At 51.3% G+C, this 71,452-nt stretch overlaps 1 protein-coding gene across 1 annotated transcript; it reads left to right on the top strand.

Moving 5' to 3' along the window:
• The first annotated feature begins 4,485 nt into the window (after positions 1-4,485).
• KIAA1755 lies at positions 4,486-36,754 on the top strand. The gene is made up of 14 exons (XM_080925808.1): positions 4,486-4,590; positions 12,767-12,964; positions 15,607-16,948; positions 17,363-17,545; positions 19,864-19,987; positions 21,877-21,970; positions 23,287-23,370; positions 24,868-24,984; positions 27,522-27,620; positions 28,593-28,741; positions 30,555-30,693; positions 32,451-32,573; positions 33,131-33,343; positions 35,942-36,754. The coding sequence occupies exons 1-14, from the start codon at positions 4,588-4,590 to the stop codon at positions 36,635-36,637; spliced, it is 3,564 nt and encodes a 1,187-aa protein (XP_080781934.1). The 5' UTR covers positions 4,486-4,587; the 3' UTR covers positions 36,638-36,754.
• The last annotated feature ends 34,698 nt before the right edge of the window (positions 36,755-71,452 follow it).

Here is a 71,452-nt window from a genome sequence, read left to right on the forward strand (position 1 = left end):
TCATAGCTGCCTCTCTGGAGGAGCACAGCCTACAGGCCCTAGAGTCTTCGATCATTGTGTGAATCAGCCATGGAGTCTGTCCTACATCAACAAGACAGGTATGGGCTGGAAGGGAAGTTGTAGGTATAGGGCCCAAAGGTTAGAGCCTAAGGGTGCAGGGATGACTTAGCAACCCCCAAAACCTGTAGGATGCACACCCCAGGCTGATGGTCTCTGGTCCCAGGGCAGCCCTAGCTGCCTCCTAACACCATCTCCTCCCAGAAGTTGGGGAGATCTCAGAGAAGCCCCCCCCCCACCCTTAGTTTCCTCCTGACTTTTTATGCCTTGCAGGTAAAACTTACATCCCCTGTCTCTTGGCACATGCTGGTCCACCTGCCTGTCATACTTTTCTGTCTGTCACTAGCCAACACTTCCATTATCTTGAAATCTCAATTCCAGCCCTTGAGGAGCTGAATAAACCTTTTTTTCTTCATAAATTGTTCTGCCTTGGGGTATGGCCATAGAAGATGCACAAGGTGCCTGCTCACATGGGGACTGCCCACAAGGCTGGTCTTGACAGCTCCCATGACTCTGGTTTTTACTTGAGATTTCCGTAGATTGTTTTTGCCTCTCCTTCAGTGTCTACTCATTCTCACAAGGGCCTCAGAGGAGTGGCTTGTGTCTGCTTTTGCCTTGTGGGGAAAGAACACAGGGCTGTCTCACACATGCCAAGCAAATGCTGAGTCACTGTCCCACCCTACCAGGAGGTTTAAGGCAAGACTCAGGGCCGACTCATCAGCCTTAAGAACTTGTGTCTTCTTCCATGCCAGCCCACACTAACATTTCAGACCACAGATGACAAATGGATGTCAGGTCCATGATCACTTGTGCTGACTGGTGGCATCTGCCTGTACTGTGTACATTGAGGAGGATTCTGAGGCTGCATCTAGGTTTCACTGGAAGTTCTGTAATTGATTACTTATGTCTGTCAGGGACAGGGAAGGGTAAGGGTATACATGACTGCCAAGTGTCTGGCATCCTTATAGTCGGTGCACATATTTAGCAAAAGAGTTAATGAACTCTAAGTCCCATGTTGTTCTCCCTAAATTTGGTAACCCCTCTTTTCCCAAGATGATCCTGTCCCCCTTGGTGAGGTATCCTAGCATCTGGCCTCACAAGTCTCAAAGTCACAGGTAGAGCTGCCAGTTGCTTATGATTTGTCATAACCCAGGCTGGGTTTTTACCTTTCCAGTGGATGATCTTGGGGGATGCTCTCGGTCCTCCTCCAGGAGCATCTGGAACCTCCATTGTCCACTGTGGAAACTCTGGCTCTGAGAGGGATATGATCTTTTCAGGACCACCCATGGACTCAACAGCAGAAACTCAGCTCCCATCCTCCCACCAGCAGATGTCAGACGGGGTGGGAGTGGGGTTGATTTCTCCAGTGTAGCCTAGCAATTGGACAGGGTTCAGTTCCTGGCTGAAGGGAGAGGATGTGAATCCTTAGCCAGCCCTTGGGAATCCCCTGGAAAGTCCAGAGGGACCACATCCAGCCCAGAGCCCTTAACATCTGCCTGCCTGATGAAGCCTTGTGGTAGTCCTGTGAGAAGTGGTGTTCTGAACACAAAAGTAATCTGAGGCTCAGAAGGGTTTATATGGGCTCAGGCCAGATAGGTGTGTGTGTCTGTCTGTCTGTCTGTCTGTCTGTGTCTCTGACTATGTGTCTTTGTGTGTGTGTTTGTGTATTTGTGTGTCTCTCTATATGTGTATGTGTGTATCTGAGTTTCTGTTTCTGTGTGTATGTGTGTGTGTCTGTATATTTGTATGTCTCTGTGGATATATGTGTCTCTGGCTGGCTGTGTATCTCTGTGTGTATGTGTCTGTGTATCTGGGTGTGTGTCTCTGTGTATCTGTGTGTGTTTGTCTCTGTGTGTATGTCTGTCTCTCTGTGTGTGACTATGTGTATGTCTGTACATAGCTGTGTGTCTGTGTATGTCTGTGTATATCTGTGTATATGTGTGTGTTTATGTGTGCATACAGAAGTGCACACATGAGCAAGCACACTCCTGGGTGTCTGACACATTGTTATGGCACATCTACACAGCACATTCTGGGAAGAACATACGTAGGTGTAGGGTGTGACCCCTGCTGAGAGGCCTAGCGTGGACTGTGCTGGCATGTGTCATTTAAGGTCCATTTCATGTCCTCCCCTCCTTCCTCTTGGATGACCAGCTCTTTCGCATATGGAGACAGTTCTACATGTCAGCATGGCCTGATTGTCCTTCTAAGGCTTAAGGATAGTGACCCAGGCAAGAGGAATGTCTGGGATTCATTCAGGCAGCACACCAAGGTAGTTAATGGAGTGGTTTCTAGAATGGAGGCCTTGTTCAGTCCAGGAATCCAGCTTCTCAAGCGATGCCAGTGGCTAGGTCTGCCCAGTGATGCCAGTGGCTAGGTCTGCCCAGTGATGCCAGTGGCTAGGTCCGCCCAGTGATGCCAGTGGCTAGGTCTGCCCAGTGATGCAAGTGGCTAGGTCTGCCCAGTGATGCCAGTGGCTAGGTCCGCTCATAGTTTACTTGCCAAAGTGTCTGGTGTACAGAAAGTTCCATTTTAACTTGCTCATGGCTTGAAGTCGTCCCCCAGGGTTTCAGGGGCTTCCAGATTATTCCTGACAGTGAAAACCTGGAGCACCCTTCTCAGAGGAGAGACCCAAGCTTTCTCACAGACTCTGTAAGCACCTGTGATTTTCTCTGTTTTCTTAATTCAGAATCTTTTCTGTCTCCTGTGATCCTGGAAAACAGACCTTTGTGCCATTTCTGTCTTGCTGTCCAGAACTCGCAACCCTACCTCCCAGCTGAATTCTACACGGTAAGCTAAAGTCTGTTTTCCCTTAAACAAACGCATTCCTATGGGGCTATTGGCAGAATGTTTGCCTAATATGTACAAAGGCCCAGACCCACATAAAACACAAATAGCAGTGCATGCCTGGGACCCCAGCACTTGGGAGGAAGAGGCAGAAGGGTCAGAAGTTCAAGGTCAGCCTCAGCTACATGTGGAATTTTACCTCAGGCTGGAATTCATAAGACCCAGTCTCAAAACAAAACAACAACAAAAGCCCCCCTGCTCACTCTACCTCTTAGAGAGGGGTTATCTGATGTTTAAGTAACGTCCCCAAGGGACCCTCGGAGCTCCACAGCATAGAGAAACCATTGGGGTATTACTAGTTCAACATCAATAAACAGAGGCCCAAGGGGCAAGAAAGAATTTAGGATGGCTCCTAAGTCTTGGGAAGAGACCAGATAGCCAATGGGGGTGAGCAACGGCTGTGGGTAGGACCTAGAAGGGAAACCTGCACCCCCATCCTTTCCGGTCTCCACTTACTTATTCCCGTCTCTTTAAGCCAACACCCTGAGACCTCACATGCTGTTCTCACTGCCCAGAACTGCATTTCCTGCTGTTCTTCCCTGGTCACTCAGTTCTGGACACTTTTTTAAAAAGTGTGTAGATAATTTCCCTATGGGTATCTGTGTACCTCTCGTGTTCTTGGAGTCCAAAAGAGGACATTATATCTGAGACCAAAAGTGGGCGTTATATCTCCTCAGCAGGTGGCTGTCCACGGCCATGTGGGTGCTGGGAATCGAACCTGGGTCTTCTACAGTAGCAGCCAAATCTCTTCAGCCCCCTCAGGAGTTCCTGCCCAATTCCATTCCTTCTCAGCAGTTAACTCACAGTGGTTACTTTTTCTGTTCCTCTCCTTCTTGTTCCCATTCTGGGCAGATGACAGTCCCCACCCCACCAGGACAGGGACTCTATGTTCTGACTCAGCACAGTATTTGATAATAAACCTATCAACTCCAGAGTCATTCACCGGGAAACCTAGCACAGAGTACCTCAGATGGGGGCTTCCAATCAGCCCCCACCTCTCCTTCCATGGTTGGTTCCAGAGCTAGGGAGTCCTAGGTCAAGGCACAGGCATGCGGAGCACCCTGCCTCACAGCAGTGCGGGTGTCTGTCCCGGCAGCTTCAAGTTCGCGAAGGCTGTGCGTCAGCCACAATCCCAAACCTGAGATTGGGCCTTCAGGACCGATGTTTGCCCCTGCTCCTCAACTCCAGGAAGAAATGCTTTCCTCACCAGCACCGCCCCGACCACCTCCCTATTTTACAGGTGTGAAAACTGAGGCTTAGGAGAAAACATGACTTGCAGATAGGGACAAGAAGCCAGCAGCCCTGGGTGGGGAGGCTGGAGGAGCGCTGGGCAGCGCCAGACACTCCTAGACGGTTCCGGTGGCCTCAGCATGGGGTGTGGGGTGGGCTGAAGTCGGGCTCCTGTCACCCGCAGCGGCGGCGGCGGCTGCAGGGCGGGAACAGGGCAAGAGCAGGGCGAGGCGTCGCACAAAGGGCCGCTGTCCCGCCGCCGCCCCGCCCCCCACGGAGTGGCCCGCCTCCTCAGTCTGGGTCCCCTCTCCCTCTTCCCTATCCCGTTCTGGCTGCCCCTCGGGAGGAGGCCGGGTTGGGAGTTCCCCGCTCGCCCTCCGCACTCTCTCCAGAGCTAGAGCCAGAGCTTCGCAGGACAGAGACTGACAACGCGGGGACCGGAGGAGCATCACCATGGTAACGCGCTCCTGAGACTGGACCGCCTCTGGATTTTCTTGTGTGTGTGTGTGTGTGTGTGTGTGTGTGTGTGTGTGTGTGTGTGTGTGTGTGTAGGCGCGCGCACCTGGAGACCCTCGGTTCCTGATCTAGGTCGGAGCTTAACTGCGCAGCTCCTGCAGGATTAGGGGGCAAGAGTGGGGCTCAGATCCAGTCCTGGGCCCCTCGTCATGCCTGGGCCTCTCTGCAGAGATGCAAGCTTTCATCTCGCTCCAAAGCAGTATGCAAATCTGAACTGGAGTTCTGGACCTTGAGTCATGCAGAAAACTTGGGATGTTTTTAACACTTCAAACTTTATACTGATTGACAGCTCTGTATCCTGTAGGGGGTCTGGAATGAGGGGAGTAGAAGCCCACCCCTACCCCACACCCCCGCCCCCAGCACAGCGTAGCGTTCTGGGAAAGGGCGGACCCTGAAGGCATCAGAGTGCGTTAGAGGAAATTGCTCACCAAATCTTGGGTGCGTTTGCTATTTTAGACACGGGGGCTTCGCAAGTTAAACTTGCACATGTTGGACCATGGGGTCCTCCCGTGGGCATGAGGTGTAGAGGCATCTGGGGAGAAGACCGAGGGGGTACAGTACCTCTGTGCCTGGGTTCCTTGGATTGCACCCTGGGAAGAAGGAATCAAAATGAAGTCTGTTGCTCAGTCTCAGCTCGGCTCCAGACAGGTTCAGGAGCGGGTGGGCGTCACCGGAGCAATTTTGCAAATCTCAGGGGATTTGGACAGAGCTGGGAGACAGGCCTAGACATTCACCCCTTGACTCTGATTTACTATGCTGGCTTGGGTGGGCTTCCCTTCCTGTGCAGGTCCACACCCAGAATTCTATAGAGAGGTGCCTTGACGCGTGTGCACACACAAGTCCACGAACCACAACGAACACGAGCGCACAGGCCTCATGTACCTGCTTGCTCGTGCTGATGCCTCTGCACAGACAGTAGGCTCCCAGACTCACACTGGAGACACCGCCCTGGGCTCTGGGCGCAGTCAAAAGTAGCTCCTAAGTGGCATGACCTAAGGCAGTGTTTGTCTGCCTCTGTAGCAGGACCCCGGGTAGGGCACCCTGAGAGGGAGCGGGAGACATAGTACCCCCACCAGCTCTAACCACAGACTTGTAGCCCCTCATCGCTCACGTGAGACCCTGAAGCCAAGGAGCCCATGGAGCTGACAATGTCACCCTTCCAGAAGGACAAAGTGGGACAGTGGGAGCTCTGCCCCTGCAAAGACACCTTAGTGCCCCAGCTCATCTGTTAGAGCTCTGGTTTGACGAAATCTCTTTATTCAGTTTTCTTAAAAACAAACAAACCAACCCTCCGTGAGCCCCAGACTCTCAGGTCATGGGTCAGATCCTGGAGTGCTCCTCAGAACACATGATAAACTTTTTTTAAGGGGTAGTATGGCCATGTTTTCGCTTCTGTCTTTATTTGCATGTGTGTGTGCATATGTGCATGTGTGCATGCATGTGTGTGCATACATGGGTGCATGTGTGTTCATGTGTGTGTATGCATGTGTGCATGTGTACATGTGTGTGTTGTGATGTGGTATGAGGGGTTGTACATGTTTGTATATGTATATATGTGAGGTGTGTATGACACAGCACATGCATGTGCATAGATCTCTGCATCACACACACAGCCTTTATAACTTCCGTCTGCTCCTTAGAGTCTCTCCGTGAACCTGGATCTTGCATTTTATTGGCTAGGCTGGAAAAATGCCAGGGATCCTTCCATGTCTGTCCGGCTCAGTGCTGGGGGTCTGGGCGTGTGTGAAATTACACCCAGGGTATATGGCTGTTGGGACCTACACCACTGTTTTCTCTTCTCTAACCTTAGCTTTGTGCCCTGAATACTCAGACCTGGTTTCAGAATCCCTTAGGGTGCCTCCTGCCCCCTTTGCGTGTGCTGTCTTTGCTGGGGAATTCCTCTTTGTCCCACCACGGTATACCTGCTCACAATCTGCTCATTGCAGCGTGCCATTCTAGCTGCCTCTGTGGCACACTTGTGGAGGTTAGAGGACAACTTTCAGGCGTGGGTGCTCTTCTTCTGTGATGAGAACAAACTGGTCATCAGGCTTGGTAACAAGTACCTTAACTTACTGAGCCCTTTTGCTGGCCCCTGGAGGAGATGTAGTACTGTGATTCTTTACACCTGTGGTTTCATGCATGTTAAGCAATCGCTCACTCTACTACGGAGCCCGCCCCCAGCTCTCCTTTTTACCTGCTTTATTTTGAGACAGGCTCCCACTAAACTGTCTGGGCCGGCCTTCAACCTGCAACCCTTCCTCATATCTAAAATAAACCAATGGGCGAGTCCAAGAGGAGTCTAAATTTCTCGCCTGTAAGGACAGGCGCCAGGAAGGGAAACAGAAATGGGCACTGGGTGAGCAGGAACAGCAGGTGCCCGGGAGGGGCCGCCCGAGGCTGAACGAGGGGACACTTAGAGGGAATTCTTATGAAAATGCTTGAAATGGCACAAACACTGACGATAAATAAAGCAAATTTACACAGAAGATGAGTAGGAAGAAAAGTCAAACATTGGATAATCAAGAATAAATATTAAGCAAACAACTAATCCAAGTATGTGAACTTGGCAAGAAAACCTTGCACATGGGGCAGGGGGATGAAGGGGAGCCCCAGCTAGAGCTGTGTCCGTTTAGGAAGCAGGGAAGATAGGATGGGAGACCTAAGTACTAGGCTGACACAATGCTGAGGTAATAGGGAGCCACCTGATGTCACTGAGGATCCCAGCTCTGTGTGTATGAAAGTCTTCAGAGAGCCTCAGATGATGCTCCTGGTCCCTGGTCAGGAGGAGGACGTGAGTCTCTGTTTATTCACCTGTAAAACGAGGAAACACTGCACAGCCCACAGACTCACCTGGACCGTCATGTAAACCATGCATGGAACGAGCCTCACCCAGCAGGGTTGCTCAGAGCAGCTCAGAGGCAGCCCTAGGGAGCAACTTTGTCATCACAGTGAGAAGCTGTGCCCCGGGCCAGAGGCACAGGCATAGAGACAAGGACAAACATGAGACTAGGGAGGGCTCATAGAAGCAGAAACAACTCCCTAGGTGCCACATGGCTGAGCTGGACTTGAACACAGCTCTTTTGACACCCACTCCTGTCCTGGGTCAGTGCCTCTGGGCTGTGCTTCCCAGTTTCGAAAGTTTGTTTATAAAGAGCTGATTTGAAAGCTGGTTCACAAAGAGCTGGGTTCTCACTCCAAACCCCCCCAATCCACCCACACACAGACAAAAATCGCAAGCAATTTGAGTTGGATGTGAGCAGGCCCTTTCAAGCTGACTTTGAGACCTCAGCCTAGACAAGTTCGAGAGTGTCCCAGGAAGCTCCCAGCCTGACACCTGCTGGGCAGCAGCTGGTTCACAGATCTGCTTGCTTTGGCCAACTTTGAAAACGCTGGGAGGTTTGCTGAACAGTCAGGAGATCAGGAGGGCAGGCTGCAGTGTCTCAGGCCCATTGCTCTTCCTAGGTGGGTGGGTCCTCAGCAAGGGTCCATGCTGTGCTTTCTCACATTCATCTACTTCCTTTTCTCACCAGCAACCTCCCTCATTAGACCATTTCCCATGCAGGAACAGGGACATGGGGTCGAGGTCTGTCTGACCTTTGAAACTTGCTCAGCAACTAAAGATTGGTCCATTTAGAAACCACATCCTTACCCCACACCTTCTGGAACAAAATTATAGGGACAGTTCTAGAAGGGCCCTAGACTGGGCATGCCCAGTGGGATTTTTTTATGTTCTTGTTTAAAAAATACAATACTTTAATTAATTCTTTGAGAATTTCATGCAAGTATACAATGTATTTTAATTATATTCACCTTTCCCTTCTCAACTCTTCCCAGACCCTTCCTCCACTCCTCTCTCCCTCCCAAATCTGTATCCTATGGGGTTGTTTGTTTTGTTTTGTTTTTGATAACCAGCGGAGTTCTATTTGTACTGCCCATATATTCATGGGTGTGGGGCCATCCAGTGGAGATAGGTCAGTCTCCTCGGGGCTGCCTCCCTCTGAATAAAGAACTCTACCTCCTGCAGAAGGCTTCAACTATTCTCCTCAGCAGGGGAAGGAAGGTCATGAGGAAGGCTGTGGTCCTCTCTCCACTTCATGCTGGAATGCGGACTAGCTTGATCTTGTGCAGCCCGTGTGTAGGTAACCACAGATGCTGTGAGCTCGTGAGTGCCCCGGTTCTGTTACACCCAGGAGGCACTGTCCTCCCCAGCAGTTCTGGGGGACACCCCGCTGGAACTTCTCTAAGCTGGGATTTGAAAGCCAGTCAGGTCATCTCTAACGTCTAGCTCGTAAAACCTTTCCACTTCGTCTTCCATGATGGTCTGAGCCATCGTTACGAGGTGTCAGTATGATTTAGTATGATGCAGATGCTCATTTTTGCCTGAACACACCACAAGTGCTTGCTGCCTGCATTTTGACCAGTTGTGGGCTTCTGCCTTAACCACGGTCAACTGCAGACTGAAAACTCTCTGAGGCGGTCTGAGCACTCCAGGGGCTCCTACTAGTAGGTGTATTTATTCATTACCTGTGGCCAAAGTCACCTGGTGTGGCATAGTCAATGTCTCACCTTGCCTAGCTTTTCCTTTTCTTCTCTGTGTGGTGGGGGATGGAACCCAAGTCTGTGGATATTAGGCAAGTGCTTCCCCAATCCCAAACTGCATCTTAACCTTCCTACAGAGATGAGGGAATGCTCTAGGACCCTGCCTACATCAGCCCTTCCATGAAGAGAAAGAGGAGGAGGAGGAGGCAGTTAGGAGACTAGAATCTTGGCTCTGCGGAGTAAGTGGAAAGACCTGGAGCTTTAACGCAGGCCAGCCCACATCTCAGAAGGCCCAGTTAAGAACATCTGGAGAGGCCATTTCAAAAAGAGGCCAGCCTTAAAAGCACACCATCTCACTTTTATGTCCCCCCCTCCCCGAGTTATAAAAGCTACCCTCACTGGCTCCAGAATGTTTGGAAAATGTAACAAGCTCAGAAGAAAATTAAGAGGCTGCCTAGAGAGGCCCCTGCCCGTCACTACCCTCAGGGTAACTTTGCTTAATGCCTACTTGGGTTCTGTCTGGACCTACTCACATTCTGTGGATTATACTATATGGAAACTTTTCTTTAAAAACATTCTAATAGAAGCTCAGGGGTTTTTTTGGGGGGGAGGGAGAAGTTGGCTAGGAGTGAGCCTCTGTGTGGAGGTGACGGAACTCTTGTGTGCTGAGGTGGAGGTGAATATTTGCCATTTACCAGGATGGATACAGGGGTAAAAGTCTATCTGATTGAACATCTTGCATTTGCAGATTTTGCTTGATAAAATTAATGTTTAGGACAACAGAGCAGGCTCGCTGCGAAACTGCTAAGACAGATGTGTGCAGCCCACAACAGTGGTGCACACCTGTGGTCCCAGCACTCAGGAGGCAGAGGTCGGAAGTGGAGGTCAGCCTGCGCTGCATAGTGAGTTCAAGGTTAACCTTAGTTTCTGGTAAGAACTTTTGAAAACCGATAGTTTTCAAAAAGAAAACCAGGGCTCCATTGCGTAAGTCAGTCTCTGGCTGGAGTGCTGAGCTCTTTCTCTGGTCCTGTCTCTATCCTTTGCTGCATCCATTCATGCTTGGCTCCTGCTGGGCTGGGCTGCCCTCTCCGGGAAAGGGATGGAAACTATCAAGTTTCACAGCAATCATTTAGAGTCTGGCAGCCACACTTAGACTCCTGTGGTCCCAGGCTGGGCTGCCCAGTTCATTTGTGATGGCGAGGTGCCAGTATTCCTCTGTCCAGCCTCTGGGGCCTTTTCGCCATGTTCTTCCTGAGTTCTTGGACAGTTCTGAGACCCAGGAGACCCTGGCTGGTAGTGAGCTGCTAAGAGTGTAGCCCTGTGTGCTTGTCACAATTTCCCACCTGCCAGCCACCTCTCAAGGTAGCCAAAGCACGTGGGAAAGGCAGGCAGCCCGTGTAAGCCAAGGTCAGCTCAGTGGGCAGACCTTGCTTTTCCTCTGGTTTCTTTAGGCCTCTAGAATCCCAGGCAGACCTGAAAGGACTGGACCCCTGGTGGAGCAGGCAGCCAGAGGCAGGGAAAGAAAGTCAGTGGTCTTCACCGCCATGGGTCTGGGTTGGGTCCTCACTGTCTTTCTCATTCTCACTAAGACCCTGGGCAAGGTTGGCTCTGACCCTTTACTTGCAAAATGGGATGCTACAGGTTAGCAATGTCATTATTGTGTGTGACATCAAGCAAGAGACTGTGAGTGTCTGGAGATATTCTCTCTCTCTCTCTCTCTCTCTCTCTCTCTCTCTCTCTCTCCTTCTCCTCTCTCCTTTTGAGATTAAAAACACAATTATGTACCTCTTTGCACAGTAGGTAGATATGGAAAAAACAAACAAAAATAACTTTTAACAGTACAAATGCTGAAGGTCATGTGTAATTATATTTCGGACAGCCGAGCTGGAGATGAGGTATAGAGAGGGCAGGTCCCTGATCAGGGTCACAAAAGGAGGTAGAAGCCAGGTGTGCCAAGGTCCCAGTATAAAGTGGGGCCCATGGCATGAGGGACTTACTGGGTTTATGTCCTGGAATGATGATTATGATCTTTCTCCCTCTGTCCCCAGGTTGGTGGGTATCTTAGTCCCCACTTTTCTATTGCTGTGAAGACACTGTGACAAAAGCAACTTATAGAAGAGTTTATCTGGGAAGTCACAGCCCAAGGATTAGAGTCTATAACCCTTGTAGCAGGTAGCACGGCATGAGGCAGGCCTGGAGCTACAGTTGGTAGTAGCAGAGAGTTCAGTCTTACCTACAAGGATGAGACAGAGAATGCCAACTGGGAACGGCTTGAGTTGTTGAAGCCTCAAACTCCACCCCTGGTGACACACCTTCTCTAACAAGGCCACTCCTTCTAATCCTTACCAAGCAGTTCCACCAGCTGGTGACCAAGTGTTCAAACCTATGAGCCTGTGGGAACCATTCTCACTCAGACTATGGCAGTGGGGAAGCTGGGCTTGGCTGGTGGGTGGGGCTGGAGCAGTAGTAAGACCTACAGGCCTGTTCTACCTTACTAATGATCCTCCCTCTCCCCACCCCCTCCCCACCTCTGGGGAGTGACTTCCCTTTTCCCACCCCACAGCTCTGCAGCATGCAGGCATGGTGACCCACCGCCCTCAGAGTGTGGGTGTAGCATTCATTCTCTCATCCATTCATTTATTCTGCCAAGATGATGGGGGGGGGCTACCCTGCGTGGACCTCAGAGGGGAAGGACTGTGGCCTCTCTCTTCGGCTTTGGAATCTGGCTGAGGGTGACCTGCGCCTTTTGACCTACTTCAAGGCCTCTGCTCCGTTGCCTTCAGTCCCTCTTTGCTTGCTGTGGGAGGCTTGGATTCTCGTACCTCTGGGTACAGTTCTGCCTCACCCACTTGCCCTTTGGGGACCAGAATTTGGTGTGGGAACTTTTCTGATAAGGTACCAGAGGAGGGGCATCTGACCATACTGGGAGGAAGTCAGAGTATTTTCTAGAACAGGCAGAGGCTGACCCAAGTCTTGAAATTAAATTAAGAGGCTGTTGCCAGGTGAGGTGAGAAAGAGGCAGGCAGGTGTTTGGGAGGAAGGAATGACACTGGCGAGGCTGGAGCTAAGCTAGAGACTCCTCTTGTCATGGTGGAGGTGCAGATAGAGGCGGCAGGGCTGGAGGAGGCTGGTATCAGCACGGCTAAGTTGCCAGATGCCTGGTTGGGTCAGAGTAAGTGTGTTCTGGGGTCCTGGTGTGCAGCAGGACTAAAGAGGCTGGTGAGGCAGAGAAGGTGACTGCATGGAATTGGTCATAAATTTCAATGGGAGGAGTCGTAGGAGCTGGGGCGGGCACTGAACACGAACAGACTGAGGACTGTTGGGGCAGGCATCAAGAAGGAAGCTGCAGAGGGCATGCCACCATGGGGTCGGGCTGGGCTGTGGGTCCATCACTGGGCAAAGGCATGGGGGTACAGGATTGGAAAGTTCCCGAGTTAGGCTGGCGTGAAGTGAGGGGCTAGCTCTGACTATGGGAGTCAGTAGGGTCTCATCTAAAGGGGTCTGAAGATCACAGAGTGATCACTGCTCCTATCTACACCGTTACTATAACTGTTCTCCCCCCTGCTGTCCCCAGCAGGACCCTTCGGCCCTTGACATGGCTATCCAGCACGCCCTGGCAGGGTTGTACCCGCCTTTTGAAGCCACTGCCCCCACTGTTCTGGGTCAAGTGTTCCGGCTCCTGGACTCTGACTTCCGGGGAGATGGGCTGAGCTTCCTCTTGGATTTCCTCATCCCTGCCAAGCGTCTGTGTGAGCAAGTGCGAGAAGCGGCCTGTGTAAGTTGGGGATGGCCTGGGCTGTGGTCACAAGCTCCCTTAGGAGGCCTGAGAGCTAGAACTGAGGAGAGGAGGAGAGCAAGGTGTGTCCCCCCCAACAGGAAATATGGTGGCTTGGAGAGAGTTCTCATGAACCAGTGCTTATCGGAAGGGAAAGGCACCTGTAATGGAGAGAGGCTACTTGACTTATGGCCCTCTGACACCTAGGGACCAATGACACTTACATTCCATCAACAGGGGGAATCCAGGTGTCCAAGGGCCTTGCCTGGTCTTGATGGACCTGCCTGGGAGCTGGCACCGTGAGTGGCACCAGCTATCTCTGGCCCTGGTGAGGTGACTTCCATAGAGGCAGCAGAGAATGCTCCAGAGCTTGCCCAAAGACACTGTCACTTTTAGCCCTGCAAACCTCTTGAGATTTCTTAGGGCAAAGTGGAGAACCAAACATTTTAGGCAGTGGTGGAAAACAACTTAGTACCCACTCAGACCGTGAGCTGACCCCCGTCAGCCCACTTGACGATACATTCTGCTGCCTCTGCCTCCCACTGTTGGCCAGCAGCCACGGCACTGTGAAAAGTCCCAGGGAGGATCTCTATTGGCCAGACTGTGGTCCTGTGTCCATGGCTGGACCAACCACCGTTGACCAGAGGAACTGGATTTTAAGATTTACTAGACCCCTTAGTCATGTGTGTGCTCTTTGTCTTTATCTCTGTCTGTCTCTATCTGTCTGTCTGTCTGTCTGGCCGACTGACCATCTCTCTGTCTCACTCTCTCTGTGTCTTTGTCTCTGTCTTTGTGTCTCTGTCTCTCTGTCTTTCTGCCTCTCTCTCTGCTGCCTCCCCCTCTCTCTGCTGCCTCCTCCCCCCCCCCCCCGCCTTATTTCAGAACAATAGTGAGGTGATCTTCAAGGAGTTAAACTTCTGATTCCCCTGCCCTTGTCCCTCAGAAGTTTGCCTGTGCCCCTTGAGCAATTGTTAGTTGCCCTGAGCCCACTGCCACCCCCCCCAACAAGAGCCACACTGCCAGTCCTAGGGAATAGTAGAATGCAGTGTCTCCCAGAAGCCTTTGCTCATGGCCTCCCCATGACCCCCTGACCTTGTTGCATGATGATCCTCCTCCCCACGTCCTTTTATCCTCCCTCCTCTTGACCAGCACACAACTGTCACTTTGTTGGGCTGACCAAGCCATGAGTACAGGCTTGGAGACGTAGCGCAGTTGGTGGAGAGCTTGCCTACAGTACAAGAGCCCTGGGTTTGCAGTCATCCACATTAGGTGACGTGGTGATGTGTGATCCCAGCGCTCAGCAGGTAGAAGCCGGAGGATCGGAAGTTCAAGGTTATCCTCAGCTACAGTGTGAGATCTAAGCCAGCCTGGGCCACTCGAGACTCTGTCTTAAAAGAAAAATAAAAAGTCAAAAGCATGCTTTCCCTGACCTTTTCTCAATAGCAAATTCACAGCCTTTCGGTGTCTTTATGGTTAATTTTTCTTTGGCTGTCATGGCAAAGTCATGCCACCTCAGAATAATAGACAGGAGCAAAGATGGATGCAGGTTCTCTGCTTCAGACCAAGACTCAGCCACTGAGAACACAAGGGATTCATGTTGCCTCTTTGAAACTCCACACCACCAGCCCTAGGGGTGGGAAAGAGAGATTTCAATGGCGGAATGTTAAACTGGTGATGGATAGCCGTATTAACGTGACAGACAGGGAAGGCAGAGGTAGGGTCCAGTGCCCCAACTTCTCAGTCAGCACCACCGCCTTTTAACCGCCCAGCTCGGAAACCAGATACTGGGACTGGCAAGATGACTCAGTAGTCAAAGGCTTTCGCCACCCAAGCCTGGTGACTCAAATTGGGTGCCTGGAAGCCACGCAAAGATGAAAGGAGAGAAGCCAGGCCTCTGACTTATTCTGTGACCTCCACATAGATGTCACTTCCATTGTACACACACACACACACACACACACACACACACACACACACACGCACACACTACACACACAAGCAGATACCCTCAGAAGAGACTGAATCCATGTTCCTGGAACCTCCCAACATCCTTTTGGCTTTTCTGTATCTGTACTCGATTTATCCCATGCCTGGTGCATTTTATTCAACTCCAATCTGCAGAGAGAGAGAGAGAAATCAAATCTCAGAGCAGCTCAGCAACGTTTATAAATAACCCATTTACACCTCAGACCCATGCCTTCCTGGCTTTAAGGGGAGGGTGCTAAGGGTCCAGCTGGGTTGGGAGGAGTTTTGGGTAGATGGGGAGGAGAGGGTCATGAGCCAAGCAGGGTTACCATGGAAGGCACTTTCTGATTAGTATTTGGGGCACTGGCTTTCTCTTCAGGCCAGGAGGCTAGCAAGCATCTTCAAGGTCGACACCGAGGGTAGGAGCGAGTGACGTCACACACTCTGAGAGCAAAGGGTCTCTTTGGTGCCTGGTTCTGGGCGTCTCTCTTGCCTTTGTGTAGTTCCTGGCTATGAGGTTCCATGTGGGAGTGGGAAGGAAGTTGACCAAAGCCAAGGTCCCCAAAAGCTTGTTTCTCTGATGCATGCTCTCTCTCTCTCTCTCTCTCTCTCTCTCTCTCTCTCTCTCTCTCTCTCTCTCTCTCTCTCTCTCTCTCTCTCTCTCTCTCTCCCTGCAGGCCCTCTATACCCACTGCCTCTTCCTTCACGAGGGCTGGCCGTTGTGTCTGCGTGATGAGGTTGTGGTTCACCTGGCGCCACTCAACCCGCTCCTGCTACGTCAGGGGGATTTCTACCTTCAAGTAGAGTCCTGGGAGGAGCAGTCTGTTCACATGACACTCAAGTGTCTCTCCTCAGACCTCCGTGAGGTGGACAAGAAGCCTATTCCCGAGTCCTTCTACTCTCTGATTTTCACCCCAGAATGGTTGGAGGCCATCAACAATGACTTTGAAGGACACCCCTTACACAACTGTCTCGTGGCCTCAGAAAATGGGGTTACACCCGTGCCTTGGACCAGGATTACCAGTCCAGAGTTTGTAGATGACAGACCTCCAATAGTGAAGGTTTTTTCCTCAGAAGGGGACTCCTGTCCACTAGAGGGCCTCCATCTGAGCAGCCCCCAGGAGCCATACCGGGCTAGCGACTTGGGCAGCAAGGGGTCTGTGGCTCAGAGCTGGGATGAGGATGAAGGGAAGTTGTCTGGGGACAAGTATCCAGGGCTCATCAAGGTGGAGCAGGCAGGGCCAGCACAGATCGCCTTCAGGATAGACAGCGAGGCCAGCCAGAGCCTGGAGGGGGACTATGTGGCTCTCCTGGGCTTTTCCCAAGAGGATAGAGGGGCATCTCCAGACAGGGAGGTCACACCATTCAGTGTGAACACTCAAAGGTCACAGGAGACAAGACCCAGAACTAAGGAGGCACTTCTGCTCGGAGGGGTCCTACCCCTCTCGGGGCCTGCTGGGGCACTTCCCTCGGGAAGGCAGGCATGCACAAAGCCAGCAGGCTCAGGGGAGAAGCCCAGTAGCTCGGGCTCAAGGAGAAAGGCCAGGCATAAAGCATCTGACCATACCACAGTGCGACAGCCCCAGCAGCCCCGTGCTAGTGTTCCGGAGAAGCTTCCAGACTGTACCCCTGATCTGGTGGAACACACTGACGAAGAACCCACAGCCCCCAAGATGCAAATGCCTTTGGGACTGCCAGAAGCCATGGTTCAGCTCAGGTCTGGGCCAAGAGGAGCATTCTCTCCCCTCCGGTGTTCAACTGACCCTGTAGCCCCAGCGTCTGAGACAAAGACCGAGGAGACCATACCAGGTCATGGCGGAGCTGCCAAGCCCAAGGACCACCTCAGTAAGAACACCTCATCCCATTCCTCTCCCACTCCTGGGCCCCAGTTCTATTTAAAAGACCAGAGGGCACCCCTTGTGACCCCCGAGAAGACCCTACTCCAGCATACCAGGCCTTGGAAGGCCCTGTGTTCCCTCAACTCTCTACAGCCTTATGGAGCCAAGGCCTCAGGCAAAGGTAAGAGCCCACATCCAGCAGGGCAAAGCCAGGCTTATCCTGATGCAGGGGGCTCAAGCTGTGAGGCACAGGGGCCACAGTGCTGGCCCAGTCTCAGGGGTCTAAAGACATCTCACTTGTGTTGAGCTGAGAAACACTATCAGGGCTGTTTGGGGTCACATTCCAGCTTTGGGTCATGCTGTATGACCTTGGCCAGATGCTTAACCTCTCTGAGTTTAGACCTCTTTCTCTGCTGGGGATTTACATCACAGAGTTGCTCTGATGGTTTAAAGACATGACAGAAGGAACGGTCTTAGCATCGCTGACGGAGAGTGGACCATGCTGTTAGCTGTATTGTCATTTGGGTGGAAGAAAGATTGCTCTCCCTGGGAAAGTCTGTCCAGCATCTCCTGCTTTGTTTCTCTTCTTCCACAGATGGAACAACTCTCCCCACAGCATCTGACTTAGGCACACTGTTTGGGGAGCCTCCTGTCTTCCGGAGAAATCCTGCAGGTCCCCCAGGAGGAGGACTTCGCCCGGAGGAGTGTTCTAGGCCTAAGCCCAGAATTGGGACCCTGGGAGTCGAGCTTCTCCATTCCAGGATAGCCTGCCTGCCAGGTCCCAGGGAGGGAGAGGGGAGTGAAAGGAGCAGAGCATTCCCAGACACTGGCTGATGAAGACGGGGGGGGGGGGAGCCCCAGGAGGCTACAGAGTTTGCAGCCAATGGCTGGGTTAGAAGAAAGCAGATTCTAGGGATCTGTTCACCTGTCCATCCACCCAACTGTCTACCCATCCATCTATCTAGACTTCAGTGAGGCAGCCAAGGCCAAGCCTGAGACAAACATTCTTGGAAAGGCTCCCATGAGGAAGGGACAGAGGGAAGAAGCCAGGCAGGCAGAGAAAGAGACAAAGAAGACTATGGCCAGGCTCTGGGGAGGCTCAAGGGTGTGTCATACCATCTATCCGGCTAAGGCGTGGGTCAGTATTTAATGCCTGGGTATGTTAGACATTAACTGAAGCTGATCCTGAGTCTGTCAGTCATTAACTGAGGCTGATCCTGGGTCTGTCAGCCATTAACTGAGGCTGATCCTGAGTCTGTCAGTCATTAACTGAGGCTGATCCTGGGTCTGTCAGCCATTAACTGAGGCTGATCCTGGGTCTGTCAGCCATTAACTGAGGCTGATCCTGGGTCTGTCAGCCATTAACTGAGGCTGATCCTGGAATGGGATGCAGGCTGAGTCAATAAGCTAGTACAGCTAAGGGCAAGTCTTCAGGGACGGTGGCATCTATGAGCCTCTGGTATTTGTCCTTCCAGCCTGTGGGGAGCAAGCCCACCGAGGGGCGTTGGACCAGCTAGTGACAGCTTCCATGCTGCAGGCCTTAAATTCCCGGTCTGTACTATTCCGTCCCTGTTTCCTGAACCCTCGCCTCATTGTTAGGAAGCGAGTCTGATGGGATCCCTGCGCCCACAAAACCTTTATTCTAGTGTTAGAGAAAAGTCAACAGGTCATTGCATTCCAGCATAAAGGAAATGTCCAGGAACTGGGAAAACAGAGTGTGCTCCTGGCCCGGGGTTCCTATGGAAGAAGCCAAGAAGGTTTCTGGAGGAAATTCAGTAGTGATGGGAGGTAGCCATGGAAGTGTTGGAAGCAGCACTTGTAAAGGTCAGGAGCCACCGTGCTGTTGGGAACTGTCCTGACTCCTCACTACTCCTGGACGTCCCTATCTCCTGGGCCCATCTACCCACAGAGCACAGGGGACCATCTGCTGGTGTTCCAGTCATTTGTTGACGCATTCCCACCTGTCGTTCCCACTTCTGTGTGACATTAATCACCCAGTGTGGCTATAGCAGAAATGTTTTTTAGGACTAGAGGTGGCATTTCTGGTGCCACCTACCAGGCAAGGGCAGCGTTTGGAGAACAGGGATCCCCTTGGTCCAGTGAAAAGCAAATCAGGTGGACAGTGAGGCCCCCATGTGGAACACTGCCTAGTGCCTAGCTCCTGTCCAGGCACCAGTCACATGACTGACATGTCTCAGGACATCCAGCCTCTGACCCTTTGCTACTCAAACTTGTACAAGGACTGACTCCAGTTGCACCCCGTGGGAGCGAGGAACAGGAGGCTGGCGGGGCTGCTGGAGCCATCCACACTCTGCAAGCTCTAACCTCAGGGCCCTGGCCAACACCTCAGGTGCCTATGCCCTGACGCTGTCTTGAGCCAATCCCAGGAGGCCGTGGAGTTGTAGGGGAAGCTTACCGCAGGATCCTGGGCCGGGGCGGGGTTCTAGAAGGTGAGGAACATGGGGATGGTGCCTCGGATCTCAGAAATGTTGACAGAAAAAATCTCAGTAGCCGGAGAAAGGAGGGCGTGGCACAGTAGACCGGAGCAGGACTGGATGAAGGAAGGTCCAGCCAGCGATGCTATGAGCTATGTAAGATGGGGACAAAGATGGGGCCCAGCCACAGCTGTATCCACTAGTCCTGGCTGAGTGCTGAACACTCTCAGGAACTGGCTCACTTGAAACATCTGCCCAGAACCGAAGCTGTCTCATCAGATAGATGAAACCAAAACGCAGAGACACCCAGACCAACCCAGGAACACACAGCAAATGAGATTATGAACTGGTCTGTGTGACCCAGATCTCACCACCCCAGCTTTGCTCTCTGGGGTGCATGCATTATGACGAGGCATCCCCCAGGAGCTCTGTGGGTGAGCGGCCCTCTGTGCTGAAGACGAGTTCAGGGAGACTTTTCTCGGGAAGAGGCTTTGAGGCTAGGCCTTTGGAGGATGATTAGGAGTTTGGGAGTTGCAGAAGGAAGAGAAGAAAGGACCTTCCAGGTAGTAACAGCGTAGGCAAAGGCCTGGAGAGTCACAGAGGAGGCTTCCATGGAGGGCTCCCCAGAATTGTCACTGCTCATGTGTCTTTGCTTCTTCAGGTGGTAGGGACAAGATGGGGCGGCCGCTGCTTCTGATGTCAACCGCAGAGGAAGCCTGGGAGGCGCCATGGTGTACTGCCTCGGGGGTCGCGGAGCTGCTCTCCTACTTATGCAGTGTTCCTAGGTAAGGGGACACTCTCCACCCCCCCAGCCAGGTGTGTAATAGAGAGGCCCCGGGTCCTTCCTTCCACCATATGTTCAAAGCCAGCCACAGGCTGGGTGCTGGGTGGCAGACGGACTCTGTCCCTATAGCCAGGGCCTGCCCCAGGCTGGCCTGAGACGGGGGACATTTCACAGACACACAGCAGGAACCCACAGTTCTGCCCTGATGATGTGCTGAAGTCAGAGAGGAGCTGTTGAAACAGAACACTTGGCCTGTCCCCAGCACTGAGGGGTCGCCAGGCCTGAGAATCTGCCTTTTTAAGTAAGGTTCCTACCGAAAGTGATGTGGTTGGACATGTCTTTGAGACACACTGTTATGATACAGAGCAGCCAAGAGGGTAGATTTCAGTTGGGAAGCCGGGGTGGAAAATGGCTACCATCTCTGTTCAGAATTGGCCCTGTGGCAGACAGAACCCTGGAATGTCTCCCTGCCCCCTTTGCTCTGAGGTCTTGTGCATGGACTTTTCTCCTTGTTGGCTCACTCTGTTCCCTCAATAACCAGGGAGCCTGGGTTGGGTCACAAGCAGCTGGCATGAGCGGAGTACGTGATGTTACCTCCTCTTTGCAGTGATGTCACCTCTTCTTTGCAGTGATGTCACCTCCTCTTTGCCGTGATGTCACCTCCTCTTTGCTGTGATGTCACCTCCTCTTTGCAGTGATGTCACCTCCTCTTTGCTGTGATGTCACCTCTTTGCAGTGATGTCACCTCCTCTTTGCTGTGATGTCACCTTCTCTTTGCTGTGATGTCACCTCTTTGCCATGATGTCACCTCCTCTTTGCAGTGATGTCACCTCTTTGCAGTGATATCACCTCCTCTTTGCAGTGATATCACCTCCTCTTTGCCGTGATGTCACCTTCTCTTTGCAGCTTGACTGTTCTGTGCCTCTGTTTCCCCGCCCGGGGGTGGTCATAGCAAGCATGTGTGCCCCTCTTGCTTTGGGCAAGAACTGAGTATGTCACACTAGTGAGCTCACTGATTATGGCCTTGTTGGTGATGGGGACACAAAACAAAGTAGTCATGTGGCCAGGTCCCCACGGGGCTGTGCCCATGAACTGGTGGTGTAAGGTTTGAAGGCAGTTGGGGGTGTCTTCCAAAGCCCCTTGACCAGCAGAGTGGCACACACAGCCCACCAGACCCCCTCCACATCCCCTACCACGGGCTGCTCAAAGTCTGAGGGCCCTGGCCTAGGGTCAGGGAAGGACTCCTGTTTGACTTAGGCCTATAATTGGACCCACCTGGGACTTGAGACCTGCCTACTCTGGTGACAACAGCAGGGGGTGTTGCAGGCACAAGCGGCTAAATTCAGATTTAGAACGGCATCTGGTTGTCTGCCTGGAGGTTGTTAGAATCCTCACTTCCCTGCAACACTGCATGAGTTATAGGAATTGTACAAAGTAGGGGTTTCCTTCTGGCTCTGTCTCACTCCGTCTCGGCTACTTTTCTTGTTCTATTCCGGCCTGCTTGTTCCCCACCTCCCAGTACCTCCCTCCCACCTTCAAAGAGCTCCTTAAAGGAGAAAATGGATTGTTCTGAAGCCATTTAGTTAACTTATCTCATTGGGAAGAAATGGGGCACATGGCCCCATTTAGCCCAGTCATAGGCCAGGGGCGTTGGGTAACTAGTGCATTGTCTATATAGATCAGAAGCCACACATGGGAGCTGGCAAATTCTGAACAATCTGGGGTCCTGCCCAAACAAAGAAACTGGTGGGGGATTGCTTCCTTTCATTTATTTTTTGCTTGGAACTCTGGGAACAGAACACGGAGAGGCTCACATACAACCTCCAAGCCACAGCCTTTCCACAGGCTGCCCTTGCCCTGCAGGGCCTGATTTCTGTTTTCTGCCCTCAGGCTGGAAGATAAAACCCAGGGCCTCCTGGTGGTCATTGATGCGAGGAAAGGGACCCAGAGGCCCGGTCTGGTCAGCGCCCTGCAGAGCATACAGGTGAGTACCAGGCAGAGCTTGGGAGTCCCCGGGGACTGTGACATGCCCCAAGCATGGTGGGCTCAAAGTTGGCATCACAAAACCCAGGCAGAGTCTTTCAACTGAACAAGCCCTGCAACTGGGCTCTGGACAAAGGCTGCTGGCCGGTTCAAAATGTCAATACAGAGGTTTAAAGTGGCAGCTGTTGAGTCGGGGAAGCAGTTCCTGGAAGTAAGAGAATGCACGGAATGGCTCCCTGCAGAAAATGCATTGTATTAGGCTGGAAGGGGCTCAGGGCTATGGAGAGAGCTACAAGTTTAGAGAGAGATGGAGCAAGATGGGAGAGACCTGAAAGCAAAAGGGAGCCTCTCATAAAAATCCAGAGAAGAGCTTTGTTAAGAGTGGGGGGAGTAAGAGGGGGTGGGAGCCACCATGAGAGGATGGGGTGGGCAGAGGAGTCTCTTTAGAGCAAATATCCCAGTAATCCCAGAAACAAGAGAAACATCAGAGCTTTATCAGTTTGAGGAGCTGGTGGGAAGTTTTACATCATGTGACATAGCTCAACATTCTGTGTGAGACAGAGAGCAAGGAAGAGCCAGGCACCACAAGGGAATTATAGTCTCAGGCTGCGTCTTAACTCTGTTCCACAGAGAGCGGCAGGAAGGTATAACCTTGTCTCTTCTGGCTATGGGATTTGACCTTCAGGAGTGTTCACTGCCTTAAAAGTTCAGGCCCACGTTCTAACAGCCTAGAGTGGAATCTAGCTGTGGGCAGGGCTCAGAGAGTTCCACCAATCCCATTTCTATGCAGTTCCTTCTAGAAGCGTGCATTTTCTCAAGGCCTCCCTTCCACTAGGTGGCAGCATGGCTCCTGGTAGCTTGCAAGACACAGTCATTAGATCCCAGCAGGACACAGTGAGAAAAGTCCCTGCAAACTTTTCTTGGTGTTATCAGAAGTCCTGATTGGCTCAGAAGTCCACATGGACTAAGCCTTACGTACTGGGAGAATACAGGGCTCTGATTGGTTTACACTTAGGTCGAATAAATCCCCTGACAGAGAAGACTCTTGACTTGCCAGTATAGACAATGGGGCAGTTGGGGGTTTGAGGTACCTGGCTGTCGACCTCTTGTCATAGATGGGGAAACTCAGGCCTCCAGGAAATCTTGCAGTACCCCTTGGGTTTGCTTTCTCTTGAGGCTGGAGGCTCACTCTAAACACTCCACATAAGCTCCCACCTGGGGACCACCCTAAGCCTCTGCATGTCCCTCGATCACTCAGGGAGGAAGCACCAAGAGGGAGGGAGAAACAGCGGGCCTGAAGAGACTCTCTCTTCACAGGCTCTGCCTCCGGCCTCCGTCAGTAAAGTGATCCTCCTGGGGGAGAAGGTGTCCGTTGTCCAGCTCTCTGCGCTGTCTGTCCAGGTGAGAAGAGACCTGGGCAGCTGGGGCAGGGGCAGGGCGTGAGTGGGCTGGGCAAAGGGGTGACAAACCTACTTTGAAAGCATCTACCCTAGCCTAAGAATTGCCAGGGAATACACACACACACACACACACACACACACACACAAACACACACACACACACACATACACAAACAAACACACACACAAACAAACACACACACACAAACAAACACAAACACACACACACACTGCACAGGAGACATTGTCACATGACCTCCCTGGAATCCCAGCAGTTCCTGGTGGTCACTCCCACAGGACTAAGACGTACACAGGGCGGAGATCAACTTGAAAGACTACGTAGGCAGACCCTCTCCTTAACAGATAGGTTATGTATAAGACCACCCAACAGCCAGACACAGAGCTGGAGTCTCCAGTGCTCTTGGACCCCCTCTCCCCAAATTTCTCCCCCTGATTGAATCAGACATGGCATCCTGTCCCACAAAAGTGGGTGTGGGCACCGACTCTGCCTGCTGCAGGAAGTGATCTTGGAGGCCCCCTTCCTCCGGGTTAGAAAACAGGCATGGGGACCAGCGAGATGGCTTAATGGGTAAAGGCACTTGTGGCCAAGCCTGACCACCTGAGTTCAACACATGGGACCTATGGTGGAAGGAGTGAACCACCTCCTGAAACTTGTCCTCTGGCTTCCACATGTGCTCTGTGGCAATTGTGTGCACACAAAATAAAAAAGCATTGATTAAAATAGAGAAGAGACTCGGGGAGAGCTGAGCATTGCCTCTCCAGCTTGAACCTGACTCCAGCATCCAGATTGCTTGCCTTGAAGATAACTCTTAAACCCAAGGGCCAGCCTGCCTTGGGCTAGTAGGCGGGGTTGTGGTAGGACCTGAGTGGGCACATCTCTTGGGGGATCTTATCCAGGTGTAGGCTCTGATTCCTGGGGGTGTGTGGGGAGGGGGCTGCGATTCTGCAGTTCTTTGCTCAGAGGGGACGATGGGGCTGCTGACTGTGAATGGTCCCTGGACGATCCAGGATAGCAGATGGAGCTGTTCCAGCCCAAACCTGAGATTTGCTGCCTGGCAGGCATCTTCTCTCTGTCTCGAGAAACACTGTTATGATTTGGTAACCATCAGTCCCTAGGAGGGAACACACTTTTATGGGTCTTTTGAGAGCAGTGTGAGAACTACATACATTTCATCCCAGACACAGCAGCACTGAGAAAGAGTTCTGGATGAATGAGTGCTGCAGTCGATTGATGATGTCTGCCTTGAGCAGAGACTTGGGAGCAGCAGTATGTGTGTGACTCCTGTGTGCCATTCCAGAATCAGGGGCCTAGCCAAATGATTTATCAAAGCTTCCAGAGAAGACTCACTGCTCAGAACACCACTCTGGACCTTCTCAGTGGGCGATGGGGGGAGCCTGCGCTGAGCTCTAAGCAGGACCTCTTACAACATCTGTGGGGAGAGTCCTCTGTTCCTCCTGACTCCCCTTTTCCCTGCAGGTGGATGTACTGACCTCACTGAAGGCCCTCAGAAACCACATGGACCCTAGTCAGCTGCCGGAGGCTCTGGAGGGTTCCTTTCCCTACCACCACAGCGAGTGGGTCCAGTTCTTCCAGGTGTCTACCCTCAGAACCTTCGCTCTCCAACCCTTCTCCTCTCCCCGCCCCTGCCCTGCCCTACGGGTCCCTCAACCCTGTTAAAAATGGAGTTCAAAAACAGTCATCCAACAAACAATTACAGTGGAGGCACAGAGTAGCCCCAGTAAGGCATTAGGCTCCCGAGGCCAGCTTGCTCTGCTCTGTGACGTTGGGTGAGTTAACCACCTTCTCTGAGCCCTGCTTTCCTCCTTAGCAAAGCGGGGGATGGGGAGGGTAATGAAGCCGCCTTTCTGTGGGATCTTCTTGAGGACTGGATTAATGTGAGTGAAGAGGTTGGAAGGGTATCGGGCACACTTAGAAGGCTTCGGCTGTTGTCAACTGAAAGCAGATTGGTCAGCATTTGTCCCCTGCAGCTACGGACACGCCACACGCGGTGGGTTGGTACGTATTGCCGCCTACAGGGCAGGGCAGGAAACTGCTCCTGGATCCTTGCCCTCCTCCTAAAGGTTTGGTGCCCATTTTCACTCTGGATGCCATGAGCGATGAGGCAGCCTCAGCCTATGGAATACTCTCTTTCGAAGGCCCGCCAGGCCCCTCCACCCACTGCCTAGTCTGGAGCTCTGAGCCAGGGTCTAGGGTTCCCTTTTGCACTGTGAGAGCCCTCTGCCTCCCCCCACAAATTCTAACCACTTTGAGCCAGGGTTGGGGGCCAAGTGTCCTTGGACAGTCTGACAGGTGGCTGACGCTCCGCTGTTTGTGTAGGTGATCTCCGCTTTGTTTGCTTTTTTACTTGTCAGTGGCCCCAGGCAGTGGAACACGGGGTCCTGAGTGAACTGGGCGAGGGGTCTCTGAGCTCCCAGGTCCAGCCCTTGTTTGTCTGAGGCAGGACCACTTACTCTGTGGTCCAATTGGCCTTAAGCTCAAGAGCCTCCTCCTTTCTGAGTCCCAAGTATTGGGGTAACAGACCTGCACCCCCTTGTCCTGCTGAGTGTGGCATACCTGTGGACTCGACCACCGTCGGACAGAAAATAGCTAGCTGGGCACGGTGGCAGAGGCTTGCCATCCACCCCAGCACCTGAGACATGAGAACAAGGAGTCTAAGGTCATCCTTAGCTATGTGAGACCCTGTTGCAAGAAAGTAAACAAACCAACCCAGAGAAAGCAAACAGTGCGCTGGCTCAGTGGGGCAAGCACTTGTCTTGTGAGCCTGGCGACCTCAGTTCCATTCCTGGTGCCCACACAAAGGTGGGAGAAGAGAACCAACTCTATGACACATCCCCTGAACACCACACACACACACACACACACACACACACACACGTATACACGCACACACACATATGCACACACGTATACATATGCATGCACACACATATGCACACACATGCACACACACACGCACTTGCACATAAGCACACACTCACATGCACATACATGTACACGCTCACACACATGCACATACATGCATACACACACACATACACACACTATGGTGTGCACACTCGTCTCCCAATAAAAACTTAAAAAAAAAAAACATTGAAAGAAACAAAAACAACGACAAAAATGGAGGCGAGGGGAGGGCGTCATCGATGTCTGGGATCCTCCGCAGATGTCTTGTGTTACTAGTCTGGAAACAAACCCGTATCGCTTTCAGGGCAGCTTCTGCCTGGCACCAGGAACAGGGGTCATCAGCCAGTTTCTAGGTCCCAGGGAGTGTGCACAGTTCTACAGGATGCTTACTTAGCACAGGGGTCTTGGACACCCTGGCCATGATGTCCTGGGGGGGATCCAGGAGTCACCGCCTGAACACGTAGAGGGGAGAAGTGTGTATTCATGTTTCGGCGATAGGTCCTGCTCCCGGGCTCCGTGTTCCCTCTCCAGAGGCCTCCCATTAACCCGTGTCCTTTGAACATCAGCTTCCAGGCTGTCCCTTAAGGAAAGTCTAACTGGGTGATCCAGAGCATAAAACTGATGGTGATCATGATTCTGGCAAGTTCTGGGATCTATACTAAATCCTGTACAAAATTAGCCCAGCAACCTTCATCCTGCTCTACAGCATGCACTGGAGTTAAACCTCTCGGAAGGACAGGGACGCCCAGAGAGGTTAAGTAAGCTGCCTGTGGTCTCACAGCTAGCTGATGGCTCAGTTGGGCCAAGAGTGCTTCTCTAACCCACCTTCACACTTCCATCCCTTCTGTAAGGACCCCAGAGTCTGTGAACAGCTCAGACCTGTCCTCTGTCTCCTGTTCCCCCACCACCGACTGCACTGACTTGCAGACGTAGCATTATGGCTCAGGGACTTGGTGAATGTTCTCAGATGGCCCTGCAGCACTCGCTTGGCTGGAGGGCAGGGTGGGGTCAGGCTGGGAGGAAGGCTGAGGCGTAAGACAGGGGGTGTGTGGTCCAGAGCTGTGCTTTAAGCACCGCCCTTCTGATGGTTCTGATGTAGTGTAAGTTCTAGAAGTGCTGCCTCGTCCCTCCTGAGTCCCCTGGGGAAAGGCGCCTGTCTTCTTGTTTCCCAAGGCTGAGCTGTGCTCTGGCTCCTGTCCTTGCAGAAGCTGGACCCGTTCCTCACTGACCTTCACCAGGCCTCATCCCTGCTGCAGGCTGCCATCCAAGAGTTTGAGAAGGGTGAACCCCCTGGTGGGGTGCAGGTAAACCCGGAATATCGAGTGGGGAAGCCATTAGCACACCTCAGGCTCTAAACCCAAGAGCACCGAGAGGCGACACTCAGGGTGGGGTAAGGAACACTCAGGGTAGGGTGAGGGGACACTCAGGGTAGGGTGAGGGGACACTCAGGGTAGGGTGAGGGGACACTCAGGGTGGGGTGAGGGGACACTCAGGGTAGGGTGAGGGGACACTCAGGGTGGGGTGAGGGGACACTCAGGGTAGGGTGAGGGGACACTCAGGGTGGAATAAGGGGACACTCATGGTGGGGTAAGGGACACTCTGGTTTTCACTAATTAGTTTTTAGCTAATAATTCTTGGGCATCCACCATGCACTCTGCACTGGGGACCCAGCCTGAGGAACTGTCTGGCCTGTGCCCTGGTGAGGGTCAGGGTGCAGTGGCAGAGTGGCCATTTAAAAGGTAGTTATGAGGGACTGGGGAGCCGTTGCATGCTCGAGAGCCTATGCTGAAAACAAAGAAGAAAATGTAGAAGGAAGACTGTGCAAAGTGTACCAAAGCTGGAAATGTCTGAGTGAGTCAGAAGAGCAAGGCAGGTGAGCAGTGTTTGAAAAGACGGTGTTTAACCGAGGCCCAGTATGTCTTTGAGGGAAATGGACTCCAGGTAGAGGGCGTGCATGTGCAACAGCTCTGAGGTCGAGTGTAGCTACATGTCTGTGGAGCAGACTAAGGGGGAAGGATAATAACCATTTCTGAGAATTATGTGGGACGCCCTTTGATATCTTTTTTCTGGCTACAGGGAAAACCAGAGGGCATCAGAGAGCTCAACCAAGAGTCTGGGATGTGTGTTCCAGAGAGAAGAGGGAGCTAGAACCAGTGAGGTTACCATGGTGATAGGAAGGTTAGAGACTGAAGGACAGACTTGCTGGGAAAGTCAGGCTCTCTCCCTGTGGGGAACCCCTGGAAGGTAGGCCTCAGGACACCTCCCTCTGTTGGCAGGAGGCTACCAGGTGCCTGAGCAAGTCCAAGGAGCTGATGGAGTCTGTGCTGAGGGACCCGGGCCTGCTGGCTCTCCAGAGGGAAGGTGGAACCACTCTGGCCAGCTTGCAGCAGGAAGCCAGTGGGCTTAACGCTAACCCTGATGTCAGGTATCGACACCCAGTCTCCCCTTCATTCCCAGAGTTCAGAAGTGGGCCACCCTGTGAAGGGAGCTGTCTCCCTACCCTGAGCCTTGGGGATAACCTCATCAGCCCTTCCTTCATCTTGCCTAACCATCTTTAGCCAGGGACAGGCATTGAAGGACTTTGGCTCTTGTCTCCTCCCCCGACACATGGACCACTCCCTTTTCCACCCCAGACTCTGGTCCAAGCCCTTCAAGGTCCGTCTGTCTCATTTGTTCCTGATGACAACCTGATCCGCTCATGGCCCCTTTATTTAGCTAAAAGAAACCGAGGCCGAACACAGGGAAATTAAGGCCCAAACGAGCCGAGGCTGAGATGGCTGGGAAGCTGACCCTACGGGGCCTGCCTTGAGTTTGTTCACACGACTAAGAACAACTTATGTACTAAACTAGCATTTGATAAATATGTGTGCACTGTTCTAAATAATTATAAATTATAATTACCTCATTTAATTCCCACTTGTGAGGTGGATCCTTTAGTTACAGCAGAGGAACCCGAGACTTGAAAAAGCTTGACTGTCTTAGGATCACACATGTGGAATGTGGCGGGAGCGGGAGACTGGACTGACGTTGGTAGAGCAGATCACCCTGAGCCGCACCCCTAGACGCCAAGTTCATGCAGGTGGAGCAGGAATAACAGTGAACCCTGGTGCCAACTGTGAGCCACCTCCCGCCCGCCACATGCCCCGTTGTTACCCACCAAGACCCTGCCTCACCTGCCTCGCCCAACCCCTCCTGACGCCCTGAGGTCCCTCCAAACCTTTGACCTGAAGTTCCACCAGGGGGCGCTGTGGGCCCACGCTCATCTCGGCGCCTCTGTTCTGTGCCCATCCCTGCAGCCCGCGTGGCTCGCCCTTCTTTCAAGAGTTCTGGACTTTCTTCTGATGTAGTACCCGTGACCAGGGTCCCTTGAAAAGCCAGCCTTTCCTTCCATCATCTTTGTCTGAAACCGGATCCCCAGGGAGACTCCAGGTTTCTCCCTTCACCACACATCGACATGGGAGAAGTCTCCTTCCTAGCTGCTTTAAGTCCTCTGACTTTGGCCAATGTAAAAGTGCCTCGCAGGGCAGATGGGCCCCAGGTCCAATGCCATCCTTGGCTACACAGAAATTTGAAGCTGGCCTTCCACCCTGAGTCTCTATGGAGACAAAAGACCCGCCCGGGTTACAGTTGCCACCCTCTCTGTACCTGTTCCCTGCAGAACCAGAACCGAGGCTGGGAAGATAGGACGTTTGCAAAGGTGTGAGCACCCCCCAGCCTCCTGTGCCTGACACGCCACTGAATGTTTCTCATGAAAGAGGGAAGGTCCCCAGCTGGCCAAAACCTCCTGAGGAGCACTAGAAAGTTCCACAGCCAGGGCCTCATGCCAGCCTAGGGTGGAATGTGGGTGCTGGGCTTCTGGAAGCCCCTGCTCACTCTCTGCTCACAGCCACTCCGGGAAGTGGGTTCTGTTGCTACCCCCACCTTTTGGACGGGGAGCCGGAGACCTCCAAAGTGTTGATGTTGCACGAAGACCCACACTAGCAGGCAGCAAAGCTGGGTCTTAGGCTCAGATCTACCCAACTGGCTTAATACTCTGCCAAAAAAAAGAGAGGACTCTCTTCAGTTCCTGTGGCACCCTCAGGTTTGCCACTGAGGCTCAGAGAAAGCTAGGGACATGCTCTAGGTCACACAGCAGCCAGGGGCTGGCAACCCAGCTAGGGCCACAGATCAGGAGCACAGGCCCGTGCCTGACGAGAACACAGGGAGGAGCACCCTCTCACCCCCCTTCCCTGTTCCAGGAGCCACCTGAGCGAGGCTGCGGCCCTGTACAACCTTCTGGACGATCAGCTCCATGTCTTGGTCACTGCATCCAATCAGCTCCTCCGAAAGCTGGAGCTCCGTGTCCGCCTGGGCCACCTGGAAACTGCCATCCACCAGGTGAAGGGGAGGCTACAGGGGCCACTGTGTGTTCTGGAGTTAACGTACCAGGCTGGCAAGATTTGGTGTTTGGGACAAGGCAGAAAACACACATTCAGCCAGTGATAAAGATCAATCATCAGGGCTGTATTTACTGAACATTGTCCCAGACTAGAGTATTAGTGAATGTCCTTGTCTTACCAGTGACAAAGGAGCTGAAGGGATTCCCCACCGCACATGGGAAACCGGGCCCGAATATGCTGCCCACTGTGGTTACACATCTGGAGTCTGAGCCTGGAGCTGTTGATAGCCCTTCATTTGGCTGCAGAACCTAAAGGCAACACAGCCTTGGGCCAGGTCATCTCTGCTGGGTGCTTAGCCCTGACTCTGGCGCCCCCAGATCATGTACCTACCTACTCAGGTCTCTGCACCCTCATTTCTAGCCTTGAGTCTTGTGAAGACAATGTAAGTTCATAGGAGCTTGTCAGCGTCTCCAGAGCAAGAACACCTCATTTTCTTTTCCTATTTTGAGGATGAAATACTCTGATGAAAGCAACCCGAGGAAGTTTATTCTGGCTCACAATTCAAGGGTGCGTCATGGTGGAAGACGAGGCTCTTGGAATGGCTGGTTATATCTTATCCATAATCAGGAATACACCGTCCAAGACCCCAGCCAGGGGAATGGTGCCACCCACAGTGGGCATGTCTCCCACTGCAATCACCAAAATCAAGAGAGGCCCCAGGGGCTAGTCTCTTAGCTGAGCCTACTCTGTCATGTTCAGAGTTAGCACTAACCATCACAGGGTCAGAGGACCTTTTTACCCCCATTCCTCACCAACTGTTCATGCCTATCCCGTACCACCATAAACTAAAGCCAGGGACAGCAGTGACACCGTGAGTTCTTGGGAGACTCTGCCACTGGCAGGTGTTTCTCCAAACCAGTTACACACCTCTAAGACAGGGAACTCATCCCCCAGAACAACCTTTTATGACCAGGTGACTGTAAGTGGTCAGACCGGCCCAAATTTTGCCTTCCTGTGACCTCACATCGTCTTGACTTCCTCCCACAACCATACAGACAGAGGGTCTCCTGGGGTAGGGTACTCACAGAACCATATCCCCTCTGGGTTGGGCTGAGCGAGGCCATTGCCCTCGGACATTTGCAGAATGCAGCCACATGCTTCCCTCCCTGATTCTCCTGCCTGGCATTGCGAGGGTTTCCATCCAGGCCCATGACTGGCTGAGGACAAGAAGACTTTGGCCTCTCAGGGGTCAGTGAGTAAAGTGCTTTACCACACAAGTACGCGGACCTGAGTTTGACCCACAGAACCTACATAAGACGCCGGGTACACTGGTGTGCGTTGGCAACCTCAGCACTGAGGCAGCAGAGGCAAAGACCCTTGGGGTTCCCTGGCCAGCCAGGCCTAGCCTAATTGGTGAGCCCCAGGTCCCTGTGAGAGACCCTGTATCAGAAATAAATAAATAAATGAATGGTGGGCAGCTCCTGAGTGAGCAACACCTAAGCTGACCTCTGACCTCCGTATACAGGTGCACTCACATATGCATAACTGCACACACATACACCCATGCATGCATGCACACACATATACCCATGCATGCATGCACACACATACACACATGCATGCACACACACATACACACATGCATGCACACACACACATACACACATGCATGCACACACACATACACACATGGCAGTTAGCCTGGTGTGGCTCCTTAACCCCCACATCACACTTAAAGCAATGTCTTCTGCCCAGGTCGATGACTGGATCGGGGGAGAAGGCAGCCATTGTCTACAGGCATTTGCCCCTGTGGACGTATGTGCAGAGACAGTAGAGAAAGTCCACGCCGAGTTTGAGGATTTCTTCCTGCAGGTTGCGGTATGTTCTAAGACCCATGTTGCCAAGAGGGTGTTGGGGTGGGGTCAGCTAGGTCCTGGATACAAGGGTGGGAAAATGAGAGGGAGCTTCCAGGAGCAGCCTGGACCAAAGTCACCATCACCTTAGCTTCTGCCTCCTCCAGGAAGTCCTCCAAAACCAAGTACCAAGAAGTCATAACCCCTGGGGGTTTCTTAAAACTCAGGTTCCAGGGCCCAGACCTAAGCCTGCTGAGTCAGCATAGAAAGACAGTCAGGGATGTCACATTTGTGATGGGCTGTCACAGCTCTTGGGGGACTCTAGACACTGGGGGATAGAGCTAGCCTGGACACAGCAGAGAGGGCTGTCGGGGACCCAGACTTGAATGTCACAGAACCTTCCAGAAGACTGTGAACTTCCAGGACAAAGGCTTGGATTGTTGGATGTACGGCAACTCCTGTGTTAACCTTTGGCCGGGGACTGAGCTGTGTGGACAGGGAAACTAGGGCTCGTGGGCCACGGAGGCCCCGGACTGCCGGGTGGATGCTCAGGTAGGGGTTGACTGTGTTCTTCCTACTCAGACCCAGTACCGCCAGGGCCTGGAACTGTCCAAGCAGGCGGCGCAGCTGGGAGTCACAGAGGAAGGGGCAGGGGAGACAGAACTCCCAGACCTGGCAGCCTTCACCTCCACCCAGCAGGCCTTCCAAGCCAGGCTGACACACTTCTACATGGTGGCCGAGAGGCAGCGCACGGACCTGGAGACCCTGCTCCATCTCCACCGCTTCAGAAGGAAGGTGAATGCGCCTCCTGGGGCGTCAGCACAGAGCTCCGTCCTCCCCCTGGGGTGGGACACAACACTGGGTGCCTTGTGAGAGTCAACCCCACAGTGGCGAGAGGGGAAGAGGAAGCTGAGCTGAAGGCAGGTGTGACCTGGGACCTGCCTGGGTCTCTCTCCAGCAGAGGTGGAAGGACAGTGAGTTCCCTTATCCACGTAGGCACGGTGAAGGCAGAAGTGGGGAGGTTTGCGGGTACACCTGCCTGAGTGCACACCCCGTGAGTGAGCACTTCACACCCATGGGTGAATCCGAGCCTCCTGCATTGTGCCCAGTTCACAGGCGAGGAAACCGAGGCCCAGAAGACGTCAGCTACTCAGATAGGATTAAACCATGGCTGAGTAGGATTTGACTTCCAAGTTTCTCCTCCTAAATCCACATAACCCCCCCACCCCCATTTTTCTAATGGAAAAACTGAGATCTATAAACAAGAAAGCGAGCTGAAAGAGCTGGGACCCAGCTGGACGGAAAGCCACATGGCTGCCTTGTGCCCTCAGCCGCCCCTTGAACTTTCCAAGTACATGGGAGGAGCTTGACACCCCCCCAGCTTGGCTGGGCATGAAGGGACAGATTGGAGCATAGGGGTGCTTCAGAGGACAGTAGGAGGGTCCCAGACAGCTCACGCATGCCTGAGGACCCGGAGGACAGGGCTTCTCTGTCTCCTTGGGTTAGGGACCAGGCAGGCAGATGTCAACAGTGACAGTGAAGGGACACCCTCCCCCTCCCCCACTATGGAGAGAATGGGATGGCAGAGTCCAGGACTCAGAGACATGGGTCACTTGTGCCCAGGTAGGCTGTGAGAGCTGTCCCCACTGCTCCGAGCCTCCGCTTCTGTTGATCATAAAATTGGCCAGTGACAGGCTCTTTGCCAATCACTGTCACAGCAACCCTATGTGAAAACAGAGAGGTTAGGCAACTCACCCAAAGCCACACAGCTGGCAGGCCTTGAATGTGTTCCCAGCCGGGGGGCGGGGTAGGAGAATCAAGTCTGAGATGGAGAGGAGGCTCAGTGGTTGTGGGCACTGGCTCATATTCCAGAAGACCGAGGCTCGATTCCCAGCATCCATATGATGGCTCGCAACAAGCCATAACTCCCGTTCCGGGGAATCCAGCACATTCTTCTGTCTTCCCTAGGCACTGGGGGTTCATGTGGTGCATAGACATTTATGCAGGCAAGACACCCAGTCATTAAAAAGTAAACAAAAAAAAAATTTAAAGACAGAAAAGTAGACCAGATTCGAGAAACCCAGAGCAAGTATCTAGAATCAACGGCATCTGGAAGCCCCTCTGCCCGGTGATTGTCGCCCACTTCCTCCTTGAGACCTTCCCCAAACCAACCAAACTCCCCAGCACCGAAGCCTTTGTGTTACTCCCACCACCTTGGGAGGCCTTCCCTTGCCCAGTGAAGCTGAGGCCTGGCCGGATCGCCCCACGTCCCATGTTATAGCTTCACGGAGCTCCTGAGGACCTGAAATAACCCTGTAGCATGTCACTCGCTTGGCCCTAATGTGCCCTGGGGGTTGTGAGCTCCCTGAGGCTGCAGCACATCCTTGGTGTTCATAGAGCGTCAGCCAGAGATGAGGAGAGAGGAAGGAGAGAGGAAGGAGAGACAGGACAGGCTGGGCCCGTGAGAAGGGGAAGCACTCGTCCTAGGCTGGAGCAGCATCACAGAAAGGGGCAGGTCTGGCCACCCCCTGCTCCCCGCTGGCGGTTTGATCATGGCTGACACCAATGCTCTGACGTTCCCCCATGCCTGTCAGGCTTGGCTGAGTGGATAGAGCCACAGACAGGACTCTGCCCAGGTGGGGCACCCAGGCGCTGGACCCTCTGCCCTAAATGATCCTAACTTGATTCACCGCTAAGGGAGATTTATGGTGCCATGAGTTTTGAGTGCTACCATGATTATGAAGCCATTTGTCTAAAGACAAGCTCCCTTGATCCGCAGAAAGACCCCTTCTCGCAGCAAATGGCTCTGCTGTTCCCTGGCCAGTGGCTTGCTGTCCGCCCTAAATTAATGGAGAGATTATCCTTTGCATAAACTACTGTAGCAAGCCAGGGGGGGTATGGGGGATGGGAACAGGCAGAATCCACATGGTGGGCAGAGGCCCAGCTGGTGTGTGGGCTGTGGGGTCTGCTGGGCCCACTGCCCACCCTTGTCTGGGCCAGCTTTTCTATACGTGCAAAGAACAAAATTTCGGGGGGCAGATGAGATCTGGGACTGGATTCCACTCCTCCTTGCTTCACTGCATGACTTGGGGCCAGTGATTTCAGTGCTTTGAGCCTCAGTTTCCCACTTTGTGAAACGGGCTGCATACGAGCTCAGAGTAGTGACACAGGACACTCCTGGAACCAAGCAAACTGATGTCTTAGTGACACTCCTCGGGGTCTCAGCTCCTCCTGCCCTGCAGGCTGGGAATTAAACCTAAGGTCTGAAGACAGGTAAGGAAGGGGATAATGGTCACCACAGGGAGCAGGTGATTGTCAGCAGGCTGTGCATGCTAGCTCACTCAGCCACACTGTCTCAAGAGCTCCCACCCCACTTTCTCTTCCTGTTCTCAGATGTCCCGGTTCCACACGGACTGCCAGAACCTGCTAGCCCAGCTCAGCCTGGGCAAGGTGGTGAAGGCCAGCCCTGGGGACAAGCTCCACCTCCGTCTCCACTGCTACCTGAAGCGCCTGGCTTCTGAGTTCCAGACACAGAGACTCCGGGCCATGAAGCTCCAGGTGGCCTCCCTGAGCCGGCCTGGCCTGGGCCAGGAGCTGTGGGACGAGGCCCAGGAGCGGCACCAGGAGATCCAGAGCTTGCTGAGGAAGGCACTAGCCTACTGCCCGTGCCCAGAGGTTTCTGCTGCCCACTTGGCACACATGGATCGAAGCAGGCCAGCAGCTAAGGGTCTGCCTAGAGAATTGGGTTCCAAATGGGATAGGTCTCTACAGGACTCTCTGGCTGTGGATCACGTGTTAAAATCCCAACAGTCTCCCCGGAGCCGTCAAGGGGAGCAAAATAGAAACATGTGGGCGGGTCTGCTATCCCCAGAACCTGGCCAGTCTGTGGACACTGAGAAAGGCAGAGGTGTCCCCAAGCTCCCAGACCCCACCCTGGAGCGGCTCCTTGCCTCCCTGTTCTCCCGGCCCCACCTTCCCAAGCAGAGCAGGGCCTCCCGTCTAACTGGGGGCAGCTTTTCCTCGGAAGGGACAGACTCACAGATGTCCCTGGAGGACTCACCCCACACAAGCCCTCCTGCATCCCACTAACTGGATCTGAGTCGGCACACCAGCTCCGGGGGCTGAGATTAGATGGGTAGAGGAGATCTGCAGAACCCGTCCACCATCAACCATGGTCACGAGGGATGTTAGGAGCCATCTTCCAGAAAACCCCAAGACGATGGACCGTTTCCCACACAGAATGGTGCATGTGGGAGTTACAATCCAGACGCAATAAAAGGACATTTTTATTGAGGGTTGTGACCACAGAGTCTCATATGGCAAGGCTGCCTGGGGCCACCTTGTCAAAGGATTGTCCGTAGGCAGCCCAAACTGCCACTTGGAGTTCACTTGGGTAATAAAGTAGGGGGAGAGACCTCTTGTCTTGACCCTCAGGTTAACTGACCCCAAGACAAAGACTTTGCATTTGGCAGTGACCCCAGGAGTCACTGGGAGGAGGGAAGGGAATAAAGGCAAGTGCTATCCAGCTGATGCCTGTCAGGGACAGCAAGGACAGCGGCAGGACCCTTGAGATGCCATCTGAGGTGGAGGCAGCCCAGCACTCCTACTTCCAGGAGCTGGCTCTGGTGGGCAAGGGAAGCCACATAGGGGGGAAGAAACTGTTTGATGCAGAGTTCTCCCCAGGGACCAGGGTCCCCAGCTCAGACCTAAGGCACCACACAGAATCTTCTCCTTGCAATCCAAGGTTCCCGGGGAGTGCTACCTCATCTCCGTCTCCCACATTTCATTAGCGGCTGTGCCAAATCATCAGAGGCAACAGTGGAGGGGGGGCGGTGCAGTCTTTGAAAGCTGGTGGTGGGTGCAATGGACCAAGAAGACCATCATCAGCTCTACAGCTATTTTACAGGGCTGCATAGCGCCCCCTAGTGTCACCTTTAAGCACTGACACGTTAGAAGTACTCACAGGACTCTGAGTCAGTCTTCATTACCAAGATGGCCTCCTGGCAGCCCCTGCTGAGTTTTCCAGGCCCTGGGAGAAGAGCGGGGTAGCTGCTCTCCCACTGGTAGGGATGAGACAGGAAGAGAGAAAGCCTGAGTCGTTCTGGGGAGGATGAGGTGCCTCGGGAAACATCTCAGCCCCAAACAGCTTCAGTCTCCTCAGACTCTGGATTTCTCTAAGCATAGCCTGACGCCTACCTGCTTCAGACCCACCCATGAAGGTGACTGTAAGAAAGAATGCCCAGGGACTGACATCACCTCTGCAGACACACTAAAACCAGGCTCTGGGCCTGGGGGAGGCTGTACTGGGGCCACGTACTCAGTGTTGCCATCACAGATTGCCACAGTCTGCGTGACTTACAAACAGTGAAAGGTTTTTCGATTTACAGTTCAAGTCTGGGGAGCCCAAGGTCAAGAGGTTGCCTCTTGTGAGGACCTTACTCAGTGCAAGTGTCACCTGCAGATGGAGCTTGTGCGAAGGGGGGAGGGTCAAACACATCCTTATGAGAAGGCCACTCCCACAATAATCCTGAAGGAGGACAGCAAGCCCCCCTTGACCTTTCCACCTCCATCTCTCAAGTTTCCAACACGTGAATTTCAGGGGACCCTCAAAACCTAGGGTGGTTCCCTTGGGAAGTTCTTGGGGCTCCAAGTCCCAGGCAGCTCAGACTTTACATTCTTCTCCCGGCCTTGCATCCAGAAGGCTGAGGATGCTCCAGGAATTTGATCAGCCTTCTCCATCCAAGCCTGTCACCCCAAATGGGGGCCTAAGGCTCTTAAGCTATTGTTACCATAGCAACAGCATCCAGCCAGTGGAGGCCACAGGCTTGGAGCAGGAAACCTGGGGAGTAAGAATGCAAGCTGCCTTTTAGTAAGAGTCACAATCACTGCTAGGAGTGAGGACAGGACTGGGGGGGAATGGGTGAGCCAAGGATCATTGAGTAGGAGGGACCCTGAAGGTCCTGCACATTCTCCTGTTTCCAAAAAGAACTGGACCTTACCTACTGACCTGCTCACAGCAGCTCCTAGGGAGAAGGGTGCAGAGGTAGTGATATTCCAACACGAGAAAGGGCTGGGTAGATGGCTCAGGAGTTCTTACTGTGCAAGCCAGGGCACCTGAGCTCAGATCACGTGACAGTACAGGCCTATAACCCTGAGCCATGAGATGGAGGAGACAGGCAGGTCCCCGGGCTCACTGGCCAGCCAGCCTAGCTGAATCGGTGAGCTCTAGGTTCAGTGAGAGACTCTGTATTAAAAGGCAAAGTGGGGAGAAAGGACACAGTTGTCCACGTCTGGCTTCCACATGTACAGGAGATAGCTCCCAAGTACATGTACATATACCCGCCGGAGTTTAAAAATAAGAAACAAGGACTCGGCTGGTGTTTTGGTTGCATTCAGCTTTGTGCTGAGATCCTCAAAACCTCTGCAAGGCTCAGTGGACTGTGTGCCCTGTGGAGTTGGCATCAATTTCCTATCATTTTTGGGAGGAGGGGTCCAGGATTTCTAGTGGCTCGGGGATGTCTTGTCTGACGTGACAGCAAGTGACTGATGTGGACCTTACGTGTCACGCTGATGCCTTGGCCACCACAGGCAAGCTGGGGAGGATTGCCCCATGGCCATAGCTTTGTAGCAAACCCTTGTCCCTAGAGGCTGCTCTGAGAGATGGGGCTGTGCTGCCCTTCCACAAGACTTTAGGCAAAAGTTTGTAACCTGCTGTGGGGGAAGAAAATGGAGTTCGTAGAGACCCCTAAGTAACCGGTGATGTGATGAGTTATCCCACTCTCTCGGGACCCCTTTTTAGCCCGAGGAAATGAGAGGCTGGGGACAGCTGAAGGAACATACGCTAAGATGTCAGAGCAACCCCCGGCTGGTGGCTCCTCTCTGATGGCCAGACAGACTCCCTTGTTTGTCAAATGGGTGCTCTGGTTGGATGGAAACCCTTTCTACTTTGGGAAACACAAAGCCCTGGCTTTGAACCCAGGTGTACTAGCCAGGGGTTCACTGGAGAGGGTTACTCTCCGTTTCCCCATCTATCAAATGGGCTGACAAGCCTGCTGGGTCAAGAAATTGGTGTCTGGATCCCCAAGCTCAGCACTAAGCCTTCCCGTGGCAGTAAAAATTAAGTGAGGGTTACTGCCCCACCTTAAATCATTTAGTTCCCGGATAAAAGATAAAAAACCTTTATAATAAGCCTTATTCAGCACTAGAGCTGGGCAGATATCAACCCTTTATGCTATTTTGTCTATTTCCGGGTTAATGACCCTGACCTGCTATGTTCCACTGGGCTGCTTACTGAGACTGCCCAGACCTCATGCGAGTTCTCACGATCCTTTACCCCATGAAATCTTCTCTTTCTTCTCTCCTCATGGGTCTCTGCCTCAGACCCTCAGACCCCATGCCCAGGAACAGAAGCCCTGGCTACCTCTCTTCTGCCCAGCTACAGGCTGTAGGCATCTTTACTCAATTGATAGTTTTAAATTCAGGCGCAAGGTTACAGAGCATCCCTTGGTGTGCGCGAGGACCTCCTGGTCCCTGGGGGCAACCAGACCTTGCAGGCCAGTGTCTAGCTTTCTGCAGCCTTGTCTGGTGAAGGGGCAGAGCTTTGAGAGTAATCTTGACGGATGGGGGCAGAGGCAGCACTGAGCCCAAAGGGAAACTGAGGCCCAGCACAGGGCTTTCTGTCCAGTCACTTCCCCATCTGATGCTCACCTCAGGCCAGACGGAAGAGCAACCATCCTCTGAGACACCCCCACTTCCCAAACATGACGACAGATGTCTGGGTCTGGGGGCTTGTTCTGGGAAAGAGATGAAGGGGAGGGAGCTGGGACCCAGCCTTGTCTAACCAGTACAGCATCTGGGGTAACATGGAGCCTGACCAGAGAGCGCCATCCACTCTGAGGTAGCCAGTACACGCTCTGTGCCCACTAGCAACTCACTCCAGATGTAGACGGGACAGCTGGTCCAGGTCAAGGCACAGTCTGCCCTCAAGAAATAGGGCTGCGCTGTTCCCAGGGGCTTTAAGCTGGATCCCTGCCCGGGACAAACTGTCCAGCCCAGAACCCCACCCTCACCCAGCTGAAAAAATAGTGCAATACATGTGAGCCAGCAAGACCCTGAGGAGGAACCCTGAGGACAGCAGCACCCCGGGGGTGTGGGTGGCTCTGAGGGGTGAACACCGACCTCCTCGGGCCTCACTGTTCCCATCCACGAGCTGGGGCTGTTATGCTGAGACACACTCAGAAGTACCCAGTTGGTCTCCACGCCTGTCCCCTGGCCCACAGCTCCTGAACCCCAACAGGTGTCCAGAGAGGTAAGAGGGTCTCTGAGTGTGAGTGAGAAATAGGGTCACCCTCAAAAACCCCGTCTGTGGACCGAAGGAAGACTGAGGGGCTGAAAGTCACACTGGTCGCCCACAACCTTTGACTCACCGGTGAGAACCGCCTTGTATAACCTTGGTAAAGGGTCCGAGGCCTGGGTCAGGGAAGCTGCCACAGGCTGGACTCTGGGGGACAGAGGAAGCTGGAGAGCCGAGCTGGGAAACAAGGCCTTTGCCTCTTCACTAGCCTTGTTCTTTCTATAACCCCCCATCAGCACATTTCTCTTCACCGCCATCGTTGGCCGATATATATGTACAAGTGTGTTCCCAAGTTCTGTGCTCTCTCTCGGCAGAGGTGACTCCCAAGGAGGGGTGTGGGGCTCCCGACTTATAGCTCCAGAAACACAAGTCCCAGCTTCAGGCACGTGACTGGCATCCAAAGTCAGAACCATCCTGTGGGCCCAACCTGGTGGCCTACGCCATCTAACTCTGACCCCAGGGAGGCAGTGCCACCCTGACCCGGACTGAAGGGTGCCCTCCCAGGGTCCATCAGAGAACAGGTTATGGAAGGACCCATGGACTGGCCTTCTGAGGGAGTGGAGGCAGGATGGCCTCTGAGTATTGTCACTTGAAACTCCCGACAGCCCTCCCCACCCTGCCTCCTCCTCCACACACTAACGGCCCGTCCTGGCACTAAGGAGAGGAACAACATGCCCTTGAGCCTCTCAGAACTCTAAACACACTTTAAAAATAGAAGGAAAACTTACATGGAAACATCACTGAAGAACCTTTTAAAGATGGCGCCGACCCGTCCAGGAGCAGGACTTAGGCACGAGCCCAGCTGCTGCTGAGTGCCTCTGGTTGCTTCTGACTGCTAGCTAGCCGCAGGGACAGGCAGCCATTGCACGGTGCTCAGAGACTCGCATGCATAACAGGAGGTGCACATGCTTCTTGTTGTTGTTGTTGTTATTATTATTATTATTATTATTATTATTATTATACATAGTCTCATGTAGGCCAGCCTCTAACTCATGTCTGCTCCAACCGTGTGCACATTCTAAGTGCCATACAGAGACTCACCCCCATGTCCCCAGTTTTATGCAGGACTAGGGATCAAATCCAGGGCTGTGTGAGTGCTAGCTAAGCACTCTATCTATGTGCGGAACCTCATCCTCAGCCCTGAATTAGCCACATAGGCATTGCCGTGTAAAGCAGGAAAAATTGCAAAGAAGATGGAGTTGTCTTGGCTAAGGATTCTGAGGGTTTGGTCCATCATGACGGGAGGGCGAGTTGGGGCAAGGCAGTTGACATCTCAGGAACCAGGAAAAGCAGAATTGAGAGGGGGTATGGCTGGGAAATACACCCCCAAGCATGCAACCCCATGCTTACGTCTTCAGCTAGGTCTACTTCCAAATTTTCCAGAACCTCCTAAAACAGCACCGTCAGCAGGAAAAGCAGCCGTCAGACATCCAGCCAGTGGGATCATTTCAGCATCATTGCTGACATGGTGATGTGATACCCCAGCCAAAGCAACCTGGAGAGGGGGCTTATTTTAGCTCACGATTTAGCTCACGTTGACTATAATGGGAGTCGAGGCAACTTGGAGCGGAGAGGGTAAAAGCATAAGGTTTTCAGGGCTCTTTCTTCTCCACCAAGCCCAGGACTCAGCACAGGAAATCGTGCCTTCCCCAGTAAGGGTGGGTCCTCCACCTCAATTAATCTTATTAAGACACCCCTCCCCCGACAGACATGCCCTTCAGCCAACCCAAAATCCTGCTGGACAGCCCGCACTGAGATTCTTTTCTCAGGGGACTCTAGATGGTGTCCAGTTGCCAGCTAAGACTGAGCATCACCTGCTGCTGCAGGATGTCACCAGCCCTGTGCCGGATGACTGTGCAGTCTCTGCTTCTGCCAATCTCGAGGCCCTGGACCTGTTCTCAACCCCGACAGACGCTTCCCCACAAGCTTTGTAATAAATCATATCGAGTCGCTTTCTCTGAAATACCGACTGGGAGCCGGCCAAACACACATCGCCCAAAATAGCTAAAGAACAGGAATTTATTACTGGATAGTTCAAGACTGGAGGAAAAGTCCCTACCAAATCAAACGTTTATTAAATGAAAGGTTAATTTTGAGTTTACTTGTGAAATAGGACGTGTCTGATACCTTAAGGTGGGGGTTCTCAATGTGTGGGTTACGACCTCTTTGGGGGTCCCACATCAGATTTCCTGCATATTTACATCATGATTCACAAAGGTAGCAAAGCTACAGTTATGAAGTAGCAATGAAGTCATTTTATGGTTGGAGGTCACCTCACATGAGGAACTGTATTAAAGGGTCACAGCACTAAGAGGGTTTAGAACCACTGCCCAAGGTGGTAACTTGTGGGATGGTTTTGGTCTATAACTTCCAAATATCAATTTTTAATTAATTAATTGAAACCAAAGCTGGGGAGGGAACCTTCCTCTTATATGGGTTTCCAGAAATATTCTTATTTTAGAATTAATTTATTATTATTGTGTATGTATGCATAATGTGTGTGTTGCCGGCTGCACATGTGTCCTGGTGGAGGTCAGAGGTCAAGTTTTGGAAGTTGGTTCTCTCCTTCCACTGAGGGTTCCTGGGATGGACCTCAGGTGGTCAGACTTGTGGGGCAGGCGCTCTTGCTCACTGAGCCGTCTCGCTGGCCAGATGTTCTCAATATGCGATTGATAAACGCAAGCTCTCCAACAGGTCCAGTGTACGGTTTTATTAGAACTATTACAGATACAGAAATATAGATGTATATCTTTCTGTTAAATGTCCTTCTCATAATGGAATTTCCAGGAGAATTCTGTCTGTATAAAGAGCAGCTTTCGAGACTCAGTAAGCTTACCCTGAATGTAATAGAAAAGAGGCTGATTATTAAGTCCTATCAAAAAGACAGAGCTAAAATCTACCATTTAAAGGTGACTAGAGTGTTAATGTACGCTTTTGTTACATGCGCAGCAGTTTTCTAAGCTGATTTTGCCAGGCAAAGCTAAAAATGTAAATTTAAAAGATGCATTTTTATACTGACCTACATTTAGAGATACTTTTTTTACAAGGTTTCTGGGTTTTGTTCCATGGGGGAATGACATATATTTTTATCAGTGTTGAAATGGGCTAATTTTGCAGTTGGAATAATAAAGTTGCCACTCAGCATTAATTGGTTGTTGAATATGTCCTGAATTTTGTTATAAATAATGTTATGAAAGTGGATATTTTAATATCTAACTTGGTGTATATGTACATTTTAAAATAATCAAGATATCATGTTTTATTAGAGTTGCTATGGTTTCTGTGGATGTTGCCAGGTTTTTCACTACTGGGAAAACTGAGTTTGAACAAAGTCAAGGTTCATGTATCTATTTGTGTTGAACTCTTTTCAATAACTGCTTAATACATAACTATTTTAAAGTGATTTCAGCACATTTAATTCTATATATCTGTGGCTAGAAATACATGGAGTGGTGAGTCTGAAATCTACCTTTATTGACCGTGTGTATGTGTGTGCACAGGCACAGTCGTGTGCATATGAGGATGCCACAACCCGAGTGCCAGAGGATAGCTTACAGCACTCGCTTCTCTCCTTTCACCCACTGGGTTCCAGGAACCAAACTCCAGTCATCAGGCTTGGTGGCAGTCACCTTTGTTTTCTGAGCCACACTGGCAACCCTTTATCTATATATTACAAAAAAGCTCACAGAAGTAAACAGCATGCGGATTTGACGTGAGCAAAATGACTAGTAAGTGTTCTCTTTAATATGGTATGTTTTATATATAGATTTTTTAAACAATAAAAGGGCCAAGGAAATCCCCCCCCCCCGGAGTTTCTGCCATTACTAAATCTGTGCTGTTTAGACCTCAAGCTTACCATGTAGGCCGGCCTGCTGTTTAAACCCTGGGCCACATCTGTTTGCCTTCTAAAGACCTTCCGCTGCAGTGTCTACAGGTGTATTTGCATATCAGGAAGCAGATCCACTGTCCTCACTAGTGCTGGCCCTGGCGCGTGTGAGAGGTCTAACGTTTGGATGTTTGTCTGGGCGGCGACAGTGACTCCTCTGTTCTGTCCACTCAGCTTTCTACAGTGCAAGACATGAGAGAACCCTTTACCAAGGGTCTGCTCCAGTAGGAATTGTTTACCGTTCCCAGGCTCTTCTTCCTGTGTTCCTAATTGTATCGTGACTGTTCTCTTGAAGCAAGGATAATTAGACAGGCCCTAGCATTGTGCACTCCAAGTAGCGTTTCCCGATAATTAAGAGGTATTAGACACTAGTCACTTAGGGAATATGTCTGTGAACAGCAGTTAATCTGCGCGCTAGTGTTCCTTAAATATTTGCTCCTGTTGGTTGTGTTTTGGTAAAACTGTGGAACTGTTGTCTGGTGACAATCTGCAGAATTACCGCTGCAGTTTTTTCTACATAAGCAGTATTTATGTGTGTGTGTGGGGTGGGGGTTGTTTTCTGACTCTAACACATCACCCATAAAATTGACAGAATTAATTCTCTTGGTTGACTGCCGGACAGAGGAACCTGTGGCTGAAGACACTGTGCATTTTGGCTGTAGGACTTGCAGAAATCATGGTGGTACTTTCCTGGTAACCTCACCCCTGAAGTTACTCTAGCTTTAGCTCTCACAGCGGCAGAGGAACCAAGAGAGAACGTTTATCAACAGTTCTGCCTTGCTGTAAACCTGTGAACAACCACCACAACTGGGCCACCAGGACAAGCTCAGCAGCGCAATAGTGGTACACACACCTCGGGGGCAACCAATAGCTGTGTGATTGGATGGAACTCATGCCTGGTACCAAAACCAAACCAGGAACCCCTGGCTGGAGAGGCATAGACTCTAATTTAGCTAAATTAATATCGTTCCCAACTGCCTTCTAAATACTTACCCTGATGCCCATCAATAAACACAGCTTCTGTCTTCTCATCAAGGGAGCTGCTTGCTACAGCAGATAGAAGCCATTACAGAGCTTCCGCAACTGGTCACGGTGCACAGCGACCTGGGTGTGCAATCCCAAACGGAGCTCGTACGACATTATCCCTATACACCTAAGGCTCAGCGAACCACAACGGAGGGGGCAGAAATGTTAGAGCCAAAGGATGGAGATGGTATCCGCTGGGTAGGACAGGGAAGCTGTACTCGTGGACTCTGAACAATATGGCTGCCTGAATAAGACCACACCAGTTGACATAACATCGCGGATAGGAGAGGAGGGGGAGAAAGAGGGATAGAAAAATATAGCGTGCTCATTTATGAAGTTCTTAAAACTTAAAAAATACGTTCAAGAACAGACTCGAGTGAGGCTGATGTAAGTTAGTCATTCTAGACCCCCCTTAGTCGCTTAAATGGTGTCATAAAGGGCTTCTTTGCACCTGCCCCTCAACACCTGACATTTACCCCTGCCCTCCCATGTGGTAGCAGGAGGATCCTGAGCTGAAGGCCAGCCTGGGCTACACGGTAAGACTCCATGTCAAACCAACAGCAGAAAGAAACTGTGTGTGCCTGCCCTTCCTAGCTCCTAGATCAGAGAGGAAGAGAACGGCTCTTGGCCATGGTGACCAGACACCAACTCAACATCTTCGAGCAGAAGCGATATGCGGATTCAGGACAAGCCTTGCACAATTCCTGCGGGCTCTGTTGCACAGATAGTAAAGCAAACCTTCACATTTATGCCACACTTCAAAAAGCCCCCAGACTGCCAAAGAGCTGGAGAACTCCAAGTTCCCAGTTTAAAGGCTTACTGTGAATCTACACCAATCAAAACATCACCATATTGCCAGATGAATAAACATGGCTCAGTGGGAGGCAGAAGGAGGCCAGGTGGCCACGGCCAGTCGATTTGATGCCAAATCTATCAGTGAAGAAGGGGTTGTCTCGTCAGGGCCAGCAAGACGGCTCAATGGGCGAAGGTGCTTGCTGCCCAAGCCCAATGACCTGAGTTCTAGCCCAGGCAGTAACTGATTCTGGAAACGTGGCCCCCCTGACCCCCGTGTGCTTATAGCTCACAGGCACCCAAGCACATCATATACACAAAACAAAAACAAATAAAATAAACCTTTGAGAAATAGGATTGTCTCTTCAGCAAGTGGCTTTGAGACTCCTGGATTTCCGCGTGTAAGAGAGTGAAGTCGGAGCCCTATTTCTTGAACTCTGTATACTGAAGCAGAAGAATCACAGACCTAAAAGGAAGAAAGCCTGGGAGAAAGTGTGAGCTCGGGCAGTGGATTCTCAGATCACAAGGGGGGAAATGTGAAAATGTATACGTCAGACTTTGTCAAGATTAAAAGCTGGTAGGCCCGCGTGGTGACAGGAAGTGACAGCAGGAAGGTAGGTTGTTTTCATGGTCAGCACAGGCTGAGAAATGAGAATTCCCTCCCCAGTTAAAATCTCTATACATCAAAGGACCTCATCAAGAAAGCAAAAAGAGGGGATAGAGGGATGGTTGGGAGGTTAAGAGCACCTGTCATTCTTGCAGAGGACCCAGGTTCAGTTCCCAGCACCCACCCGGTGGCTCACCACGTTCTATAACTCCATTTGAGGCCTCCTTCTGACCTCTGTGGGCATTAGACACACACACACACAAGCATACATGCAGGCAAAACACTCATACATTAATATAAATATATATAATAAAAAATTAAAATGGAAGTGAAAAGACTATGTAGAATAGAACATGGTATTTGCAGATAGCACATGGAATGAGACAACTGTGGGGGCCCACTCAGAGAGCAAAGTGCCAACCACAGGAGTCAGACTGTAAAGGTGGAAGAAGAGAACCAACTCTCCAACGCTATACTCCAACACACACACACACACACACACACACACACACACACTCACACACACACACTCATACACTTACACACACACTCATACACTTACACACACACTCATACACTTACACACACACTCACACACTTATACACACACTCACACACACATACATGCTCACACATATGTATACACACAGTCTCTCACACACACACACTCATACACACACTCAAACACACTCATACACACACACCCCACACTGAGTCACACAAATGCACCACACACACATGCAGAGTCGCACCCACACAGTCACACACACACACACACACACACACACACCACACTCACACACTCACACACACATATACAAAATTCTTTGAAGAATTCTTTAGTCAGGGTACATAAAGAACTGATACAACTCAACAAAAGACAGCCTTCTGTTTGAGTTGACAACTCGAGAGAGAACAGCAATGACTGAGAAGCACATGGAAAGACACACCCTTTGCCTTTGCCGAGAAGGAATCCAGATGAAAACCTCTACTACCCGCCTCTCACCTCCTAAAGAGATGGTCACAATAATGCAGAGGACACCATGTGTGGGGTGGCCATGGAGCAGAACACACACACACACACACACACACACACACCATCCATATAGAGAGAAAGGAGCAAAGTCCTTGTTTGTTTGAGGCTGAGTCTATGGTATCTCAGGCTAGCCTTGAACTTACTAAGTAGCCAAGGATGACTTTGTGTCTCTCTTTTATTTTCAGATTAACTTATTTTATATATATATATATATATATATATATATATATATATATATATATATATATATATATGTATGTATGTATGTATATGTTCACAGAGACATTCACAGAGGAGTTATTTGGGGATGGGAGGAGAGGGTGGGAATTGTTAGTGGGTGGGTTTTTTTTTGTTTTTGTTTTTGTTTTTTGTTTGGACATATGAAAGAGATTTGGGAATAGCTAGCGCCAGTCCCCACACATTTCAGAGATGAGCACCAGAGAACTGCGCATCTGAAAGAAGTTAAATATTAACGCTCTGCGTCTTTTCCCACAGTGAAAATCCTTGGAGAGAAATACTGATTCATGCAGCAACATGGATGACCTTACAGACTTCATGCTCTGTGGAAGAAATTAATCTTGGGAGGCTGCAGTTACACAGAACGCAAGAAGAGTTGGCTAAGACGGCGGAAGGAAGCATCAGGTCTAGCGGTGATGCTTACAGAACACCGCTTGCTTTTTTATTCTTTCCCCAAGTGGATCTTTTGTAAAATTTATTCATTTTATCTTATGGGTGTTTTGTCTGCAGTACGTGTAGGTACCACATGCATGCTTGTTGCCTTGGAGGTCGGAAAGGGGCATCCCATCTTTTGGAACTGTAATTAGGGATGGTTGTAAACCACCCTATAGGTGCCGGGAGCAAGTGCTCTTTAACGGCCAAGTGATCTCTCTGACCCCAGATAGCGTCACCATCTCCTCCTCCTCCTCCTGAGATGAAAGCTGTCCAGATTAACTGTGGTGTTGGCAGGATACACTTTAAATGTATTAGAAATCACTGTGTTGTGTGTTCTAAATGAGGGGATTTTGTGGTATGTGAGCTTTATCTCTATATAGCTATTTAAAGCACACACACAAAACAGACAAACTGACAGACATGAGCCAGAAGAAGGAGGAGGAGAAAGCACAGAACAAAGAAGATGAGAAAAAGTGACCACGGGAATCAGACAGCACTGAAGGGAATCAGACAGCACTGAAGGTGCCTCACACAAGCTCTTTCTTTTCCTAGGACTTAGAATACCACCCGCCTCCTTTAAACTACTAAGATTTCCTTAGCCTGCTGATCCACAGGGTCAGCCTTTCCTGGCCACTGGAAGGTGTAAAACTCCTTTTAGGGCTGGGGTGTAGCTCAGCAGTAGAGGGAGGCCCTGGTTCAATCCCTAACGTAACACATACATGTTTGCATATTCACATGTGTGCGCACGTGCGTGCGCGCACACACACACACACACACACACCTTACATAAACCCATACTTTACCTTGATATCATGTATTTAAACTGCCATTTGCAATATTTTATTAATGCTCCTGGCTTGTCCTGAACTGTTCTGTGACAACAAGAACCGAGTCTGCCTGTTCTGTGCCCTTTGGACTTCATGGTGGAAGGAATAAGTGAATGAGCAGTGACTCTCTTCTGTTAATAAGGACTGCCCAGAGCTCAGTAAGAACTCTATGATTGATTAATGATGTCTGCCGTGGGCACCGGCAGGAATATAGGTAGTACATATGCCCTAAACTCACTAACCTTGACCTTGATAAGGCTATGCCTTGGGGTCCCCTGCCAGAGAGAGCTCAGGAAGTCACATCCCTCCCCCAGCTCCCAGAAAGAGAGCACAGTTGTCATCCCAGCTGGCCTTGATAATCAATCACCCAGCCACGCTGTGCCCATTAGGATTTGTCATTGAGCCACATCCAGGTGCAAGAGGCAGGCAGAGGCAGGTTCATTTGCATCTCGTTTATGTGAAATTTGCATATGCCTTCGCAGCCCTGCCTTCTTGCAATTTTCAAGTTAAAATGCCATTACTGCTCCCGTGAAGCCTGTTATTTCCTGCTCTCATCTCCCGCTCCCGTGCTCCCGCTCCCTCCTCTGCCACCGCCTAGAGGATGGGCTGGCAAAGGAAACAGGGTTTGTTTGATGGGCTCAGCTACAGACCCATTTATGACTTCCTCAAGGCTGGGGCTGTGACATCGGGGACAGAGGTGTGGCTGGGGGAGCTGCCCTTCAAGCAGCCACTGAAGGCTTGATACAACTTACCCACCCCTCCCCAATGCTCTGCACACTGAGGTTAAATTCCCACACCTCAGCTCTGCCCCAGCTGCACCCTCCAGAAGCCTCCTCTCTCTCCTGGAACAATAGTACCTGTCACTGGACACAGTCGGCGGCCCTCGGATTCCTGTGGCCCTCAGGGGACCCCGAGGAATGGCTCTATCTAGTTCTGTGTTGAGACGCACACATTCCTATATCCAGCCGGCACCTGTGGCAGGCATCATTAATGGATCACAGACTTCTTTCTTACCAACCTCTATTCGTAGTTAGTCCTTTGCCTAGCCTGTGTCTGTACCTCATCATCATAGACAGATGCTTGGAGAGAGGGGGTGGAGGGAGAGAGAGAGGGAGAGGTGGCCCAAGTAGCCAGAAAAACTGGCTCAGGATTTTAACTCGGGGGGGGGGGGGCAATGATGCTAAGAGACTTCTGAACCCAGCGTATGGCCAGAGAGCCATGTGTTCATAGAAATCAGAAGAGCTGGCCTCACGAATGGGCTCAGAGGTAGATTTGGGAGGCCTGGAGGCAGCAGCCTCTCCTGCCTCCCTGGGCCAGGCTCTACCATTCTTCACCCTGCTCTGAACATACCTTCTTCTTATCCCACCTGGACTAATCGGTATGTAGGTGACATGTGAGCTCAAGGATCAAGGACAGTCTACAAAGGGAAAGAGTGGCATCTGACATCTCAGAAAGAGCCCTGCGGTTCTTCTCTTAAGGTTTATTTGTTTTTATTTTATTGAGTGTTTTGGCGGCATGGCCTGGTGCGTTCATTGACCTTGCGGAGGGACCTGGGCCGCCACGTGCATGCAGTACCCCCAGAGACCAGAAGAGGGCGTAAGGATTGGAAGTCCAGGCGGTTGGGAGCCATCCCTGGGAAACCTAACCCCCACCTTCTCCAAGACCACCAAGCACTGAGGTTTCTCACGTGGAGTTAAAAAAGCAGATCATCAACGGAACATGGCCGTGTGTGTGTTTGTAATCCAAGCTCTCTAGAGGCTGTGGCAGGAGGATCACAAGTTCAAATCCAGCCTGAGCTACAGAGCAAGTCAACAAGAAGCCAAAAACAGAAAGCTTTTTCTTTCTGTGGGCTATGTCACGGTGGCCCTACTGACACGTGGCTTCATAGTCCAAAAAAGCCAGACTGTCCCTGCCCGGAGGTCGTCTTCTCCTGGAACACAGTTCTGATGTCCTTGTCCCGCGAGAAAGTCCCCTCATGGACAAATTCCTTCACTGGCCTTCATTCCTACTGTTCTGTGCCTAAGTCCCCGGTCAGGGCTGTGGCTGTGATTCTGATGTTTAATCTCCACAGCTGCCAAGGCCACAAACCTTCAACTCACGCAATCACAATGGCCTCTTATTTACTAAGTACGAGCCACTGCGCTCAGTATATTTGTATTGTCCTGTCTCATAGCTGTCCCGCTGTCCTGAGAGTATTTTTCATGCATGGGAAAACCGAGGGTCAGAGAGGTTAAATAGCATGCTTGAACTCACACAACCCACTAGTGTCAGAAGCAGGATGTGAACCCAGGCAGGCTCATCTCCCTCCCTCCCCCGAAGTCTCTTACACACTGGATTTCCTTCGGGGTGTGGCATTCTCAGACCCACATCTCCCCACCCCCACCCCCCACCCCCTCGCACTTTGGCTCTAATCCGTGGCTGAGATCTAAGATCTGCGAGTTAAGCAGTGACTATCCAACAGGATTTGCCATGCACGGTCCCTGTGTAATTATCAGCGACTCCCTAAAGTGTTCCAATCTGGCTGGTAAATTGCATGGATGCCGGTCCTATCTGCTGGGTGTACTGACAACAGTATCTCCCTGGGTTCCTGGGAGGAGTAGGGGGACAGTCCTGGTGCCATTCGCCTTCCCGAGGAACTAGGCTGGGTAGGGAGCTGAGGCCAGGGCCGCTGGGATGAGGGATGAGGTCACGGGACCTTCTGACCAGCTGACATTGCCCGGAGCAGCAGCAGTCCGGGCTTTCCGCGGTTCCCAAGCACCCAGCCACTGTGGAGCTGTAGGCAGGAAGTCAGCCCATCCCAGCTGCAGCTCCCCCCAACCCTTATGGGGGAACTGACTTCCTGTCCACCTTGGTTTATTCGTCTGTTAAAAGGGCTGTTACTTGGGCCAGGATGGCTGGGGGAGCGGTGTCAGCACAACCCACTGCTTTGAAAGTCCTAGAACTCCTTTCGGAGGCTTCAAATGTCCCGGGATCCCCTACAGAAAAAAACTACATAGAGGGTCTCTTGAGATCAGTAGTTTTCAATGGCGGAAAAACTCCTGTAAGCTGAACAAAGCTCGGGAACATCTCAGCACTCCAGTATCCTGCGGGAGGGCCACCCAGAAACACACGCTCCTGAGTGGGGCAGCCAAACTTTGCGGTTCCGGTCTCTGAATGTCACACTTCTTTCTCTGAAAACAGGGACTATCAATCGTGGCCTTGGGCTTGGATGAGGTAACACGGAGGATTCTTGTAGAGGTTGGTAGCACAACAGAGCCATGCCCAGAGTTTTGGGACCTGAAGAGTCCTCCACTGAACTAGTGCAGTAGGGTTGTGTACTGCTCCGCCCACCAGGTCAGCCCCGCCCACCAGGCAAGCCCCGCCCCCACCAGGCAAGCCCCGCCCCCACCAGGCAAGCCCCGCCCCCACCAGGCCAGCAAACTTCTCACCACCACCACTCTCTACCTCCACCCCCAATTCCCAAAAGCCCCCTGAGTTCAGGGTTATTCAGGCCAGAAGACTTTCCCAAGCCGCAGCCAGAGTGCTCTGTCCACTTACCACGCTCGGGCCTAGGCGGGGGCTCTCATCTTCCTGGAGGTCCAACAGCTGGGATCTCAGGATTCAGTCATGACCCTGTGTGCCCCAGCATCTCCCAGAAGCCTTGTTTCCACTACTTGTACTCCAAGGGTCCCCGTCCCACCCTCTAACCCTCATCCAAGTCACACCCTCTGCCTGGCAGGCTTTTCCTAGCTGTCTCAGGGTTTCCACATCTCTTTGACCAGCGCTGTGCCCGCTGCTGGGTCCGCTGCTGGGTCGTGGGGAGATGTGTAGGTGGGGGCTTTTACTTCATTGTTTGTAAGGAAAGGCAGCTCTGAGTTCTCTGTGCAAGAAAGTCCAGGATCATAGGGAACTGACTTGGCCCAGAAAAAAGGTCTTGTGGGTCTGGGAGGAGCTGGGGCAATGGCTGACTGAATTGATGTGTCCTTGATGTGACAATTGAAACAAGACTCTGACCCAGACCCCACTTCACGTTCTAGGTAGGGTGGATGACATCATCCAAAGCTGCCCCTAACAATGGGCATCTCTCATCCCAGGAAGCCTTCTTACAGATTGACCTTGACTCCCCGACTGCGTTCCCTTCCCTTTGAGGATAATAGGACAGCCATTTGACTCTGCGTGACTTCAAAGCAGGGTCATAAAAACGCATTTCGGTTTGGCAGTCCTGGAGCCTGGCCAACAAGCTATAAGGAAGCTTAACCCACTCCCCACTCAGACAGTCCACCTGCGGGCCTCGAGGAAGCCGTCCGTTTGGCCTGTGGTCCAGTGCCAAGCTCCCAGCTGACAGCCAGCACCCCTCACCAGGTTTTCGAGTGACGAGGCCCTTGCCCCCAGTGACTGAGTCACCCTTCCGGTGGCCCCAGCTGACAACGGAGACCGAGGAGCTAAAAGACAGGTGACATTTGCCTTTCACAGGACAAGTGTACAGCAGAACAGAGCTAGGACTCAAAGGTCCCTTAAGAGCAGGTACCGCACACCCGACTTTAGAACGGACCCTGCACCCCCCTCATAGTTCACTGTGCCCAGAGCTGCGCACAGCGTGGCCGGGCACACCAGACATTTCCACCCAAGTCTTCTCCACAGAATAAAGTACACATCCGAGGCAAACGCAAACCTGACCACGCTACTCTCCCTTCCAGCCAGTTGCTGGCGCTGGGAGACCAGGAAGTGTGGAGCTGAGGCCCCCTGAGAAGTTAGCTGCAGGCCCCCGGCCTCACCTCATTTGTGATGTTAATTGCATAGATTTGCATAATGTGCTCAGCGAGGCAGGTATTTTACTTGCGCATTAGAATCATCTAATCGTCTGTGATTTTCCTTCACTTTATCTTGATGCCAGGAAGGGAGAGTGGGGGCGGGCAGAGGGAGCTAGAGCTCTTCTGTGTCTCTGTCTCTGTCTCTCTCTGTCTCTCTCTGTCTCTCTCTCTCTGTCTTTCTCTCTCTCTCTCTCTCTCTCTCTCTCTCTCTCTCTCACACACACACACACACACACACACACACACACACACACGTATAGAATGCATAAAATGTCCTTGGTGCTAAAACTTTAAGGGACTGAGATAGCAGCAGCATCACTGTGGTTAGGGTAGCCTGGGCTACATAGGAAGCCTTGGTCTCAAAGAATGCATTGTGGTTTGCAGCCCTGCGGATGTCCAACTCAAGACAGACAGACAGACAGATGCACACTCAGTGCATGTCTGCCTTAGCCTCCCATGCTGGCGTTCCTCCATCCCCGCCCCCATGCCTCGCCTGTTCCGGTAGCTTACTTCTTGTTTCCTTAGGTTCTTTCCTCAGACGATGTCACCTCTTCAAAATATTTTATGTGTTTGAGAGTTTGGCTGCACATGTACGTGTGTTCCCCACATGCGTGCCTGGTACCCATGGAGGCGGAAGAGGGGCATGGAGTCCCCTAGAGCTAGAAATACAGGTTGTGAGCAACCATCTGGGTGCTGAAAAACAAACCTTGGTTCACTACAAGAGTCACCTGCTGCGCCATCTCTCCAGTCCTGACATAGCCTCTTCGCCTCTTCAGGAAGATGTCCTCTTCCTCTTCGGGAAGATGTCTCATTGAGCCCTTGCGTGTTGGGGGCGGAGCTAGATGATAGTGTGGACACGCCCACATGGAAGCCAGGGCTTGATATAGTCCACCTCACTTTTGAAACAGGGCCTCTCACTGAATCTGGAGCTCATGGGACTGGTGAGCAGGTGATAGGAACCGGTCAGGTAGGGTGAGGACTCTGAGGCAGTGGTTACCAGAACATCCTTTCGGAAAGCAAGAAAGGAGCAAGAAAGCAGGCCGGGTTTTGGTTCCTGTTCCGGTGTCAGCTTCTAGACAGACACTTCTGCCTGAGGTTGCAAAGTGAGTTCACATTGTGACTGAAACAGAACAGACAATGGATGCTGGTGGGCCAGCTGGGCTGATAGCTCACCCCCCTCTCCGACTGACCTCATGGAGGCATTTCCTCAACTGAGGCTCCTTCCTCTCTGATGACTTTAACTTGTGTCCAACTGACACACAAAACCAGCCAGTACAGTTCAGTGCACCATTTTCTAAGACACCCCCACCCCCACCAGCCAGGAACTCTGTTTCCTCTCTCTCGTGCTCCCACCTACGAATCTATAATAAACATCTCTCCCAAATTCCTCCTCTAAGGCCCATGAATTTCTGGTTTTTTTTCTTTCTATTTTTTTAATCCTGAGACAAAAACCCCAAAGCCATTTGCTCAAGCCAGTTTAGGCGGCTTTAAAATTTCTGGGATACTCGCTCAGAGAGACCCTGTCAATCTCAAAGACGCCCCAACATTCCCGTATCAAAATCAGCTAGGCTTGCTGGCCGGCGAGCTCCAGGCATCCGAGTGTTTTTACCTCCCTGGCTGAGAACAGAGTCCTCGGCTTCATGGGAGTGCCGGGGTCCCGACTTGCTTACACTGGAAAGCTCTTTGCTGGCTGAGCCGTCTCTCCTGCCCTCATGACACCTGCCCTCATTCCTTCCACAGTTTGGGAGCAGTCAGTGTGATAGCACCTGCTTAGTTACCCACGGTGCTCCCTGCAGCGGAATGCACGGCTGACCAGGACGGACAGGGCCACCCCTGTCATTTGCATCTTCTGCTTGACCCGTGATCGCTATGTTGCGGCAGATACCGGGCGAATATTTGTCAGATGAATGAGCACTTACAATTAACCAGATAAGGTTAAGGCCTGACAGTGTCATGTAGATGACAGCTGCCCAGGCCTGACGTCACTAAAGTCAGCCTTTCGGTGGAAATGAAACTGTTTCCGAAAGCCTTGACCCCGGGTCGGCATGCCCCATAGCTGACATTTCCCAAGCATAAGGGATAGCCATTGGCCTCAGGGGAGGCTGAGGGAGGTGGTGGCCTTTCAGGAACTGGGCAGTGGTTTTGCAACCCCGGGCAGATAAGCAGGGCCCTCAGGAAAGACTGGGGGAGAGGTGACCACAGATGGTGTAGGGAGAAAGGCTTTGAGGTCAGTGGAGCAGACCTCAAAACAGGAAACTTGGGAGGTGGCTGGTGGTCACTGTTCAGTGGACATGTAACCCCTTGAGTCAGTGTTCTCGCTGCACGTTTGAACTCACAGCAAGCTGAGGCTCGGCGAATTGAACAAGCCTCGTGAACTGGAGGCGCCAGGGCTGGAACTGGCCGGAACTGGCTGGAACTGGAGGTCTCCAGGAGAAAATGCAGGGTACTGACTGCTCTTCTCTGCCCAGGTATATCATTTCTTCCTGCAATTCTCAGATTGGGGCACTTCTGGGAAGCCCTCTTTGAAGCACTAGGGCCAGTAGCCTCTGTTCTTAGGAAACCACACTCTTGACCACATTTCCTCAGTGACCTTCTGACATCTATCACCCCATTGTGTCACCCATTCTACCGTGAGATGCGTGCCTGGCTGCAGTTCACTATTCTGTTCCCAAACCATACTGGGTACAGTGAGAACCGCTGGTTGGATGTGTGTGTGTGTGTGTGTGTGTGTGTGCTCGCGCACTAAAGAATTGGGTCGGAAGCACTTGTCAAACATAAAGACTGGCCAGGAACCAAATGGCCCCTCAGCACCTCTGGGTACTACAGGGGGCATGGCAGGAGTTGGAGGCGTTTGGTCCAGCTTGGCCCACCACGGGCGCACTATCTCACCACCACCTGTGTTATACTCTGACTCTAGATGTCCTCCACTGAGGCATGCTGACACACTCATGTAAGCTCAGCAAAGCTGCCCGGTCCTGAGCCATGGATGTGTCTGGTCCAGGAAATAGCATGGAAACTTCCTGGCTTTCACCTTCCCCCTCTGCCGAGGGTATTATTATCCAGCCCAGTGCCCAGCTGCTCGTGGCCCAAGTGTCTAGGCTCAGAGGTCATGCTTCCTCTCTCTGTTTGCCAAGCCACCTTTAGTTTCCCAAGGAAGCTGTCCTTTGCTTCTCTGGGCCTTGGCGCCTGCCAATCCCACTGGTCTGCCCAGCTGGTTCTTATCTCCCTCCAGAGCATACCAGTGCCATCTGGAAGCACTCTCTCTCTCTCTCTCTCTCTCTCTCTCTCTCTCACACACACACACACACACACACACATCTCTCTCTCTCACACACACACACTTCTCACTCCCCTCTCACTCACACACATACACATCACTCCCCCCCTCACTCACACACACACACACACACACACCTCACTCCCCCCTCTCACTCACACACACACACACACCTCACTCCCCCCTCTCACTCACTCACACACACACACACACACTTTTCACTCCCCCCTCTCACTCACACGCACACACACACACCTCTCACTTTCCCCTCTCACTCTCTCTCTCTCTCTCTCTCTCTCTCTCTCACACACACACACACACACACACACACACACACACCTCTGTCTCTCTCTCTCTCCATCTCTTTATCTCTCTCTCTGACTACACCTCTTCAGGTTGAGGTGCGTCCCTTGCCCAGCACAGAGGTGGTCACATTTGTGTGTATTTGCAACGTAACCTAAGCTCCAAGTGCCTGAGATCAGACCCAGGCCATTGGCATGCTAGGCAAACACTAATCATTAGGTGTATGCCAGCCTCTTGACACGCCTATCTGGAACCTTGGGACTGGCTCCTGTTCAACTGGATCAAGCTGGTCCAATGGCCTGGCCTCAGGCTGGGATAGAGTGACAAAAGCCCATGAGGGAAGGAAGGACGCCGACATCCAGACACCTCTAAGCCTCGTGGCGCAGCTTTGCTGAGTGAGGAAGCCCTCTGTCCGCTGTGAGTCTGTCTGCCTTTTTAAAGTTTCACTTCCTTTTTCTCGTTTCTAGAAAAATGATTTCAACCCTGAAGTGCCCAGTGCTGAACCTCTCATTCCACCAAATGAAGCGTGGTCCCTGGCACCGTGGAAACATCTGACAGGTTGTTTCTGAGCATCCCTCTGAGACCAGAACTCCTCTACCCTCTCCTCAACCATCCCCCACTTCTCTGGCAGTCCTGTAAGGCTGTGGCAAGAGGAGTCCTGAGTCAGGCAGACTGGAGTTCGATTCCCACTGTGCTAGATGGCTGGCCTTGAGTAAACCACTTCTCTGCCTCAGTTTCCCCATTTGGTGAATGACTAGCTCAGAAGTCCTGGCAGGCATTCTGGGGCTCTTTCTTCTGTCCCTTACATCTGGGAACAGTAATTATATGTCACTTAAAGCAGAGGGCAGGGTCTCCTTCAATGAGAGGGGCTGAAATTTGGTGTGGGACTAAATGACCCTGGGGGAAACGTGGCTTTACCATTGAGGCCCTCAGCAGGGCTGGTAGGCTGTGCTGCTGAGGAAGGGGGCTTCTTCTCCAAGCCTGGTTTCCTTGGTGACCCCTCCTTGACCCAGCCAAACCTCATCAGCCACGCTTTCTGATATCTACCTAACTGGTTTTACTTTGGCTTCCCCAGCTTTTGGCCTGGATTTGTCTCCTTTGGAGGCCACTCCAAGAGGCCTGGCTCTCCTGGTCCACAGGAATGCAGTGATTCCAGCCTGGGTTTGCAAGGGACTGGTTGCCTCAAGACAAGGTTTCTGGACTACAGAAACAGGGAAGAGACAGAATGTTGTTTTAAATCCTGGATCTGTTTTATAGTCTTTCTGGGCCTCAGTGCACTCATCAGTGAAATGGGCTGGTTGTTATCTGAAGGGTGCAAACAGATCAGTAGACATGCTTAGCTGCTTGTGACCAGAGCTCCTGTAGCGAATCTCCACAGAGGTTATACTTTGGTCCTGCAAAGGCTAATAGGGCAGCCCTGTGTGTAAAGGTCTGGTTCACTGGCTGAATAAAACCAGGAAGGTGGACAGAGGTACAGACCAGGACTGTGGAGGGGGGAAGATTGTAGGCAACAGAATAGAGAGAAGAGATTTTCTTCCGTTGGGAACTTGGAGGTATGTGCACATCTTAGATCAAGGTCAGGAGTGCCTGGGGCCCAGCCCCCGCTGAACCCTGCATTGCTGAGTGACGTGGAAAAGCCACAGCCCACCTGATTTCCCACTCCTGCACAGGGCCAGGACTCAGAAGCGTCTTGACCATAGTAGGTGATTTCAGAGCCCAGGCGACGGTGACGAAGGCAGCTGTCAATCCCTGACTCAGAGGCAGCAAGACATAGAACTTCACTCTGACCTGCTTGCCTGCTGTCTGGGTGAGCCAGGGACAGTTTAAAGAGGACACAGGTTTGAAGCCACAGCAGGTTGGCTTGTCGCCCGTCACATGGATGGAGGAGGGGACTTGATTTTTTTTTTTTTTTTTTTTTTTTTGGGACTTGATTTAAAGATGGATTTGTATATGTATTCGAGGATGCCTGTTTGCCTGCAGAAGGCAGCAGAGGGTGCTGGATTCCCTAGGGTGGAGTTACGGTCCATTCTGTGGGTGCTGGGAATCGAATGCAGGTCCACTGGAAGAGCAGCCAGTGCCTTTAACCACGAAGCCACCTCTCCAGCCCCAGATAGGCTGATCTTGAATACCAAGTTCCTTGACAACTCAGTGTTCTCTCCCCAGGGCATCTCAGGAAATACAGTAACAGAGCTGACTAGAGCTGAGACATAAGGAAGGCTGCAGGGAGGAAGGCTAGACCATCAAGTAGCCCAGCAGAGAGATATAGGAGTAGCCACAGGGTGGGTGCTCCCAAGAAAGGCATTCATGTACAACCACATCACCCTTCCTCAGAATGTCAAGGGCAAAGCGTTGAGGTCACTGGCTGGCCAGGGAGGGGACAGCATGCTTATTCACTTAAGATAGACTTGATATTCCCACTTGGATGTCTGAGGCAAGTCACACTCCCATGTCCTAGGCTAAGCCATCATTTCTTCCAGTATCTCCTCCTCCCAGTCAGTGACAACTGTCTTCTGCTGGGGTCAGAACCCTCCCTCTCAACCTTGGCAGCTGCCTCTCACACCACGAAAGGTACTTGGGATCTGACCTTTGACCCTTTAACATCTGCTCCAGCTGTCATCCCACACCTGGATGATGACAGTAGCCCTTCACTCACCTGCCTGTCGGTTTCAAGGCTCCCCTAGTGCTATCCGCCCCTCCCCCAGCATCAAGAGCCTCCTGCTGAAAACCCACCCAAGGCGGACTACTTCTCACAGCTCTCATTTCCTCAGTGGCTTCTGTGTCAGAACAAGTCAGCATCTTTGGAATGCTCTGGAGAGTCTAAATAGCTCAGGCTGCCTTGGATTCTTACAATGCCTTCTTGGAGGCAAACGGGGTTTGGGGAGGTGTGATGATTACGTTCCAGACCACTACAACAAAATCTGTGACTGAAGCAAGGTAAGAAAGGGAGGGTTCATTTGGCTCACAGAGCAAGCTTGCCATCCTTCACAGAGTGGAGGACATGGGGACAGGAGCTGGAGGTGGTGTGCGATGTCACGTCCAAGTCAGGAACTGGAAAGTAACGAACTCAGTTTCTTGAGATCCCAATGTACGAGTTGACGCTGCCCCACACCAAAGCTGAGTCTTCCCACCTCAGTTAACCGGGATGATGCTGCCCCCACACCAAGGCTGAGCCTTCCCACCTCAGTTAACCGGGATGATGCTGCGCCACACCAAAGCTGAGTCTTCCCACCTCAGTTAACCGGGATGACGCTGCCCCCACACCAAGGCTGAGCCCTCCCACCTCAGTTAACCGGGATGACACTGCCCCACACCAAGGCTGAGTCTTCCCACCTCAGTTAACCGGGATGATGCTGCCCCCACACCAAGGCTGAGTCTTCCCACCCCAGTTAACTCAACCTAAGGTTTGTGTCCTAGGTGATTACAGTTCCTGTCAAGTTGACCATCAACACAAATTAACCACCATGGAGGGGTTGCTCCACTTTACTGATGGGAAAACCAAAGCGCCGTGGAGGTCATGTGCCAGTCTTGCCCGATCCACTGCTCTGACACTGATGCCTGAAGGGCATCTCCTGGTGTCTCTCATCAAAGCTGTGCACACGGTTCTCTGCACAAAGTGCTGGCTCACTGCCCGCCAGTGGCTTCCAGCCAGGCGTTGAAATAAGACTGTGGACACTGTGCACTTGGCTGGAGCAGGTCCCTGGATTCCACCCCTTTTTAGGCCAAATCTGAGCAGTGTGTGGTCCTCCTCCAGGCTGCTGAGCCGATATCAGAGGAATTAAAACCCCCAGGGGCTGGAACGGGTCAACTGCGGGTCCTGGCTCTACTAACTCACTGAGTGATTCTGTGTAAGTCACTTCTCCGCCCAGAGTCGCACCGTTTCTACGGGACTCTAACATCTAAGCCTTCTTCAGAATCAGTTGATGAAGCACAGGCTCACGCTGTGAGGTCAACAGGTTGTCTACAGTTCACTTTAAAATAGAAAGATGAGTCAGGAGAGGCAATATGTCATAGGGCATCAGAACCACAGTGTCCAAAGACCTGGAACAGCAGGAGTGTGAGGAGACCGAACGGAGAGCCACTGTCCCACAGCTTGTGCCTGGACTTAGACACCAGCCAGATCCAGTCAGATCCGGTCACTGAGGCAGTGTGAGTTGAAGCCAGCAGGTCTCTGTGCGGCATTTTACAATTTATAAGGTTGTTTTGGATGTCACCACGATTAAGGAATTAAGAGCCACAGTGATATTTTGGGTCCAAGAATCAGGGATCCTGGGTGTCACCAAAATGTCCAGAATCATCTCCAACACAGCATCACCTGACTTCCTTCACCGCTCTCAAATGCCCACCAACAAAACCAACCAACCAACCAAAAACCAAAAAACCACTGCGAATCTAAACAGGTCAGGTTTTCACCCACAGCAGAGCCACGGGGACTTTGCAGGAAGTCACAGAAGAACTGTGTGGCTCGGGAACAGGTTGTTACTGACGGGGAAGCAGACATGGGACAAGAACGGTGACTCAGTTTCTGAATCATTTCTCATTCCACACGGCCTGTCTGGTCAGAAGGCAGTTATAGGAAAAGGGTTCTGTGCGTGGCTGTAATTCCTGCAAACAGCAAATCTACAAGCGTGGCTGAGGCTCCTGTAGGCTTAACATCAAGTTCTAGTGTGCCTCTGGCTTCTCGTGTCACCGGATGGAAGGTGGATCTGTGTGATTCATCATCCCCTCTTCCAAATAAGGGATGTGGTCAAATGGCATTTGCTGGGCTGTGCAGACAGGGTGCATCTCTGAGGGTGAACTTCTTTTTTCTTTTTTATCTTTTTTTACTGGATATTTTCTTTACTTACATTTCAAATGTTATCCTCTTTCCTGGTTTCCCCTCCAGAAAATCCCTACCCCCCCCCCTTACTCTATGATAGTGTTCTCCAACCCACCCAACTCCCAGATCTGGCATTCACTGGGGCATCGAGCCTTCACAGGACCAAGGGCTTCTCCTTCCGTTGACGCCCAATAAGACCATCCTCTGCTACATATGCGGCCAGAGCCCTGGGCCCCTCCATGTGTGCTCTTTGGTTGGTGGTTTAGTCTCGAAGAAGGAAGACCACAGTGTGGATGCTTTAGTCCTTCTTAGAAGGGGGAACAAAATATTCACAGGAGGAAATGTGGGGCAGAGACTGAAGGAAAGGCCATCCAGAGACTGCCCCACCTAGGGATCCATCCCATATACAGACACCAAACCCAGACACTATCGTGGAAGCCAAGCAGTACTTGCTGACAGGAGCCTGATATAGCTGTCTCCTGAGAGGCTCTGCCAGAGCCTGACAAATACAGAGGCGGATGCTCACAGCCAACCACTGGACTGAGAACGGAGTCCCCAATGGAGAATTTAGAAAAAGGACTGAAGGAGCTGAAGGTGTTTGCAACCCCATAGAGGGTGCACTTTCTGATTGTGACATCAGCTGGGAACTGCGTATAACTGTTCTCTGGGGCCCTTGCTAACTCTCTGCAGGTGACAGGTGCCATGTGTCTTCCTGCACGCTCTCCTTTCCCAGCTACAATTGTTTCTCTTCCTCTGGTCACATGCCAATGAGCACAGGCCATTAGGGACTGCCCCGACAGCAGGCTTTATTTTCCATTCCAGCGGAACCCCTGCCTTTCCATCTTCCTGGGCTTCCAGGGTCTAAGGGTCGCTGGGCAGCTCACCCCCTTGGAATCTGAATTTACTCATTATGTGTGACCCTGAGGAGTCTGATATTTTTCTTATCCCTTCCCAGGTGGTTTTTCCCAAGACTATATTGAAACACATTATTTTATTATAGATCACTTCTTCTCTATTCCTTCTTTATATAACAGATTAGTCATTGCATGTATGTGTGTGTGTGAGTGTGTGTGAGTGTATGTGTGTGATTGTGTGTATGTGTGAGTATGTGTGTGAGTGTGTGTGTGAGTGTATGTGTGTGAGTGTGTGTGTGTGTGTGTGTGTGTGTGTGTGTATTATCACCCATGAGTTCCATTTCAAAACTTTAAATGAAAAGTAAGATCAAGCACTTAATATAAATACAAGGCTTGGGTAATTTCACTTGTGGGTTCAGGCTTGGGAGCTGAAAGCAAGATTAGGAATTCAAGGTCGTCCTCAGGACATAGTAAATTTGAGGACATCCTGGGCTACATGAGACCCTGTCTCAAAAACAAAACAAAACCAAAAGTAAAGCCTCAACTAGAAACTGTTCACATATGCAAGAATGTCTGAGTTCAAACCACTCATAACAGCCCCAACTGGGAAACAGTGCCACACCCATCAGAGCTGAAGGGATGTGTTCCCTGAGGCGAGGCACACTCCGAACTTTACAGCAAGGAAGAAGAGCCAGGCATGACTGTTCACAGCGACACGCATGGAAGGATCACACCCAAACATGCAAGAGACGGGAGATGCAGACAGAAAGCTCCATCCATCTACACAGAGCTCTGGAGGAGCTGGTTAGTTCTGTACTCACAGACAGCAGGGAGGTGCCTGCCTGCCTTTGTGCTCAGTGACCCGGTGAAGGCGAAAGGGGACTTACAGGAAGGTGTGTGATGCTTCACTTCCCAATCTGACTTGTCAGTGTGTGAAAACTCACCAGGCTGCTCACCTGTGCACTTCCTTGTGTATATGCCATTACCAAAGCTTCTCAGAGATGTGCAAAGCAGAACAGTACGTGTGTGTGTGTGTGTGTATGTGTGTGTGTGTGTGTGTGTGTGGTTAATGATAGACAGACAGATAGACAGATAAATAAATAGATTTACAGATAGACTACTGACACAGGCTTGTTCCTCATCGTAGACCAACGGGCTAGAGTCAGGAAAGAGGTGATGTGGCTGCTTCAATCACAAGTCAGTCTATAGACAAGGATCTATCTCCCATTGAATGGAGGCTCATTGGCTGTACATAAAGTTTCTTGGCAAAGTTTCTTGATTTAAATGTTAGGTGTTTGTTTGTCTGAAACAACAACAAACCAGAAGATTTCTATAGAAACAGCTGGGATCTTACCCATCTGAGTAACAGGACCTCGTTAACTGGACACTTGAACTACACAATGTTATTCTTCAATGAATCTGTCACTAAGGGGTGGGGAGCTTCCTACTGATGAGTTTGCAAACAGCTAACATGAACATAGCTCCCAAGAGTCTCTATTACAGCTATGGTTGCTGCAGAGCCATGTGTACCCCACGAGCAGAACTGTCAGAGCTAGGTCACAAGAGAGACTGTGCCCACGAGCCCCTAGCCTCTGCTTCCCAGTGTACCCTGGAGAAATTTGGCTACTTTTGTTATCAAACTTGGGAATCACCACCTATGCCCCAGGCCAGGTTCAAGCACCTGTATTCAACAAGCCAATTAAGGAGCCAAACTAAGGGCTGGAATGATGGCTCGGCAGTTAAGAGCTCCTGTTTTTGCAAAGGTCCTGAGCTTGATTCTCAGCATCCACGGGCCAGCTCACTACCATCTGTAACTCCAGCCCCAAGGGATCTGACACCCTCTTCTGATCTCCAAGGACACTGTGAACGTGTAGACAGACATACAGACAAAGCACTCAACATGTGTAAAATAATAAATAAATCTAAAAAGATCTTAAAGAGCCAAACTATGAGCAGGAAACTGGAAAGGGAGGTTTACTCTGTATGTCCACACTGAGAAGAGATCTGGGCAATGCTCTCCCCTGAGAGACTTTTACTTTGGGGGTCCTGAAGTGAAGGTGAAATTTATGAACAGAGGGCCAGCAATATGTGTACAGGGAAAACAATCGTAGTCAGGGTGTGGTCCCCCTCGCCTCTGACTACGTCTGGGATTCGGTCTGATCCTTCAAGAAAGTCTGTCTGACGTGTTGGTAGAGCGTTGTGGAATCAACAAGTTCCCCTGAGGCTGGTGCTTTTCCTTTTCCCAACAGGAGGGTCCTGGGGAAAATCCCATTCCTTTGGGGAGGCCTACTGCTTCAATAATCTGCCTCTTTAGAGTGTCTCTTATAATATCTTTATTTCTTCCAGCTCCATGACATTCATAAAAAGTACATTTTCACAGTGACCTGGACAAGGGTGAAGGGGCATCCTTGGAATTCCAGCATTGCTAGCTTAAGGCAAGCCTGGGCTACACACCCAGTCTCAAAGAGCAAAACACAAACAAAGATAACAAAAATATCTGTTTGCGGATGCCATAAGCTTATACAGGGAAGCATGAGGGAGCAACAGGACTTTATTAGAACTAATCACCACTTTGGTAAGCTTGAGGGATACAGGATCAATGGACAAAATCAATAGTATTTCTACACCCTGGCGGTGAACGTTCTAAAATGAAATTAAGAACACAATTTCAGTTCCAGTAGCAGGTAGAAGAATAAAATAGGAAGAAATTTAATGCAAGTCCACAGGTTGTACAACAAAAACCATAGAACATTGCTAAGAGCAGAGAGAACCCTGGATATGGAGAAGGGGTCATAGGTCAGAAGGCTCACCGGCAAGATGGTGGCACTCTCCGAAGCCGTTCAAAGTCTGCGATCACCAGGGCGAGGGAGACAAATCAGAGTAAAGCATAAAGGCACGTGCGCAAAAATGCTGCGGTGAGACCCATTACTCTGAGTGGTGACCTAAAATTTAATTTAAAATAAGAGAGAAGAAAATGAGAACAACGAAGATCTGGGGACACAGAAAAGTCCATAAAGTGCCTACTTTATAGACATGACAGCCTGAGTTCAACCCCTGAGACCAACATGGAGGCACTGAAAAACTCACTTTTGTAAGTTTCCCTCTGATCTCCACCTTACTGCCATGGCACATGAGTGTCCCACGTCCCTACACACTGTCTAGCTAAATAAATAGCTAAATGAATTTATATATATATTATATTTATAATATACATATTTATATAGATAATTCACATATATATATTTAATTCTGATCACAGTGGCTTGTATGTTTAATCCCCAGCACTGGGAAGGAGACAGGTAGATTCCTGGGGCTAGCCTAGGCTACTCAGCTCCCAGTTAGTCAACAAGTTTCTCTGTCTCAGAAAAACAAAATGGATGGGTCCTGATGAATGACACCCTTGGTTGATCTCCGGCCTCTATACACAGCCCCATGATGGAAAGGAAGAACTGACTCCAGGAAGCTGTCCTCTGTCTTCCATGTGTGACATGCCTCATGTGCATTGCACATAAACACACAATGAAATAAAAATATGTATGTGTTTGGTTCCTGGTATTGTTTTTCTTGCTTATCTTTTTAAATGTTAGTAAACTTTATTCTTTAAAATTTTTCAAACTAACAAAATCACACACCAAAATTAATCAGAACCAAAGTCTATACATCTTGATGAAAAATTAATCTAAGGAATGATATTCTAACATGCGTGTCCCACCCCTGGGGTCCTGAACACATCGTGCTAAGAGACAGATGACAGTCACAAAGACGGCAGTGCTTAATTCTGTTTATATGGAATATCCAGAACAGACAAACCTAGAGGAACAGAAAGCTGATCTCTTGTTGCCTATGATGTTGGGAGGTTTATGGGAGTGACACAGACCGTAGGAAGTGTTTCAGGATGGTTTTAGATTTCTGAAGCACGTTCCTCACACTATAGCCCAGTATCAACATCAGGCTCCTGTGCCTCCCGAGGGCTAAGCTAAGGGATGTACCTGCCACCACCTGCTGAAGCTGCTCCTGGAAGTAAGGTGACAAATATCCTAATCCTGATGCTAGCGATGAATCTTAGCTCTGTCATCCTCTAAGCTTTGTGGGGGCACACATTTAATGCCAGAACCTCACACCTCACATGTGGGGCACACATTTAATGCCAGAACCTCGCACCTCACATGTGGGGGCACACATTGAATGCCAGAACCTCGCACCTCACATGTGGGGGCACACATTGAATGCCAGAACCTCGCACCTCACATGTGGGGGCACACATTTAATGCCAGAACTTCACACTTCACATGTGGGAGCACACATTTAATGCCAGACCTCACACCTCACATGTGGGGCACACATGTAATGCCAGAACCTTGCACCTCACAAAACAGCTGAGGGAGTGAAGAACGCTGACCTGGTCTACACAGGCAGAAATTCATTCTGAAGGGAGAGTTGCTGACAGGCTCCAGGATAATTTGTTACTCTGGCTTCACACCCAGAGCCCAGAAAACCACATTTACTGTTCTATAGAGAAAGTAATTTAAGACAGGAAATTGGGTTCTTGCGAAACCTTTGAAAGAACTGGGTAAGTGGCCCTGAGCCTTTAGAATTGGCTTTCCGGTGTCACCACAAAGCTGGCTTGTCTGGAGAAGCCACATCCCTGTTCACAACCCAGAACGTTCAGGAATGTTCGTATCTTAGTTTGAATCTGGGGACTGGAGGTGCTGCTGGAATCCGGAACCACTTTTCAAGCGGAGAGCTGATGTCAGGCACTGAGTGAGACCTGGCTAGGAAGAGTTGAAACAGGAGGTGACCCCTATCTTGGTCTTAAATGTCCCACAAGCACTCACCCGCTTGTTTTCTGAGACCGGGTCTTGATCTGAGCTCTAACTGAACTCACACTTGGAGCAACAATCACCCTGATTCTGCCTCCCAATTGCTGGGATTTATATGACCATCCCAGACAAATATATTTTAATGTGTAATTTATGTGTATGTATACACTGTCTCTATCTCTCTGTCTCTCTCTGCCTCTGTCTCTCTGCCTCTCTCTGTCTATGTCTCTCTGTCTGTGTATGCATCTCCATCTCTGTCTCTTTTCAGGTTCCTAAAACTGTATTTTAATAGGCACAACCTAGTTGATCTCCCACCACTAGCTGCAAAGGAGTCTGGGAAACACCATCTTTCTCCTTCCAGACTTGGCATACCAAATAGCACACAGGAGGCTGAAACAAACATTGAATGAGTCGCTGTACATTTGAGGCCACAGCGACAGGGATGCCTCTATTTGCAGTAATGAAACCAGAGGGAAACGGGACAAAAGGGGGCGGATTTATCGGGTGAGCTTCTAGACCACTGACACACAGGCCACAGACACCCAAGTGACTTGAGTAGCATTGGACAGATCCAAAGGAGGCAGGTGGCAGCCACGCTAGCAGGGCGACCTTCACAGGAGTGGGCACCGTGTCCTTCTTGCCCACCACCCGACACATACTTGGCACAGAGGAGGCTCTCGAGACCCAGATCTTGAGTGGTGGCGTGATTCTGTTTTTAGGATCGCAAGGCATAGCTGTGCGAGTCTACAGCTGTTTGGCTGTAATAGAGCAGGCCGGAGAGATACAAATGGCAACAGTTACTCTCCGCTGGTGATTTTCAGTGACTTTCTCTCTCCTCTTTTTGGCTCTTTGAACTTTGTAAATGTCAAACAGTGAGCAGGCATCAATATCAATTAGAGAGAGCGCAGATGTTCTGGAAGAGCCTCAGAGGGAAAACACGCTGAGCTCATTGCTCTGTCTCTCTCATAGGGCTTGGCCACAGTGGGCGCTGCTCCCTGCTTGCTAAGCAACAGTGTGAGTCTCACTCAGCGTTGGTGGGGGGAGGGGAGGTTCCTGAGTCTTTCTCTGGAGCCTGAGGGGAACTGAGCTCCCAGGATGAGCTAACTGTTGCTACCCACAATTCTCTGAGCACCAGAGCCTGGAGACTCTTTGAAAGGGCCAGTCAATACTGCTGAGGCTGGCTCAGGTCACACTCATGGTCTGAGAGTATATATATGATCAACGACTCTGCCCACTGGTACATCCATCCATACATCCATCAGGGCCCTGGGCCATTGCTGTACCAGCTCCCAAACCAGGACTGACATGGAAGCTCTTAGTTGTACCTACGGACAAAGGCTTTCTGGAGATGGAAGGGACGTGGGGGAGAAGCCTGCTGTTCCTCAGGGCTGTCCTGGAGACCTTAAGGGAGGTGTGCTTATTACATGTGTGTGGCATCTCTCATTAGGAATCGGGAAGCTGAGGCTCCAGAAGGGCAACGACACAGCCAGGAGCACACGCAGGGAAAGAAATGTCTACAAAGAGGATCATTGTCCCCACCAAGGTCTTCTGAGAATCCAGGGGAGAGGTGTTACCAAAGGCCTAGGTGAGCCTCATTCTCAACTTCTCTCTTCCCTCCCCTGACATATAGGTAGGAACTATTGTTCTGTGGGTACCACTGCAACCTCTAGCCTCAGTGTGTTCATCTGTTGAATGGGTCCAGGGCTGTTAGCATCACAATGTCTAACTCTAAAGTCCTGCAGCTAATGAGTTCCCAAACTCTGCCCCAAACATGCTACTCTTGTTATTTTGAAATAATCGTCTCTTTGTAGGTCAAGCCCAAGCCTGGTACATTTGGCTATCTCTGCCTCATTCATTGATTCATTCATTCATTCCCTCCATGAGCCCTGAAGCTCCTGTCATGAGTTTCTCCACACCTTCTCACCCCTCTGACTTGGTTCTGTGTGCACACCCAGGTCTCTTGGTTGGGAATATCATGTTTTGCCAGATCTGCCTAACTCACACTGCAACACTCAGACTGTCACCTCCATGTCCCGATCTTCCGGACAGCCCCTTGAGCCTCATACCTTTCCCTCCACAACCCTGAGCACAGGCTGGGAACCACTCACACAGTGAGCACCTCGGAACCTGCTCTGTTTACCCCACAGAGACAAGAGTTCCTCAACAAAACTCTGTTTCCAACCCAGGACGCACAAGGAGATCAGGGTGTTCAGGAAATTATTCTGTCAGTAAGTCCATCTCCGAATCACCCCAGAGTCTCTGACAACGAGAGCTATTATTTGTTGGCTTGGGGTGTGGCACTGTGGTAGAGAGCTTACCCAGCAGCACAGTTCACCAGAGTTCCATCTCCAGCACCAGAAAAGAATGAAGAAGAGGGGGAAGAGGGAGGGGAGGAGGGTGGGAAGGAGGGAGGGAAGGAGGAAGGGAAGAAGGAACAAGCCAGAGTGGGTGGAAAGGGAGGGAAACTGAACTAGCTACTTCTGAGGTCATGACCTCGTGACATCTGTCTTCTGTCTGTCTTCCCACGGCTGTGACCAGCCGGGCCCAGCCAAACTGTCAGCTACTTCCACTAAAGAGGAAACAGAGAAAGTGGAACTGACCCTGAGGCCACACAGCACCTCGCACAGGAGGCCAGACTGTGGAGTCCCCTCTCTCCAAGCTTCCTGAAGATAAGGCACAAAGTTAGAGAAGTGTGTCTGTCTGTCCTGTCTAGACAGAGGGAAGAGCCAGGGGGCAGGGACAGCCCTGGGAGAGGAGGTCTAAGAACAATGACTGGTCCTGGAGTGTGGGGTAGCTGAGAGCGATATCTAATCACCTCAGACTGGCATCAGTGATGGGCTTGTGT

This window comes from Micromys minutus, assembly GCF_963924665.1.
Source record: "Micromys minutus genome assembly, chromosome: 11".
Lineage (NCBI taxonomy): Eukaryota > Metazoa > Chordata > Mammalia > Rodentia > Muridae > Micromys > Micromys minutus.

What these genes read in the sequence shown, in the direction of transcription:
- KIAA1755 (XM_080925808.1), top strand. An exon ending in TACTTATGCAGTGTTCCTAG is followed by an intron (nt 19,988 to 21,876) that starts GTAAGGGGACAC and finishes TTCTGCCCTCAG; the next exon opens with GCTGGAAGATAAAACCCAGG. An exon ending in TCCACCGCTTCAGAAGGAAG is followed by an intron (nt 33,344 to 35,941) that starts GTGAATGCGCCT and finishes TCCTGTTCTCAG; the next exon opens with ATGTCCCGGTTCCACACGGA.